General features: G+C 37.8%; 2 protein-coding genes and 1 long non-coding RNA gene across 4 annotated transcripts; 2 read left to right on the forward strand and 1 right to left on the reverse strand.

Moving 5' to 3' along the window:
- Window positions 1-1,685: 1,685 nt before the first annotated feature.
- LOC114260373 (uncharacterized) lies at window positions 1,686-2,211 on the forward strand. Its single transcript, XR_003628610.2, has 3 exons — window positions 1,686-1,746; window positions 1,904-1,966; window positions 2,092-2,211. It is a non-coding gene; the product is annotated as an uncharacterized LOC114260373 (long non-coding RNA).
- Window positions 2,212-4,663: 2,452 nt separating this feature from the next.
- LOC114260374 (uncharacterized) lies at window positions 4,664-9,282 on the forward strand. Of its 2 annotated transcripts, XM_082879055.1 has the most exons (6): window positions 4,664-4,770; window positions 5,583-5,666; window positions 6,109-6,212; window positions 6,290-6,365; window positions 6,847-6,930; window positions 8,816-9,282. In XM_082879055.1, the coding sequence occupies exons 2-6, from the start codon at window positions 5,589-5,591 to the stop codon at window positions 8,972-8,974; spliced, it is 501 nt and encodes a 166-aa protein (XP_082735181.1). In that variant the 5' UTR covers window positions 4,664-4,770; window positions 5,583-5,588; the 3' UTR covers window positions 8,975-9,282. The 2 variants fall into 2 exon arrangements, with proteins under 2 accessions (XP_082735181.1, XP_082735180.1); XM_082879054.1 differs by lacking the exon at window positions 4,664-4,770 and having other exon boundaries at window positions 4,945-5,666.
- Window positions 9,283-40,427: 31,145 nt separating this feature from the next.
- LOC114311067 (delta-1-pyrroline-5-carboxylate synthase) lies at window positions 40,428-42,692 on the reverse strand (the record flags this gene model as incomplete). Its single annotated transcript, XM_082880994.1, has 4 exons — window positions 40,428-40,786; window positions 41,854-41,956; window positions 42,318-42,421; window positions 42,618-42,692. Coding segments are annotated over 4 exons (285 nt in total), but the record flags the coding sequence as incomplete, so codon positions are not given.
- Window positions 42,693-72,089: the final 29,397 nt, after the last annotated feature.

Consider the following 72,089-nt stretch of genomic DNA (forward strand, 5'->3'; position numbering starts at 1 on the left):
AATTGGGTGAAAAAATAAAAAAAATACTTATTATTTTTGTATAATTTTATCTTTTAGGTCATAAGTAATTTTTAAAATTTTATAAATATATTTTTGATTTGTATTACTCTCAAATTAATTTTTATTTTTTTTAAAAAAATAAATCTAAAAATTGTTTTGGATTTTTTTTTTTTTTTTTTTTGAGGGGAGGGGTGATCTGCCTCTGGTGAGTCGGTGGCAATTTTCCTCTCAAAATTCCCACTGTTGAAACCTTTCAACATTTATGGCTACCAAATTTCTTAGTTGCCTTGAAATTATTTGTCAAAACTACGCCGTTTTGAATGTTGTATGTGCCCTAATTTTTATTTTTTGCTCAGAATGTTGTATGTTGAACACTTGAAACTCCATTCTCATTCCCTCACTCTCGTGGCCTCGAACGGCACAGGTATGTCCTCTTCTCTTTTCTTCTTCTTCTTCTTCTTCTTCTCTCTTTCTCCCTCTCGCTCTCACTCTCTCGCAGCGCCGACTGCACTAGCATTGGCGCTGCTCCTTTGTCTTCCTCTCCTCTGTTCTTCTGCTCTTCTCTTCGTTTCTCTCCCTCCATCTCGCTCTCCCTCTCTCACAGCGCCAACTGCACTGGCAGTGGCGCTGCCCTTTTTTTTTTTTTTTTCCTTTCCTTTCCCTCTTCTGTTTTTCTCCTCTTCTCTAGCTAGGTCGCTGCCCTCTCATTCTCCTCTGTTTTTTCCCTTTTTTTATTTAGCTGCTGTATGTTATGGGTTTAGTGTGATTTTGCTTAACTTTTTTTAGGTTGCTGTGGCACAATCAGGTGGATTGGCCCCTCTTCTATCACAGGTAAGCGATTCACATCTTAGGGTTTTTCATCCCCAAACCTAATTTTCCAACCACATGATTTGCTTGCACTTGCAAGATTTGGTTGTTTTTATTCTCTTTTCTTGTTTTTGATGGGTTTGGAGGTGGCCTATATAATAGAGCTTCCTATCGCAATAGACTACTGGAAATGCTTAAGGAGATCATAATTGAAGAAAAATGACACTTTAAGATTTGTAGAAGAAGAAATACGATAAACTAAAAAATGAGATTTCATCAATTTGAATTTTCTAGGTTTTAAATTTCAAAAATATTAATATTGGTTGAGTTCTACTTTCTGCAATCTGCATAATAATGATAAATTAGTAGCATACAAAACGTGGCATAGAACTACTAAATGTTGTGATTATGAGACAATATATTGCTTCATAATATTAAGTATTATTATAAAGTTCACTAGGTGCCGTTGTGACATTGAAAAGATCTAATGGCACCTTCTGCAAAATTGTTTGTCTTATGTTGTTCTAGTCTGCAGTGGATGCAATCCTCTTTTGAATTAAAACTAACAGCTATTCATCATTGAAAAAGAATGGCACAAGAGTGGGTAAAGTGTAATATTATTCGTCCAATTTGCAGGCAACGAAAAACTATGAAAAAGCTGTCCAACTCAATTGGAACAGTCCCCAGGCAAGTATTTTTAGAACTGTGAAATTAAATATTTTTATTCCATTTAAAATTGGATCCCTAAAATCTTACTCATCACAGTTTCGTCCTTTTCTTCTATTCCAGTGTTATCTTCTACTGCCATTTTTCTATCCTTAACTCTTGGATGATTTGCTTGAGAATTTGTGAATATGTTTATGTTTAAAATATTGGTGGCAACTTCATGATAAATAATTTTTTTTCCAGGCACTCAACAACTGGGGACTGGCTCTGCAGGTACTTTTAATTAAACAAAGTTGCCTGGAATCAACTTTGTTTTTCATTCAAGTAGTATTCTCTATTTTGAGAGCAGTTACACAAAGGTTTTGTTTTGCAATTTATGTGGTTATGCTGGAGCTTTATTTAGTTTCATGTTATAAATGGGCATTTTCAGGAACTCAGTGCAATTGTTCCTGTACGAGAAAAGCAAGCAATTGTGAAAACCGCAATCAATAAGGTACGATAGCTATTTAGCAACATCAGGTTTGCGCCGATAGATGTACATAAAGAAGTTATAATTTTTTTGTCTCATCCATTCTACAAACAAATTGAATGATCTATGCTATTGTCCTATATTTGCAGTATGGATTAGCAGAAGGCACGTCAAGAACTGGGGGATCAGTCAATGTAAAAGAAGTTTCATCTAATGAATTATTCAGCCAATCTGCAATTTACATTGCCGCTGCTCATGCATTGAAACCGACTTACTCTGTAAGTGCCTCGTGTTGTTTCAAACAGTTCCTTATAGAACTTCTAATGGACCTAGATTGAATTTTTGGTTTAGATCACAAGCATCTCTTTGGTGCTAGATTAAGAACATTTGATTTGTCCGTGCAAGTTGGTGGTAAATTAGCTTGCTTGGTAAATGCCTCACATTGTTTCAATTAAGTCCTCATAGAACTTTGGTAGTATTTTACCTTACTTGGTAAGTGCCTCGCATTGTTTTAATCAATTCCTCATAAAACTTTTTAAGTTGATTTTTTTTTTTTTTTGCAAGCTCGAGGTATTATATAATTTGTCCTCATCTGGATATACCTAGTTGAGTCCAGCCATAGTATTTGTTACCCCTTTTAACTCCTTTTGCACTTCAAAGCAGATGATTATATATATATATATATTTAATTTATGTTGAGCTAAAAGCTTTCTCTTGTGATGTTTGTTTTATGCAGGTTTATGCTAGTGCCTTGAAGCTTGGTGCTCCATGGTTAGTATTATTGAGCTCAACACCTTTTTATTAATATTTTTTAAAGACCATTCATATACTACCTACCAGAATTATGGTTCAAGGGTACAGGGTTTGGGCTTATTTGCTGGAATTTTTTTTTCTTATCGGAAAAAGAAATAAGAAAGTGTCATTGCTGCAATCCTTACCCCACAATAGTTCTTAATGTAATTATTGCTTCCCCAGATGCGTACCTCATGGGAGAGGGATTTTTGTTTCCCCAAATGGCCCACCATAAGGTATGATTTATTGTTTATCTTTTAGTTCTCTGCGTAAATCATTTCAAATACATATATATTGTTAGCACATAAACATATAATGTTATTTTCAAATATATAATTTTATTTTTTTTACGAATCAAACATTTTTTTTTTGGTAATTGGTTTATTTGGTAGCAGCACTAGTGATGCTAACTCTAGAGACTTGGATGGTGTTTGAGATCGATTTTTTAAGTAATTTTTTGATTTGGTGTGCCTTGCATATTTTCACAATATAAATTTACATTGTATTCGTTTTATTATTGGATTCCAAGTTATTTTACTCTGCTAATCTGGTGTATCTGCTGTTCTACTCTGCTAATCTGGCGTATCTGTAATTATCTACTGTATATGCTGTTTTGTTCTGGTGTATCTGCTGTATATGTTGTTCTGCACTACAATAGTGATTGCGTTGTTGCTTAGATGTTCTTCATCTTTGAGGATCTTATCCAAAGTCATGAGAGGTTCTCTAGATCCATTGTTTCTGTAAAGACTATCCTTTTTTTAAGATTGCATATTGAATCAGATCATATGCTTTGTTCTTCTATTGTAAATATGTATATGTTGCTGTAAATGGGGTTTCTTTTGGTAATCTGAAAAGTTTTGTGCTGTGGATGAACAAGAATTAAAGGCTAATGTTGAATTCTTCTAGAATGTAGTTATCCACTTTGACATGCCATCTCTTTGGTATTTCTTTATTTTGTAACCATATTCATTCATTCTTATCAAAATTGAATTAATTTGCTTTCCTTCTTTGAAATTGAAGAGAGCCATTAAGTTTCAATGTTGTTTTGTGAAGTATTTTTGAGGAAAAAAAATATTGATTTGCTAGTTGTTGATAGGAGCAAAAGGAAAATTGAAAATGTATGATCTATGATTTACTTGGCATATATAGAACCTATGAAGTATATACACGGGTACAAGATATGAGATACGGATAGGGTGATACAACAAAATTTAAAACAACAGGATACGTGTACGACTATGATAGGTCGAAAAATAATCTATAATTTTTAGTATTATATATTATACACGACCTCAAAGAATAGTGAAATACCATTCTTTAGTATTCTATATTTTTTTAGTGAAATACCATTTCCTTGTAATTCCCAAAAGTTCCCAAATTGTTATCATTTCGAAGATGAGCAAAAGAACTCACCAAAGTAGAATTTTAATCCTTGGTATTTAGCCAATTGGTGATCTTCTTATTTCGATTTGAATTTCAAAATAAAAGGTCAACTAATGCAACTAAAGAGAAATTCTATCACCCACTTGAACAAGCTAAATTCACAATTATGACTCTTTAAGAATGCTCATAACCAGTGTGTAAAAATTTGACCACCATTGGTTTTGCCTATTCCCGATACTGCTATCTGCTTCTTTTTAGCAGGGAGAAGTAAATTTACAATGTGATGGGCCGTTACGGTGTCACTTTAGACAACAAATTGTTTTAAAAGATTTATTTATTTATCAGCTGTTTGTCCCTTCCAATCTTTTTTGTTTCTCAGAAAACCGAGTGTATGCGTCTGAAAAACTCTTACATCTGCAAGATTTAGCCTTCAAATCTGTAACTTTGGTCTCTTGATCTTCAACCCAAAGTTGCCAAGCAAGGTAAGATTAAAAAAGAAAAAATCATTATTTTTTCAGCTGAATGTAGGTAGATTTTTTTAATGTTGAACTTATATCTACTCTGTTTTAGGTTAGATTTGTTCAACAAAGATTGGATTTTACTCTCATCTATTCATTTTAGGCCCTAATTCTTGAAATCAAGCGATTATTAAGGTAAATGTTTTTCTTTTATTTCATTAGCATAAGAAATATGAACGAAATGATGGAATTCAGAATGTTTGAATTGATTAGTATATTTAAGTCATTTACAGATTATAATTTTATAATTTTTATATTTTATAGTTTTTATTTTATTTTTTATTTGTATCTCATAATGCATGCATGCTATCAACTTATTATGATGTATAACTTTTCGAGGGCCTGCTCATATAACACCTAGCTTATTGATGAATTCAACCTTATATGTTACTTCTGTTAGATCGCTATTAATCCCAAAAGGTCAAGTTGTGTGGAAAGAGGCCCAACAATGCATATTGAGCTCTCCGACACCCTCGTCATGTGCAATCCCGTCTTGCATGTGGAGATGAAAACATCCTAACATGTGGAGAAACAAAATGCAAACAAGGAAACAAATGCATATAGAGAACTTGAACCTAAGACCTTTATTAACCTGTGGTTTGACACCTTATTAGACGATCACCAGCAGTCCCGAAAATTTTAGACCTTAGGAAAGGGGCCCAACAATCATTACTTTGCTCTCCAATACTATCACTTGGATTTATCTTTGAAAATGAATTTTCAATTAGCCTTGATGCATCACTGCAGTATGTACTAAGCATTGTAGTCTAACATGGTTACTTGCACTTTTTTACCCCTTCATGTCATTTTCAAGTATGGTTAGTCAGAGTGTTAATGTAAATCATGTATGATGTATCCACTTCCTACCGTGTCATTTACATGTAAGTTTGTGCACTTTTGTGTTATTTCTTCCCTGAGAAGAACCTAATTGGGTCTGTGATGTGCAGGTCCCCATGGATCATACCAATTCAAAGATCGGAATAGATGCACCACCAAGCGGTACTCCAAACTGGACAATTAACGTTTCAGATGTGAGGAAAATATTTACTAAAAGTGCACACTAGTCGGTGCTTATAAGTTCTTTTTATTCATAAACTGGACATCAGTGTGAATGGCTAAACCACTAGTTGGTGCTTATAAGAACTGTTTTTTATGAATTGGGTATCAGTGTGAATGACTACACTTTTGTCTTCAAATTCCTATATTCGGATGTGTGTCCCCCTTATGTCACCAAGATGATGAGCACAGAATTTTGGACTTTGTTGAAGTGACTGAGATTCTGTCTTGCGTGAATCTATTATCTGCTAGTTTAACCAGTTTTGATTTCTATAAATTTTGTTTTGCAAGGGGCAAGAACCATGCCGCATTCAAAATTCAGTTAATGCAATTTGAATATTTCTTTTTCGTAGTCACTTTTATTAGTGATTACATGTACTTAGCTATTCTTTTACTTTTTTTATTTTTTTTTTATAGGTAAGACCCGTTAAAGTCAGTAATATCTCACTAGCTACCTCTGAGAAGGATATTAAGGAATTCTTCTCTTTTTCTGGTGATATACAGTATGTTGAAATGCAAAGGTCAGCTCTCTTGACTTACCCAGTGTTAAATTTCTTGCATAATCAATGCTCAATAGAGTTTGTGGCACGTTCTGCAGGGAAACTGAAACATCTCAGCTTGCATACGTTACCTTCAAGGAATCACAGGGAGCAGATACAGCTATGCTTTTGACAGTATGTCAATTGATTTTCTATATCAGTCTTGATCTCAATTTTTTCATTATTAATTTTTAAAATAAAAAGATTTTGACTGAACGATGCAGTTCTGTACAATGTTGTAGAAATCAAACGTATCCAGAAGGCATGAAACCCTAATGTATGAAACACGTGCCTTATATTTTGTAAAATTAGGAAATTTCTAAAATATTCAGTTTAATAAAGATGTACGTAGAAAAATACAGAAAGAAAAGAAGATAACAAAACTTTACTTGCATAGAAAAAATTCTCAGTTAGAAGCTCACTCCTTGGAAATTTTTTGTCATGTGAACCGCAAGGTCGCACCTGAACAGTTTTTTAAGCCTCCTGATGGGAAGCTTGGATGTGTAAGCTTCCCAATCTTTAGAAATATTTTTTATGCAAATGGGTGCCATTTCAAAATTTCTATTAACCCTTAGATTTATTTTATATTTTTATATTTTTGGCCTTTTTGATTCAGGGATCCACAATTGCTGATCTTTCAGTCTCTATTACACGGGTTGAGAATTACCAGCTGCCTCCTGATGCTCCTCCCCTAACCCCTGTAAGTACCATGGCTGTTAAAAATAATACTTTGGTATCTGTTTTTATAATGTTGTTCTATCTATTCATTCTGAAAATTTATAGATAATGCGAATGTAAAAAAGTTGGATGGGCTAATGACAGGTAAATTGGTCATGGACCTACTCACCTGATCCTGAGGCCCACATTGTAGTTTTTTGGAAACCTTAGTCGCTTTACACCTAGAAGGATATAAAACCAAAGAAAATTATCAGTGAAGAAGAAAAAATAATAATGATGGTGATAATAACAATAAAATAAATAACTCTAAAAGAGAGAAATGAATGACATAGGAAAACTTCTTGATGATCAAGGTGTGATATGGTGGTAATTGTTTAAGACTGAAAACTCCCCTCCTTAGGCTATGTTTGCTTGAAGGATTTGTAGAGAGAAAGGAAGGCAAAATAAATAAAATAGAAATTGTATTTTTGTCACATTTCCCTTATTTTTCCTTTTCCACCACTAATCCCCACTCAAATCCTAGTCCCAAACAAAATCTTGATGTCACAGGTTTGCTAGTTATTATTCATGTCTTGATGGTCAAAACCTGCTGATTGCAGTAGCAAGCAGAAACAGGTCAAACCCTCTGATGTTTTAATCAGTGAAGAAAACAAACTAGAAAACTTTGAAAGTGATTATATATTTGAAACTAGGTGAACTTATAAGGGGGACACACATGTCCATTACTTGGAAAGACATGAAACACATTATAATTTTGAACAAAATAGCTTGGAGGATATATTAATAAAAGAAAAAACAATATAGATTATACTATTAATGTGTTATATTGTATTTTTTGTACCAACCTTAGTTTGTAGGTTTTGGTTTTAGTGACAGCCTAGCAACTTCATATATTTGGTATAATTTAAGTCTGTAGGTTTTGGTTTTAGTGACAGCCTAGCAACTTCATATATTTGGTATAATTTAAGTCTGTAAGTTTTCAACTTTTTGCTGCTAAGGCAACGGAGATTATCTAATATATATATATATATATGTGGAAGAGTAACTGTGACAGTGGTCAATATGAAAAGGATAGGGAAGAAAATAAAAACTCTGTTAGTATTGGAATACAAATATATATCTAGCTTACTCTTAATGGTATTGGGGAAGAGCGAGTCGCTAAGTGGTGGTCCTGGGTGGAATAGATAGGAGCTAAAAGGGCGAGGTTTGAACATCCAAACTAAAATAAGAGTGTTGGGGTAAATACCATTGAGCTAAAAAGCCCTTGGCTAGGAGTAAACAATTGAGTAGTGAGGTAGAAATTAACTTATATTCTCATAGAAAACTGCAAAGAAAACTCTGCAACTTATATTCTCATAGGCATTTTCATTTCAATAGAAATTAACTTCAAATTCTTGATGCTTGCACTTCCAATAGTCTACATGGAAATTCAGTGTTAACTCCTTCAGTGTTAAAATGAAAATCCTTATTAAAGTTATTAAGAAGTCTTGACTGATAATGCTCTTGAGATTTCATGTACACATAAGCTAGAATGTTCTATCCATTAAAGCTTTATTTCAATTTATTTGGAAGTTGCAATATGAATCTGTTACCTATTGATCTTATTAATGTTATTTAAGTTATGAGAGGCATCATATGTTTCTGTACCTTGCATATTACATAAATTAAAAAATAGATAGGGTCTGTGGGTGTGGGAAACCAAAGGTTTTTATTTTATTTTGTTTTTTATCAGATGATGGTAAAAGCTTTATGTTTTAGCCAGAACTTGCGTTTGCATATCTATTAACTCTCTCTCTCTCTCTCTCTCTCTCTCTCTCACACACACACACACACACACACACAGACCGCTACCAGGTCAATAAAAAAACTAATGGACTTTGTTTTAAATTTGTCATTGATCAATACAGACTGCTACCAGATCCTCTTTTTTGCTGGTGGCTGATGGTTGTTGCTTGTTGGTCTGCTGCAGCTGCTGGTTTGCTGCTGCTGCGACCCTCGTGGCTGGGTTGCTGCTGCTGCAATGTTGCTATGAGGCGGCTGCTACTAGATGTTGGTCTGCTGGATAAGTTTGTGGGTGATTTTCATGTCGTTTTGCCTGTCTTTGTTAGTTTCATGTTTTCATTTTGTTATCTGTTGTTTCTAATGTGGGTTTACAATTTGGATGTATTTGGGTATTTTAGTGACTTTATCCTTTTAGGTTTTATACATTGCTTCTAAAAGCAGTATTAGTAGTGTTTTTTTTTTTGCTTGCACATCAACTTTAGGTGATTTCATATCAATGTTATTAGTTTGTAATAGTGATGCCTGAGGGATGCCTCTTGTAAATTTGTAAATCTTATAAAAATATATAAATTATTTTCAATTATTTTTGTTAGTAAATGTGTCGTCGAAAGTTTATTTTTGCCCACTCATATTGTGTTGCTAGAAGTGTATTATTTGCCAATACCAATTTGTCGTTGCCAAAAGTAAACCTTTATCGACAAACAAATTGTCGGCAAATGGCAATATTTACCGACGTAAATGTGTTGCCAAAAGTTTACTATTGCCCACTTATATTGTGTTGCTAAAAGTGTATTTTTTGCTAATGCTAATTCGTCATTGCCAAAAGTGAAGTTTTATCGACAAACAAATAGTAGGCAAATGACAACATTTACCGACGTAAATGTGTCGCCAAAAGTTTACTTTTACCCACGCATATTTTGTTGCTAAAAGTACATTTTTTGCCCATGCAAATTTGTGTCGCGAAAAGTGCCAAACAATCATCATATTTGAATGACTTTTACCGACGCAAGGTAAATTGCCGACGATGGATAAAGGCTTTTATCGACGACTATGTTCGTTGCTAAAGGCATTACTTTTACCAATGCAATGATAATTTCGTCGACAAAAACTTTTGTCGACTCACTTTTGCCTACGGGTTGCCAACGTAGCTTTGTGTGTTGGCAAAACTCTTTGCCGACGAATTTTTCCTTTTAGCAACATATTTTGTTGCGTTGCGAAAAATGCAATTTCTTGTACTGCTTGCTGGTATTGCAGTGCTTCAAAGGGTAATCCCTTTTCTCCCCTTTTAAGCTTTGTCTTGATAACTCTCTTAGCCATACTTGCATGCTTATTTGAGTTTTGTTTTCAACTAAAAAAGGCTTCATTTTTTAGCACTTAACATGTTTGTTTAAGGCCTCTTGGGTGCTGAGGGTCTCCTACCCTCTTGCATGCCTTGTTTGGCCTTGTTTTGTGCCATGCCTTAGGCCCTTTGAGCTAATCCTTTCTTGGCCTTTTAGCCACTGAAATCCAGTAGATTTTCAGTGGTTGGCATGTGGTCTTGAGGTCCTAAATCAGAGAGGGGTGACCCTCTCTCTTTTTGTCTTGTTTACTTGCATTTTGGCCTATCAAAGGAGCATACATTTTCATACTTTCAAGGCTTGGTTCAGGCACTTTTTGGTGACTTTTAGGGCCTGCCTAGACTCTGTCCACAGTTGGTTTGGTCATCCTTGACATGCTTCTCATATGTGTACTGTATTTCCATTTATGGCTCATCAAGGTAGCATGTCAATCTAGCATATTTTAGCTCCATTTCAATGTTTTTTTGGTCATCATTCGACATGTCATGGCTCTATTTTTGGTTGGTTTGGTAACCTCTCACATGCTCCATTTGTAGTGTAAATCTTGTTTACTAGCTTGGTTCGCATGATGTTTTGGCTCTTTATTCTAGCACATTTTGGCTTTGCTCCAACATGGTTTTGTTCATATTTTGGGCTGTATTAGCTCTGTTTTGAGGCCTCTTGGTCGAATGATGCTTGCCATGCATGCTTGTTGTGTAATAGCCTTGACTAGCTTTGAGTTTTGAGGTCTCTTGCATGCTTAACTCGAGATATTTGCATGTTTTGGCATCATTGGGAATGTTATTTCAGAACATGTAGGGCTGCCATACTTCCATATTTTTCCGCTCTTTAAGTGCTCTTTAGAGCTATGCTTTTATGCCCTATTTGTGAGCCATTGCATGAGCCCCATTTTTGTGCCTTTCAAAGCCATCATCCAAACTCATTTTGCCACTGTTTTGGCCTGCATAGGGTCTGTTTGGGGTTGGTTTGGTCATTTGAGCATCGCCTTGCATGTCTCTAGTGTAATATGCTTCACTAGCTTTCGATACTTGGGCCTTTCAACATGCATTGCGTGAGTTGTTTGCATGATTCGAAGTCATTTCGTATGCCATTTCAGTGCTGGTACACATGCCATTGTGCTCCATGTTTCATCTTTTCAATGCTCTTGGAGAGTTGTATTTTGTGCGTTAGACTTGGGCCATTACATTATGCATGTTTGTGTGTGTTTTGGTGCCTTGAGTTCATTGTGCATTGAGTATGCCATGTAGTCCATAGCATTGAGTATGCCATGTGGTTGCATGATTAGACATTGCATTTGTGCATGCCATATTCATTGCATTGTGTTTGTTAGTTGCCACGTGCATTGTGTATGCTAGTGTCATGAGCATTGTGTATGCCATGGAATTCATAGCATTGTGTATGCTAGTTGCATGTTCACATGTTTACCCCTTTGCACGTTTGCATGTCTAAGTTGTATTGCATTAAGTTGCATGATTGAGTCGCATTGTGCATACCATGTTTGTTCCATTGTGTTTGGAATAGGCGTTAGTCCAAACATGGGAAACAAGGCACGTTTCATACTCGAAATGATGAAACGTACCTCGATTCCCGGTCGCCGACACTCTTGACTATACATGACGGAGTTCTAGGCTTTAGGTGTTTGTATGTGCATTGTGATTGGTGGCCCGAGGGTCGAGACCTACACTCCTTTTGAGCTTATGTAATGATAGGGAGGGTGGTCGCGCATACATGTGTTGCAAATACTTTGCCATGCCCCTCTCTTGCCCTCTGTTGCAGAAAACCAGAAACTAGCAGCAAAAACTGGTCGGCCAACCAGATAAAGTGGCTGGCCGACCACTTTCTCTGGTTTTCACCACAAAAAGTGGTCGGCAGGTGGTCTCCAAGGCCAATATCTGGTCGGCAGCATCCCTATAGATTCCCAAGGTGGAGTTTCATCTCTCTGGAGCTTGGTGCAAGTTTCTGAGATCAATTGCAAACAGAGGCAAATCGGGGCGTTGCGAGGGATTCCCGAACAAGGCAACTCGAGCATGCATGTATCCTTTGTCATCCAAAACAGAGCTGAGGCAGCCTACATCATATAGTTTATATGCTTATTGCTAACTTAGTTAATTTGTTAATTAGTTGGAGTTGTGTAATAATTAGTTGTAGCTTGTTTTTCATTCTGTTGTGTAATAACTAGTTTAATTAGATTAGCTTAGATTAACTAGTTGGTTCTGTATTATTCATTCGGACCCTCCGTCGAGAGGGCACAACTATTGTAAATAAGTGGGCGTGTGTGTGATGCATGTCTTCCAACCCCCATTTCTTTCTCCCTTTTATTTACCAGCTTACGATGGTTAGTTTTAGGGCATGTTTCAATTAGCATCCTTATGCTCGCATGTTTGCATCCATTCATTTATCTTGCATGTACCGGGCTCGGTGCATCATCATGTCGTCCATGTACACCTCAACCTCTTTGTGGATCATGTCGTGCAATATCGTGGTCGCAGCCCATTGATATGTAGCTCCAGCATTCTTTAACCCAAATGGCATCACCTTGTAATAATATGTCCCCCACGGGGTGGTGAAAGCAGTCTTCTCCCGGTCTTCGCGTGCCATCAATATCTGATTGTAGCCAGAAAAGCCATCCACGAATGAGAGCAGCGCATGCCCTGCAGTGAAGTCCACTATTTCATCGATATGCGGCAGAGGAAAGTCGTCCTTCGGACTGGCTTTGTTTAAATCCCTGAAATCCACACATACCCGAATCCTGTCATCCTTCTTCGGCACCGGGACTATGTTGGCCAGCCAAGTTGGGTACTCAGATACCAGCAGGAACCCTGCGTCAATTTGCTTGGTGACCTCTTCTTTAATCTTGAGAGCCCAGTCCGGGTGGATCCTTCTAAGTTTCTGTTTAACTGGTCGGGCCTCTGGGTCAAGAGGGATCCGGTACTGTACAATCTCAAGATCGATTCCAAGCATGTCTTCGTAGGAGCACGCGAAAACATCTTTGAAATCTTTTAATAAAGTGACTAAGTGCTCGCGCTCCTCCGAAGACAACGTGGACCCGATCTGGACCAGCTGCGGGTCCTTCTCATTACCAATATTAACTGTAGTGATTTCATCAACCAAGGTTTTAACAAATCTCTCCTGCTCTTGATCAATTAATCGTTGTAAAACCGGAGGAATTTCTTCCTCGTCGTTTTTATCAAAATTTTGAAAGTCCTGATTAATACAATAAATCAAAGGCACAGAAAAGTTCTCAAAAGCCACAGCCATTCCATTCTCATTAATCACTTCCAAATCGTCCGATTCCTCTGTTACAACAGACTCAAAAGAGAAAGAAAAAGACGACCTAAATAGGACTGTGGCATCCGGGTTGTCACCCCCAAGAATATCGGACTCAGACTCAAACGAGCTGGAACCTAATTCCGACTCCACCGACTCGGTGGAATCAAATTCCGGCTTACTACCTGACCCGATGCTAATTAATAAAAATCCCTCCTCATACTGCCAGATGAGGGAGGGTGCGATGGATGCATCCAAAATGTTTGAAGGTGGGCTCGCAGCCATTTCATTCCCGATCATGGACACCGAGAAGTTATCCCCCAAGCACTTCTGTACGATCGGAGGATCTGAAAGTAGACAAGCCAGTGCTACCCCCATTTCAATCTCCGTGTTCTCAGAATCCACTTTCCCACACTGCCTAACTTCAGCTGGGGGGTCTGTTTGCTCCTCAGCAACATCATCCCCGGATAACTGCAGGTCAAAGAAGATCTCAAACCCTGACAAGCGACGCTTCTCTGCATTCAACCATGGCTCTGGGAAGCCACAGAATGGAAAATCCTCCTCCTTCCAGACAAAGCATCCGTTTAGGGTACCCCGGATGGGTCGGTGCATTAACTCATAAGGTTTTCCCACCTACTTTGCTCTGGCTCTCCTAGCCATCTCCTTGCCTTTCCTCACCCAGTTCTCTTTGGTGGACAGATAACCCAAACCAAAGGTATGTGGGTTGTGCGGTACTTCGGCTGATATTGCAATGCCCTTCTGGCCACTTCTTCCTAGTCCCATCCCAGGGATGTGCTGGAGTTTATTCATGAGGTATACTGACTGAGTGCTAACATACAACCCTTTATCAACAGCTAAGATGTTCTGTATGACCCGAGCCTCGGCTAGGGTAAAACCCGATAGGAACACATCCTCCGTGCCATGCTCGATTTCCAAAACCGGTGTAGACACTTCTGGCGGCAGATGGATTGACGAATTTCCAAAAACTATAGCCACCCCCTTCCCGTGAGGGTATTTCAATATCTGATGCAGGGTGGAAGAGACTGCCTTCACTTGGTGCAGCCATGGCCGCCCCAGGAGTAGATTGAAGGTTGCGAAAATGTCCAAGACATGGAAGTCAATCTTGTGTTGTCCTGGACTAACCTGAGTCTGAATTTTCATAGTCCCCATCACCTCTCTGCTTGTGTTATCATACGCCCTTATCACCTGGGCTGTTGGCACAAAGTCTGCGGGCTTCAACCTGATTGCATATGCCGTCCTTGACGGGCACACGTTAATAGCGGATCCCCTGTCGACAAGAACCACCGGTACCCACTTGTTTCTACACTCCACAAAGATGTAGAGAGGTTTGTTATGATTCACGCCCTCATGTGGCAGTTCCTTGTCGGAAAAGGTCAACATCGGGGAAGCCGCTCCTGGAAAAACCAATCCCACCAGTTGTTCAGGCATGGTGTCTATTGAGAGTTTGGCCTTGTCCATTGCTGATAGGACAACTTGTCTATGAACACGTGAAGCCATAAGCAGTCCCCAGATGGAGATGTCTGCTTGTATCTTTTTCAACTGCTTCAGCACGGCCTCTTCTTCAAGCAGCTTCTCTTTCTGCTTCTCCGACTCCTTGTCCTTCCCGGACGCCTCTGGTTGATCTAGGTGCGGGGGCTTGAAATACCGCCCACTCCTAGTCATATGGTTAACTTCACCAATATACCAGGTATCATCCGGTTGATTGCTCCCCCAGTCCTCATCGGTGTGGGCGAGACATAGGTCATCGTCTTCCCACCACATTCCATCGGCAGCCAACATACACCTGTCTGGCTCCGTTACAACTGTCCTCGTACCCACAGCATCTTCCATCCATGTGCTCGCAGCACCCTCTGTTCTTGTGCACACAGCACGTTCAGTCCCCATAGGGGCTTTGGCTTTTCTGGCTCTCTCAAAATCTTCGATCCCTTCCCGTTCAAACTGCTTCAGTACAGCCTGCTGCTCAGCATCCTCTGTACTCAAAATGTTCAGATCCTGAGCAAAATTCTTAACACCGGTGCTCCGGTGGTGCATTCTGATTCCCGACCCTTCCGGCCACAACTGATGTCCTTGTCCTTGACGGGCCTTGTTCTGACTGAGATTCTTCAACAACATCTTGTTGGTCATCAAGCCACCCTGTAGCCTCTGCCGACCCATAAAAATCAAACCAGTTGACTGTCATGTCTCCTGGATCTTGTTCGTTGAAAAACTGAAGGTTAGCAATGTCCTCTTCCAGATCTGCTAAGTCATCTAGCCTCTTATCAAGTCCATCCTCCCGTACTACACAAATCTCTGCCCCCACTGGCAATTCCATATTCGGCCTAACCCGGCCCGCTGACGTAATGTTGCCACTCGGATTGTATGCCTCCTCAGCAAAGCTCCCAAATTCCTCAGACCCTGAATCCACAGTCCCACTTTTCTCTGAAATCATCCCTGTCCTGCCTTCGATAATCACCACCATTGGTTCAGGTTGGGTTCGGGAGATGTCCAATATGCACAAGTCAGTGCTGTCAGGAATGAACACCTCCGGCTTGGGTAGGTGAGAAAGGGTGATATATATGCTAGGGTCGTATGACACAACCCCAATTTGGATTAAGTTGATGCGTTTGGGAGGTGGAGCTTGGTTATGTGGTGGGAGAGGGTTGGTTGTGACATTGGGTTTCTCCGGAGGCATAATCACCCTGTTATCAACGAGATCTTGAATCTCATGACGCAATCTAAAGCAATGGTCGGTGTCGTGACCATGCTGTTGGTGAAAGGCGCAGTATTTAGCTGGGTTATGGGAGGGGGGAAGGGTTTCTGGCAATGACCACGGCTCTAGGGGCTTCAAGTGCCCTTTCTTGATCAAAACCCCTAGAGCTTTGGACAGGGGCATGTATAGTGGAGTGAAAGTTCTTTGGCCTCGAGGTAGGTACATGGTTGTTTGTGAGTTGCTTCCGGACGCACCGGTGAATGGTGTAGCTGTAAGGGTTCTTGGGGGTGGCGGTGGTGACCATGCTTACTTCTCAAAGGGTGTATTTTGTGCGTTAGACTTGGGCCATTGCATTATGCATGTTTGTGTGTGTTTTGGTTCCTTGAGTTCATTGTGCATTGAGTATGCCATGTAGTCCATAGCATTGAGTATGCCATGTGGTTGCATGATTAGACATTGCATTTGTGCATGCCATATTCATTACATTGTGTTTGTTAGTTGCCACGTGCATTGTGTATGCTAGTGTCATGAGCATTGTGTATGCCATGGAATTCATAGCATTGTGTATGCTAGTTGCATGTTCACATGTTTACCCCTTTGCACGTTTGCATGTCTAAGTTGTATTGCATTAAGTTGCATGATTGAGTCGCATTGTGCATACCATGTTTGTTCCATTGTGTTTGGAATAGGCATTAGTCCAAACACGGGAAACAAGGCATGTTTCATACTCGAAGTGATGAAACGTACCTCGATTCCCGGTCGCCAACACTCTTGACTATACATGACGGAGTTCTAGGCTTTAGGTGTTTGTATGTGCATTGTGATTGGTGGCCCGAGGGTCGAGACCTACACTCCTTTTGAGCTTATGTAATGATAGGGAGGGTGGTCGCGCATACATGTGTTGCAAATACTTTGCCATGCCCCTCTCTTGCCCTCTGTTGCAAAAAACCAGAAACCAGCAGCAAAAACTGGTCGGCCGACCAAATAAAGTGGCTGGCCGACCACTTTCTCTGGTTTTCACCACAAAAAGTGGTCGGCAGGTGGTCTCCAAGGCCAATATCTGGTTGGCAGCATCCCTACAGATTCCCAAGGTGGAGTTTTATCTCTCTAGAGCTTGGTGCAAGTTTCTGAGATCAATTGCAAACACAGGCAAATCGGGGCATCACGAGGGATTCCCGAACAAGGCAACTCGAGCATGCATGCATCCTTTGTCATCCAAAGCAGAGCTGAGGCAGCCTACATCATATAGTTTATATGCTTATTGCTAACTTAGTTAATTTGTTAATTAGTTGGAGTTGTGTAATAATTAGTTGTAGCTTGTTATTCATTCTGTTGTGTAATAACTAGTTTAATTAGATTAGCTTAGAATAGCTAGTTGGTTCTGTTTTATTCATTCGGACCCTCCGTCGAGAGGGCACAACTGTTGTAAATAAGTGTGTGTGTGTGTGATGCATGTCTTCCAACCCCCATTTCTTTCTCCATTTTATTTACCAGCTTACGATGGTTAGTTTTAGGGCATGTTTCAATTAGCATCCTTATGCTCGCATGTTTGCATCCATTCATTTATCTTGCATGCACCGGGCTTGGCGCATCATACTAACTTCATTGTATTTCAATTCCTGTTTGAATACATGTATCAAATTGCATTTCACATGACATTTTAGAATAGCCGAGCCTATCTTAGTTGCATTTTGTATGTGTTGCATTAGGCATTCTTGACATAGCTATGATCATGCATTGATTTCTAACATAGCTTTTGTTTTGGCACGGAGTACTTGGTAAGTGTTTATGCTTTAGCATCCTTGCATGTGTGTGAGTGACTGCCATGATAGCATGCTTGCCATGAGGCTAACTACTTATGTGATATAACTGCCTGAATGCTTGTGGGTGAAGGTTGGATTACTTGAATTAGAACAATTCATTGATTGCGAGTTTTAGCCCACTTGAGAGTGGCAAAATCATGTTTTCCTAAGCCCACTTGAGGGTGGCAAAAATCCGCATTTTAGCCTACTTACGAGTAGCAAACCGCTTTCAAAAACAAACATGAGATGTTTTGTTCCAACTTAGGCGATCCAGTCTATACTTGTTTGCTGTGCGCATCACATAGTAATTCTAGGTTAATAACTGGAATAAGAGCACATGTGTTTTCAAAAACAAGATATCATATTAGTAAAGACCGATCTTTGATCGGGCGAGCAGGGGTGCTCATTGCATGACCTTCCCCTCTCGTACCCAAGTTCCCGAGCCGAGGCAACTTTGGTGATAACGGACACGTGGCCTTAGGCACGAGTCAAGGTTTCCTAAATTTCTCAAAAATAAAACATTTAGGTGGTGACTCTGTATCTGGCAAAGCAGTCCATGTTTGGCACTTCTTTACAAAAATCAGTTTTCAAAAACGATTTGCCAGATTTGGACTCTTTGGTGATATCAATCTCGCATTGCACTTTGCGAGATCAGATTAAGAACCGTGACATTGAATCCGAACTGTAGTGAGCCCAATGAACAAAACAAGATTTTCTCGGGACGTTCGGGCGTGTCTACACTTGTCTAAGACCCCTCTGTGGACAAAACTCATTAGTAGGAGAACCATTGACAAGGAAAGAAACACGAGCTGTGGTAACACACTCCATAATCCATTCTGACCATCTGAAACCGAACCCAAAATTCAAAAGCATTGAGTGCAGAAATCCCTAATTTACTGAGTCATAAGCCTTCTCAAAGTCAAGTTTAATTATCACACCCTTTTTCTTAGACTTCTTCCACCCATCCACCACTTCATTTGCAATAAGTACACCATCAAGGATATTTCTCCCCCCGAGAAAAGCTAATTGGGTTTCACTGATAACACTAGGAAGCACTACTTTCAGCCTTATTAACAATACTTTGGCTAAAATTTTATACATTGAACCAACCAGGCTAATAGGCCTATAATCAGATAATCCCACAGGATTCTCTTTTTTAGGAACCAGAGTGATAAAAGAGTTATTTAATCCCTTCACCAATCTACCATTTCTATGGAAATCCTTCATAAAATTAATCACATCCCCTTTCATCACCTTCCAGAATTTTTGAAAACATAGCATATTGAGCCCATCAGGCCTAGGAGCCTTATTACTATCACAATTTTTCATAGCTGCCTTAATCTCTTCCTCTGAAAACTCAGCTTCAAGCATTTCAACCTGAGGACTGCTATGGACTGATTTGAACATGCCACCTAACTTAGGCCTAACCACCCACCCCCCTGTATAATGTTTCCTAAAATGCTCAAATACTTCCCTCCTCACAATATAAGGTTCCTCTACCACTGAATCCCCTACTATAATGGATTCTAACTCATTTCTGCTTTGTCTGCTCTTGGCCATCACATGGAAGAACCTGGTATTCCTATCCCCCTTCAATGTCCAACTCAATCTTGAGTTTTGTAACCACATCCATTCAACCGTCCTATTCAACCTCCATACCTCCTCTCTAACTACCCTTCTTCTAACTATCTCAAATTGATTAAAGTCTCTGGTTTCAGCCTCAAGTTCAAGATTATGCGCCTCATCCTCTGCAGCTTTCAACTTAAGAGACACATTACCATACACCTCCTTATTCCATATTCTGAGTATCTGCTTCAAGGCTTTCAATTTTTTGAGTAATACATAGCCAGCCCAACCATGGACCACAGTCTCCTTCCAAGATTTATCCACAAGAGGAGCACAAGAAGGGTGCAAACACCATGCATTTACAAACCTAAATGGCTTAGGCCCCCAATCCGTTTCATCCTCCATCACTAACATAGGACAATGATCAGAAATGAGCCTAGGCAAGTCTCACAATTTAAGCTTAAACACCTCCAACCATTGTGGATTCACCAAAACCCTGTCAATTCTACTCCATCTCTCCCCATCTGCTGAGTTTCACCAAGTGAAATTTTTACCCAATAATGGTAAATCCGTTGCTTCACACTTTTCAATGAACTCATTCAAATCTGCCATACCCCTATCCCTTCTATAACAGCCTTTTCTTTCACTCATAAATCTGGTCTGATTGAAATCCCCACATAACCACCATGGTTTAGGAAATTCATTATTTAGTTTAGACAGACCCTCCCAAAATTTCCTTCTATCTTCCACTTCATTAGGTGCATACAAATTCATAATCACACATTCAAAAGAATTAAACAACAAACTAGAAAGCAGAATAAATCATCTACTGCTACAGCAGTCTACTAAATGGAAAACCTGAGGATCCCAAATACGGAGAAGCCCACTAGCAGATCCTTTTGAGCCCACTGCCATATATTCCATTGGATCCCTTCCCCAAATTGCTCTGACTTCTTGATCTGTGATATCTACCTTCTTAGTTTCTTGAAACAAAGTAATATCTACACTCCTCTCCTTAAGCAACTTCCTGGTCTTTCCTTTCTTCACACTCCTACCAACACCTCTAATATTCCATACTAATAACTTCATCAAGAAACAATCAACACACCTTATAACCCCTTCATTGTTGCATTCAATGCCTCTGGCCCATTCACTCCTCCAATTCTTGCCTTATCTTTTCTCTCAAGCTCTGCAATTTTGTTAATAACTTTAGCTTCTTTCCCATTATACTACAGACCCAACAATGCTCCAATCTGTACTGTTGCTTAAGCCTCACTAAGGATCCTTCTACCCGCAGCATTCTCACTGTCAATGGAGGTTGATATTGAAGCTTCCGCAACTGAGCCCCTTAATACTGGCTGCTTCGATACTTGTTTACTGGATGAGGCTCCTTTAGAGCCATACCTACTCAGAAGATCAAGAAAACCTTTTTTTCTGAGATTGAATCTTACCTTTCCCTTTTCGGTTCCAATTGTTATTGCCTTTTTTCCTCAAGTTTCTTGTCCTGTTCAGACCCTTATTCAACAGGGCTGTTGAGCCCCTTATCTGGCTAAAACCTGGCCCATTTGCCTGAGCCCACACATCTGTTCGAAGTACCTGATCAGTAGGCCCAATCGTTAAGGGTGGCAGCCCCCCCAACCCATTAGACATCATATTACAACCCAAAGCCACTTCCAGATTCAGCCTAGGCTTAAGCAGGCTAGACTCACTTAAGCTCCTCATATACCCAGGCGTATAAACCTGATCATAACACTGTTGACATTTGTCCACAAAGTTGGATTTTGAAGTTCCCACCTTTTTCCTTTCTTGGCATGCTTCTATCTCGAGCTCCTTCACCAATACACCAACCGACTCTACTACTATCGTCCCACTTATCACACCCACTTCTTTGTCTACCTCCATACTGTTCATCCAGCCAGATGTCAGAGCCTCTCTAGCCACCACCTCACAATGTTCCAGCACATTAGCTAACTCATCAACCATGTAATCATCTTTCTTCTCTTCTCTGACTCTCTCCTACATGGCCTGATTGGACTGATCATTTGTACTGAAGTCCTCTTCCAACTGCATTTGTTTCTTGCATACAGCTGGTTCTGAGCTTGTTTGAACCGCTATACTCTATTCTTCACAAATTCTCACAGGGTACAATCTCCCATTCCATTCCAAATTTATCACTTTATTAATGGGTTCCATGCATTTTGTGACAACCTTAACCTTTCCACATGAGAACGAGGTTGTTTGATCCAAATCACCATCAACACAAATAATTCGCCCCATAAGCTCCCAATCCTACTCAGGTTGATTCTATTCCTCAGATTCAAAGGTATACCATAGCAACTTATCCACACACATCTATCTTGTTCCAACCCCAGCCCTTGTTCCCAAATAACTATATCTTCACACTAATCCCCAACCACTTCCTTGACATTCTGCACCTTAGAGATCATCTCCTCATTTGACTTAAAAGACAGTATCATCTGACGACCACCACCCTTTCTGACCACTATTTCTTTCATTCCTTTATGCTCAAGCTCCATCTTCAAATCAGCATGCTGAATCACTATGGTTTAATTTGATTAACTAAGGGCTTATTGAATCATTTTAACATAGAAATATTTGATTTGATCATTATGTAACCTTGATTTGAGACCAATTAGACTCGTGGCAGGATTTGATTTACCAATAATTGTGTCATATTTTGTAGGCCTTTCTAGTACGTGACAATTTGTAATTGAATGATATTTTTGCATGCTTTCAAATGCCCCTTCGAGACTTGCTTGCATACACATTCCAAAAGTATGAAAAGTGAGCGGGTCTCGAAACTTGATTTCGTGGGATTTGTTAGACGATTTAGCAGCAACTTCTTAGGCTTGATTTGAGATTACCACTTCAGAACCTTACCATATGTGAATTTTATTTTATTTGGTTGACTGAACTTAGAATATGAGTCCAAGTTGCCTACATACCCTAATAGGATCAAGCCAAACGTAGTTCAATTGTGCGTCATTCACAGTTTCAGCTCATGTGGACAAGGAGTAACATGCAGTTTAGGCTTGTTCGCTAAGCAACGTTTGTGGAAGCTTCAATTTTTGGAGATGATAGAAAGTTTAGGTATCTAGGACCTCTTATGAATTTGATGACCTTTGAAGATCAACTTGTTGGTTTGGTGAACTTATGAAGCCTAAAGGAGTAAAGCTCATCATAGTTATATATGATGTTGCTTCAGCTTCAACATTATCTTGTGATTTTTCAACTGGGATTTCTTTTTCTCCATAAACTGAGATGTTAAGATCCATATCGTTAGCTCACGTGGCCAACTTTTCGAGCGTCTTTGGTTTCATACTTTGTAAGATGTAGAGAAGGCTCTAATTCATTCCTTGGATACACATCTCAATAGCAAAAGTTTCAGATAAATGATCCTTGGAGTTGAGGCTAACGCTTCTACATCTATTAGTGTAGTCGATGACTGATTCTTCTTTTTGCTGGCGAATATTATTGAGCTTGATCATACTGACAATACATCGAGTGCTGTAAAAACCACTAAGAAACTCCGTCTCCAATTGCTCACAGTTGTCTATGGTATTTAGCTTAAGCTTTGTGTACCAATTGAAAGTATAGCCATTCAAGGAATGCATGAACTGCTTTACCAAATCTTCTTCAGTTCCAGCATTGCTACAAGTCTCCACAAAGTGTGCAACATGTTGTTTTGGATCGCCTTTATCGTCAAATTATTGAAACTTTGGAGGTTGATAGTTTTCTGGCATCTTCAGTAGTTCTGTGCTTTGTATATGTGGCTTTATGTAGGATCGAAAGACATTATAGTGATTCTGGCTTAGACCCACTCATTTGATGTTTTGGATCTAGGTTTCATTGTCCTATATAGTTATTCATGTCTTGTTTTCCCTTATCTCTCTTTGAGTTTGGCTTTTGGGATGTGTTGGTTGCGTTTGGGATAAGTTGGTAGCTTATTTTTCAAGCTGTTGTTGCCCAGAATTTTATTCCTTTGCTTGAGTGACACTTCTTGTGCTCGAACAGTCTTTGTGAACATCCAGTACTTTTGCAAGTCTACAAAAATACTAGAAGTTAATATTCTTCGCGCAAGAAAAACTTCTTACGCTCAAGCGAATCTGACTCAAAAGGCCATCCTTGAGCTCGAGTGTAGGTCTTCTGTTTGTAAAACTTCTGGGAGTTTGCATTCTTCACTTGAGATGTACAACTTATTGTGTCTGGTCACTTGAGCAACACTTCCTATGCTCGAGCAATCAATGCGTATATCAATTCGTAAACAGCCACTTTTGAATCACTTTTTCAGATCTCTTTCTCTCTAAACTTTCTAAAAACCCTAGATCTACACCCTCTCTCCCTAAAACTCTACTTTTCTCTACAAGTACACTTAGATCCATCGAGTTCTTCACCTGCGTCCTTTTGTTAAAAAGGTGGAGCTTGGTGAGCGCATCGTTCTAATCTGAGCAAAGTTAAATTTTGGCGTCTTTGAGTTTCCGTCACTCCTCCAATCACCTTCTAAGCTTGAGGTAGGGATTCTTTGCACCTTCTATGAGTTTTAACTTAGTTATTTGCTATTTCTAAACAATATAGTGATTTTTGGGAATTATTGGAACAAACCTAGGGTTTTAGGTGAAAATCAAAAGAGGTGTTTTCAAATGGATTTGTGGAAATGGTTGTTGGAGTTGTAAATGAGGATGAGTAGTGATGAAGTAGTGTGTTTTTATCCTTGGGATTGATTTATAAAGAAAAATGGGTTTTACCCTAAATGTTTCAAATATTAATTTTGTATAAATTATGGAATTGGTGTTGAAAATTTGAAATTGGGTTGACATTGATGAGGATGGTGGAGTTAAATATGTATTATCACTCACATCTTGAAAATTTAGAAAGTTTATCTTTATTGAGAATTGTGTATCTATTTAGAAATATCTGTTTTGGGCTATCGGTGGAGAATAGTTATGATTGTTGTAGAAATTGCATGTGAATTAGGAAAATTGAAACTATTTTCTCATTCATTTGTATTGAGCATTATCTCATACTTATAAATTGGAAATGTTTATTATTTTGAGAAAAATGGGTGAATTTGGGAAACATGTATTGTGTCGTTGAAATAAGTTGGCCTGAGTGTCCACGGTGAAAGTCCTAAAAACCATGCGTATATATGGGTACCGATCCCACGGATGAAATATCTGTAAATTGGCAATAGTAGTGCTTGTATAGCCTACGTTTACATGGGTGACGGACTCACGGTTTCCCACGGATGAAATTTCCGTGAAAGGTTGTTTTGGGTTTGAGATTCCTATAGTGTGATTCAATACCCCATTTTCTATTGTGAAGGAAATGATTTATGAACTATGATACTAATTTGGCATTGTACGGTTTTGGAGAAAAATGTAAAATATTTTGCACGAGCATTGCATATGCATTCACCTTATATCTTTGTTAAGATTCATATATTCTGTTGGATTATTTCTACCGGGCTTTGGCTCACTCTATGTGGGAAAAGTATTTTAGGTACTGATGATAGGCCTCTGCCAAGGCAATATCTTGGGAGGACTTGAAGCAACAACTTCATTTTGTTGATTTTGTATATGTTTACAGGCCAAGGGCCTTTAACTATATTGGACTTCAAATCCACTTTTGTTTGAAACTAAGTATTGTCTTGGAAAATTGTAAGCCTTTAGGGTATTTATTATCCTTTTTACTTTCATATCTTATCTCTTGTTGTAACATATGCTATAGATTCAGAGTTAAACTTGTGAATGTATATCGTCATATGTCACTCTTTTGTAAAGCTTAATTGGAAATCAATGAAAGATAATTACTTTATCGTTGTTGTCACTTGTTGATGCTGTGCAGAGGTTATAGTAATTAATTCAGGGCATTATAACTTGGTATCAGAGCGTACCGAATTTGAATACTCTGGGTATGTGGAAAGTGGTTCTTACCATAATTGGTTTTTCTCGTTAGATAAAGATGTTTGTATATATGGTATACTTATGTACTAACATGCTTATATGATTCTATGGGTATGGGATTTAATTTATAAGATATTGATTGGGTCTATAAGTTTCTAGAGGTCCTGTTAGAAAAGTACTTGATCACTGCTATTTCTAATTGGAATTCTGGCAACATCGCGGGATGATCATTATCTAGAAAGGAAATTCGTATGTGTTTATGTGATTATGTGCTTATATGAAGTGAATTACCATTGTCCATCGCATTAGGACGTGAGTGAGTTAGTTTCAGCACATTTGTAAATGTGCTAATCTCATTTGTTACCTTTATTAGGATGTCAGGACGTGGACATGGTAGTGGTACGCGTGGTAGGCCTAGACGGCATGAAGTGCTATTACTGAATGAAATTTTAGCGCAGGAAAAGGGTGTTGGTCAAGCTAATTTGGCCGAACCAGTTGGTCAATAGGCTATGGGCGCTTTGGCCCATGAAGTGGCTGGAGCTTTATGGGAATTCAAGGACATTCTCAGGGTTGAGAATCAAGTCCAGGCCCAAGTTGTTGAAGCAGGGATGTCTTTTTTAAAGAGGGAGTTCTTCCGGTCTAATCAGGATGAGTTTTTAGGCGATTCTAAAGAGCCTTTGAAAGTGAATGAATGGCTCGAGCAAATGATAAAGACATTTGAGATGATTGGGTTGAGGGTGACCTTGGCTTCCTTCCAGCTGAAGAGAGATGTGGGTCAATGCTGGAAGTATGCATGTGGGTGCATAGGAGTGGCTTAGAAGGCCTTTGTCAACATCTTCCAGTACAAGTTCTTGCCTTCCACCACTAGGGAGAAGTTGAGGCACCAATTCTTGAAGCTCAAGCAGTTTAGTTTGCCAGTAGCCGAGTTTGAGGCAGCTTTCACAAGCCTTTCTAGATTTGTACCGAAACTCGTGGCGACAGAAGAATGTTGTTCTATTGAGTTCGAGAAGAGATTGAGGACTGGGCTCCTTTTCAAGGTAGTTGGGTCAATGATTAAGGACTACGAACTCCTTGTATAGGCGGCGGCTCATCTAGAGACCGTGGTTCAGGCGGAGATTGTTACCGTTAAAGGGTTACTGTATGTACCTTAAGTGGTGATTGTTTTTGTTTCATAAGGAACAGAGTCGATAGAGCTTCATTGTAATATGTGATCTGTGAGGTCGGAGAAAGCTTAGTTGTCTTCTTGCAACCTTCTTGGGTAGTGAGTGTGATAAAATCTGAGTTGATTTGCCAAGGGTAGTTTGTGAACTCCCAGATGTTTTTTCCTGAGGATCTCACTAGTTTACTGCCTCACCGTGAGATTGAGTTTTCTATTAATTTAGTGTCTGGCCATCGATTTCTATGGCACCGTATAGATTTGCACCTGCGGAGTTAAGTGAATCGAAGATACAACTCTAAAAATTGTTAGATAAGGGCTTTATCCACCCTAGTACATTGCCTTGGGGAGCACCAACTCTCTTTTCCAAGAAAAAGGATTGCACATTGCGACTTTGTATTGATTACAGGAAGCTGAACCGAGTAACTGTTAAGAACAAATACCCAATGCCTCGCATAGATGATTTATTTGATCAGTTGAAAGGGTCTTGTTGTTTTTCTAAGATAGACCTGAGATCGGGTTATCATCAATTGAGAGTGAAGGAGGAGGATATCCAAACGATGGCAATCCATACGCAGTATGGCCATTATGAGTTCCTAGTGATGCCTTTTGGGTTAACCAACGCACCGGCCATGATTAAGGATTTGATAAATTGAATCTTCTATGAGTTCTTAAACCGCTTTGTAATTGTTTTTGTTGATGAAATCTTGATTTACTCACCCTCTGAGGAGGAGCATGAGGAACACTTGTGAGTTGTGCTTGAGTTGCGCAAAACCCACAAGTTGTATGCTAAGTTTGAGAAGTATGAATTCTGGTTGAAAGAAGTGAAATTCTTAGGCCATATGGTATCTAGAGAAGGGGTGACTGTAGATTCCTCTAAAATAGAAGTAGTACAAAATTGGGAACAACCTAAGAACACCTTTGAGATTCGTAGTTTCTTAGGGTTGGTCGGGTTTTGCCATCGGTTTATGAAGGATTTCTCTAGATTAGCCTTACCATTGACTAGGCTTACGAGGAAAGGAATAAAATTTATGTAGAGTGAGACTTGTGAGAAGTCATTTCAAGAGCTTAAGGTTAAACTTACCACTGCTCCAGTGTTAATTATTCCGGAGAGGGGTTTAGGCTATTCAGTGTATTGTGATGCTTCATGGAAAGGTTTGGGTTGTGTTTTGATGCAAGAGGGGAATGTAGTAGTTTATGGCTCATGTCAGTTGAAAACACATGAGAGGAATTATCCTATCCATGACTTAGAACTAGTAGCTGTGATGTTTGCTTTGAAAATTTGGAGGCATTACCTTTATGGTGAGAAGTTTGAGGTGTTTTCTGATCATAAGAGTTTGAAATATCTGTTCTCACAGAAATATCTGAATTTGAGGCAAATGAGGTAGATCGAGTTTATGGAAAACTATATCTGGGGAAGGCTAATGTAGTGGCCGATGATTTGAGTAGGAAATCCTTTAGCAGCGTTGCTAATATTGCCATCTGGAAATGGGAGACGTTGGGTGTTATTGGCAAGTCTAACTTGCATCTTGGCGAGTGTGTTGAGTCAGCAGCTTTGTTTTCAGTAGTTGCACAACCTACACTTGTGAGCCGAGTTATAGAGGCACAGAGTGGTAACCTTGAGATAGAAACCCTCCAGGAGAAGATATCCAGTGGGAAGGTAGAGAAGGGCTTGAACGTGTATTCTTACTTGAGTGTTAGATGTCTTGACTATCTTTTCATGCCAGAGTCTTGTTGAGAGGAGGTACTCCATGAGTTTCACTATTTACGGCTTGCGGTGCATCCGAGAGGCACAAAGATGTATCATGACCTTAGTCGCCAGTTTTGGTAGAAGGGGATGAAGAAGGATGTAACCATGTTTCATGTTTGTGTTGAGGTGCCTTACTTGTCAACAAGTGAAGGTCAAGCATCAGAAGCCAACAGGTTTGTTGCAATCCTTGCCTATAGCCGAGTGAAAGTAGGAGCATGTCACGATGGACTTTGTTGTGGATCTTCTAGTGACTTAACAGGGTAATGATGCCATTTGGGTGGTGGTTGGCCAACTGACCAAGTCAGCACACTTTGTACTTATGCGCACGAGTGACTCGGTAGATTATCTAGCCGACCTTTGCATTAGAGACATAGTTCAACTTCATAGGGTCCCTGTGACTATTGTTTCGAATAGAGATCCGCGTTTTACGGCTCGATTGTGGCAGACCTTGCAAAATGCCTTAGGCACTAGGTTGACTTTAGTATCACCTATTATCCTCAAACTGACGGACAGTCAGAGCATACTATTCAGATCCTTGAAGATATGCTTCGAGGTTGTGTCCTTGACTTTAAGGCGTCGTGGGAGAGGCACTTGCCTTTAGCGGAGTTTGCCTATAACAATAGCTTTTAGTCGACTATCGGTATGGCACCATTTCAAGCCTTGTATGGCCAACCGTGTAGATCTCTTGTGTGTTGGGCCGAGGTGAGCGATGCACCTATGTTGGGTCCAGAGTTGGCCTGGGAAACAACGGAGAAAGTTACACTTATTTATAAGAGGTTGGTCACGGCTCAAAGTCGTCAAAAGAGGTATGTCGATCGTAGGAGGAGACTGTTATCCTTTGAGGTGGGAGATCATGTTTTTTTGAAGATATCACCTAAATGGGGTTTGGTGAGGTTTGGAAAGAGTGGGAAGTTGTCTCCTAGGTTTATTGGACCTTTTAAGATCCTAGAGTGGATTAGGGAGGTAGCTTATCGTTTGGCTTTGCTACCACAGCTTTCTGGGGTTCATGACGTGTTTCATATCAGTATGCTTCAGAAGTATGAGCCGGACTCATCACATGTGTTAGATTGGACTGAGTTAGTGGTAGACGAGGATGCCTTGTATGATGAAATACCAGTTAGAGTTTTAGATACTCGAGACCAAGTCTTGCGAGGCAAGATAATTTCTTTGGTAAAAGTATTGTGGTGACACCATGAGGTTGAGGAAGCCACTTGGGAGCATGAGACAGAAGTTCGTGAGAAGTATCCGGACCTATTTGTTGATGTTTGAACATATATTGAAAAATTTATTGTGTTAATGTAATATAATCATTGTATATGTTTTGAGAATATGAATTTTGTATTTAGTATTGAAAACTCGATTATCATGTTGATGAGAATGGATGATCGGTGGGTGAGTCATGGTAATGGAATTGAATCACTCTAATTGTTTTAATTGGTTTAAACATGGTTTTAGTGTTTGATTTAAAATTTCGGGGATGAAATTCCTTAAGGGGGGAAATTATAGCAATTTTGGTTTAGACCCAACCCATTTGCTATTTTGGATCTAGGTTTCATTGTATTATATAGTTATTCATGTCTTGTTTCGCCTTATCTCTCTTTGAGTTTGGCTTTTGTGATGTGCTGGTTGCGTTTAGGACAGGTTGGTAGCTTGTTTTTGAAACTATTGTTACCCAGAATTTTATTCCTTCGCTTGACCGACACTTTTTGCACTCGAGCGGTCTTTGTGAACATCCAATACTTTTGCAGGTCTGCAAAAATACTAGAAGTTGGTATTCTTCGCTTGAGCGAAACTTCTTGCGCTCGAGCGATGTTGGCTCGAGTGGCCTTCCTTGAGCTCCAGCATAGGTCTTCTGTCTGTAAAATTTCTGGGATTTTGCATTATTCTCTCGAGCGAAGCTTCTTGCGCTTGAGCGATGCAACTTATTGTGTCTGGTTGCTCGAGCTACACGTCGTGCGCTCGAGTGATCTGTACTTATATCAGTTCGTAAACAGCCACTTTTGAATCACTTTTTCAGAACTCTCTCTCTCTCTCTCTAAACTTTCTAAAAACCCTAGATCTACACCCTCTCTCTCTAAAACTCTACTTCTCTCTATAAATATACCTAGATCAATCGAGTTTGTCACCTGTGTCCCTTTGTTAAAAAGGTAGAGCTTGACAAGGGTTCCTAATCAAAGCAAAGTTAATTTTTGGCGTCTTTAAGTTTCCATCACTCCTCCAATCACCTTCTAAGCTTGAGGTAGGGATTTTTCGCACCTTCTATGAGTTTTAACTTAGTTATTTGTTATTTCTAAACAATATAGTGATTTTTGGGATTATTGGAAGGTTTTGGGAGAAAATCAAAATAGGGGTTTTCACATGGATTTGTGGAAATGGTTGTTGGAATTGTAAATGAGGATGAGTAGTGATGAAGTAGTGTTTTTGTCCTTAGGATTAATTGATAAAGAAAATGGGGTTTTGCCCTAAATGTCTCAAATATTGACTTTGCATAAATTATGGAATTGGCATTGAAAATGTGAAATTGGGTTGATACTGATGAAGATGGTGGAGTTGGATATGTATTATTACTCACATCTTGAAAATTTGGAAATTTATCTTTATTGGGAATTGTATATTTATTTAGAAATATCTGTTTTGAGCTATCAGTGAAGGATAGTTATGATTGTTATAGAAATTGCATGTGAATTAGGAAAATTAAAACTATTTTTTCATTTATTTGCATTGGGCATTATCTCATACTTATACATTAGAAATGTTTATTGTTTTGAGATAAATGAGTGAATCTGGGAAACATATATTGTCTCATTGAAATAAGTTGGCCTGTGTGTCTATGGTAAAAGCCCTAAAACCACGCGTATACATGAGTGTTGATCCTGCAAATGAAATATCTATAAAATGGCAATAGTAGTGCTTGTATAGCCTACGTTTACATGGGTGTTGGCTTACGGTTTCCCTCTGATGAAATTTTCATGAAAGGTTGTTTTGGTTTTGAGATTCTCAGAGTGTGATTCACTGCCTCATTTTCTGTTGTGAAAGAAATGATTTATGAACTATGATACTAATTTGGCATTGCATGCTTTTAGAAAGAGATGTAAAATATTTTACCATAAGCATTGCGTATGCATTCACCTTATATCTTTGTTAAGATTCATATATTGTGTTGGATTAATTTCTACTGGGTTTGGCCCACCCTATGTGGGAAAAATATTTTAGGTGCTGATGATATGCCTCTACCAAGGCAATAGCTTTGGGAGGACTTGGAGCAAGGGCTTCATTTTGTTGATTTTGTATGTGTTTTGTACAAGCCAAGGGCCTTTAACTGTATTGGACTTCAAATCTACTTTTGTTTGAAACCAAGCATCGTCTTGGAAAGTTGTAAGCCTTTAGGGCATTTATTATCCGTTTTACTTTTGTTTCTTCTCTCTTGTTGTAACATATGCTATAGATTCAGGGTTAAGCTTGTGAATCTATATCAGCACATGTCACTCTTTTGTAAAGCTTAATTGGAAATCAATGAAAGATAATTACTTTATCGTTGCTATCACTTATTGATATTGTGCATAGATTATAGTAATTATTTCGGGGCATTACAGACTTGATATCTGCTCATGTCTTTTTCGGCAATTGCCCCCATGATGAGATCCTTCAACTGCTTGGTATGAATTAATCCATCAACAGAGACTTAAATATTTTCACTTGTAACCTTTGATTTTGATGAGGTTTCTTGTCACGGCCTCAAATTTAATTACTCAAATACATTACCAAAAATCCTTATTTAGTCCAATTACGTAATATAAATGTGGAAATAAGAGTACAACTGAATTGTAGAGACCCCATTTTCATAATGACCTTTGAATCCCTAATGTTAGAAGTTATTTCAATAAAAACCCTGAATTTATCGTTTTCTCGCAAATTTCACCCTAGAACTCCAACACATCATGGGCGTATTCGAGTAACCCAAATCACTCCCGACAACTTAGAAATCATTTTTTTTTTCAAATTTCTATATTAATTTTTAGGTCTCCCTAATTATAGATTAATCGCTTAAAAATCTTAATTCCCGGTAATGCCGTTTTCACTCGGTTTCCCGCCTTTCTTGGTAATTTAATTTGACAGGACCTGAATTAAACATTTTATTTATTTTCTAATAATTATATATTAATAATAATTTTCTTTTCATAATTTTAGATTTGGTCCCTATCTTTTTGTATTATTGCATTTTCAATATTTTATTGTATTTTTTAATATCTATTATGCTAAATACCTATTATCATACTATTTTTATACAAAATATCTTCTATAAATAATAATAAAAAATAATTGTTGTACCAAAGGAATAGGGTGGCCGGCCATAGCTTTGATGGAGCAAATGTCATTTTTCAAAGAAAAGAAAGAGAAGAATAAAACAATGGGTAAAGCCTCAAATCTAGGGATGTTGTTTTTCTTAGTCTCCAAGTAGAAGGATTAAGCCAACTAGATCTTTAATTAATTGAGTTTAAGCCCTTAATCCACTCCCATTCCATTTCATTCCAACCAAATTGTCAAAAATTTAATTCAAACCCAATTAAGGACTTTTGGTCTTTTCAACCACAAATCCTCTATGAATTGGCCATACACTCTGTCTCATATGCACACATTTCAGCCTGCTATCGTAGGCAAGAGAGAAGAGGGAAAGACTTAGTGAAAAAAAAAATAGAGAGAAAGAAGAAGAAAGTAAAAAAAAAGAAAGGTTTTGCAATTCAAGTAAGACACACACCCCTCTTCTGTTCTCTTCTTCAATATGTTTACTTTTTCTTACTCTACCTCCTAGTGTATTTCTTGTGTGTATGTAATGTTGGTATGCATGGCCATAGGGTGTATGTTCAAGTGTTAGCATGAAAAAATAATTCTATCTAGCACTTTCTTTTCAATTCATGCACTTCTGTAACTTTTTCATTTTTTTTAAAAAAAAAATATCCAACTTACTTATTTTCCAAATCTGATTATATGGGATGATATTTGAGGTGTGTAGAACATGTCAAGATTTTGGTAGCTCTGAATTATGTGTTTTTATAGCCCAAACAAAATTTTGTAAAAATCTAGTTCAAAATTTATAATTTTAAGTCTTCTTTCTAACAAAATTTATTTCAGAAAATCTTATTGGGTAGGTTGAGAGAAAATCAAGTTTTCCAAAAATGTGTCAAATCTAGACCGAACTTGGTAAATGACTTGTAGATTAATTTATGGATATGTTATGCAAATTTTACCAATTGGAAATGAAAGTATCTTTTTATTCTATACTTCGGTTCGATTTCAGCTCTTCATTTGACCTATAACTATGTTTGCCATATTTTTCTTTCCATACCAACTATTCTAAAAATTTCTGGAAAAATAAAAGTTTAAATGCTTGTTCCCCTCAAATGTTTATTTAGCATGCTTATTGTTAATTCCTTGCTTTGTGTAGCTTTGAGTTATCATGCTCCTTTCAGAGACGACTAGCCCTAGAGTTCGGACTCTCGTGATTCTGAATCTGATTTCACAAGTGCAATGTGAAATAGATAAACACTAATGAGTCCAAATTCGGCAAATCTTTTGGAAAATCGATTTTAAATCAAAATGCCAAAAAAGGGTTGTACTACCAGATTTCAGAGTCGCAACCTAAATATTTTTGGTAAATTTAGGAAACCGGTGACTCATGCCAAAGACCACGTGTCCGTCATCACCAAAGTGTCTCGGCTCGAGAACTTAGGTGCGAGAGGGGAAGGTCATGGATTGAGCACCCCACTCACCCGATCAAAGATCGGTCTCTACTAATCATAATGTGATTCTTATTTACATTATATGCTCTTGTTCCGGTTATTAAGCTAGCTTTACTATGTGATACACATACAAGTATAGACTAATTTGCAAAAATTGGAACGTTTTGATTTCATGTTTGTTTGAAAATGAGTTTGTGAGTGCACCACTTGAAAAAGTGGGCTCATGTGTGCATTAATCAAATCATTCCAAGTTAAGCAGCTAGCTTTCATTCACTGGCATTCAAACAAGGTATATCACTTAAGTACTTGGCCTCAAGGAATCATGCTTGACATGGCAACGATCACACGCTAGCGATATGCTAAAGCAATAAAAGCTCACCTAGTACTCCAAGGCAAGCCAAAAAGATGAAAGAGTTAAAAAAATGCATGATTCTAACTAATGCAACATGACTAATGAAACACATACAATTATGCAATTAATAGGCTTGGCTACTAACATGGAATGTGAATCAATTTGACAACATGCGGTTTACGTACGTATTCAAAAAAGTATTAACCAACAATGTGAGTTAGTGTGATGAGCCGAACCTTATGCATGCAAGACACATGAATGCAAATCATGAAAAATGCTAAAAGAAACATGATGCTCTAAGATGCCACCATAAGTGGAGAAATAAAAGGAAAAAAGAACGGGGTTTGGAAGACATATACATTATTACAATTTTGTCTTCATGCAAGAGGGTCCGAATAAATGCCCTAGCTAGTTACTACAAATTAACTAACTATTACAAACCAAATGAAATAAATTAGCTAAACTAGGTAATTATTACAAATTTAACTAGTTAATTACAACACAAAATTAACTAACTATTATAACTAATTAATATATTAAAAACTAACTAATTAGTTACAATACAATATAGAAGAAATGAGTTAAGTAATTAATTATTACAAGCTCCAAGAAACGAGGGATGACTCATGCATGCACGTGGATTTCCGCTCGAGAATGCCCTATGTTTGGCTGCTGAAATTTTTTTGTTTTGCAGTCTGAAAAACTCACTATTTTGCCTTAGCCCCTGCTCTGTTTTGCAGGAAAAATGACACTGCCTGGCTGAAAAAAGTGGTCGGCCGGCTAGAAGAGGTGGACGGCCGGCCACTAATGTTTGGTACTACCTTGCTGCAACAGACACAAAATAGAGCACAAACAGGATATTCTCAAGGGATGTTTGTCCACCTTGCCACTCGTTATCATTAGACAGATCAAAGGAGATATAGGCTTGATTCGCAAGTCATCAATCGACACAAATTCATTGTGTAATGACTTATGCATCAAGGGATACAATTTCAGTAAATGGCAATGAAAGACTCGCAAAACCTCCTCCCTATCATGGATTTGATCAAGGGAAGTGGTTGAATTTGAATCTTGAACCACTTTTATCACTAGTGAGTATGAAATGCTTCAAGACTCAAAGGGTTCAATTAATATCCAATTGAACCCAAACCATTTTCTTATCTTGCACCTCTTTGAGTCCAATTTTTTTTTACCTCTTTTAATTACCTTTCCATTCGTTAGTCCATTTTGTCCAAAATGAAGATAAAGTCCACTAATAGAGAGAAGTGTCAAACAAAGGGTTGTTTTGGGCATGAGAGAGATGTCATTCCATTGGTAATGAACCTCCGAAGACATTAAACCATTAAGCACAATGATCTTTATCTCAAGCTTAAACAACCAATCGGTTGAAACGACTCTCAAAACATATAAAAAGCCAAGAAATGAGGGAGGTTGCAGGGGTGATTATGCAAGAAATAAATGCTATCAACTCAAATAGGTTGGTGGTAAAAAACTCAAAAAAAATTGATGAAGATATGGGAAACACAACGGCAAAAGCTTGGAAAACAAGGTTTAAAGAAGGCGGTTAACCCCTCCACCTTAGATAGCACTAAGTCACAAGTTTTGGCCCATAAAAATAGTATAAAAAAAATACAAAAATAGAAAGAAAAGATGGATGAGAAGTTGTGTAAAGAAGGTAGAAGTCATACCTCTTGAAGAGAGATAACTCTTTGTTTCACAAATCACAAGGCTTTCACTCTCAAAGGCTAAAATTTGGATTCAGTAATCTCAGCAAGAAGAGTTCAAATATTGGTTTAGGAAATGCTTTGGTAAGGTGTGTGTGTGTTGAAAGATAGAGAGAGAGAGAGAGAGAGAGAGAGAACGAATTTCAAGTTTTGGGGCTTTTGGAAATTTTTGTAACCTCAAACCAAGAGGAAAGGTCCCCTATATATAGAAACATATGTGACTAGGTCGGAAATATCCAGATAGAGATAGCCGGTGCATTGCATGCACTTGTGGAAACAGCTGGCACAGCTAGCAGAAAATACCTGATTTTTGACACAAGTGGCCGGCCGGCCACTAATAGTGTACGGCCGTCCACCATTTGTGGCCGGCAGGCTACTAGTGGGTCCAATCCACTCAAAATGGCTAAAATTTCCAACTGGCCAGCCGTACACTTTATTGTATAGCCGTCCACAAAAAGTGGCCGGCCGGCCACGAAAATCTACTCTCAAGTCCAAATTCAAATGGGCATATCTCCCTCATTTGGACTCCGTTCTAGGTCGTTCTTGAGTATAAATTGAAACCCCGGGAGTATAATTTCAAATGGTGATGGACTCACATCTAAATTTTATGTTTACAAAGAGATATGCCTAATTTAGTGATGGCTACTCATTTCTCTCTTAATGGCTTAATGCTCAACCTTTCTCCCAACTAGTTTTCTTCTATCCCCTCCTATTTCCTTCAACTTCAAACTTATAAATAAGATTCTTCTAAAAAAATTTCAAAGAGTTCACCTCCCTTCCATTCATTTCTACTTTGTCTTTACTCGATTTACCAAAAAGTGCAATATTTTGAACGAAATGGGAGCCTCAAAACTCCGTAGAAACATTTGGAAAAATATTTTGGAAAATAAAGTTTTGAGTTCTAAAATAGTTTTGGTCTAAAATAGTTTTGTTCAAAAATGGGGTGTATGGTTTTGGATTAGAAGCTCTTCTTGCTGAAGAAATTGAATGTTTGTACAACGTATATTTTCATCATCGAGTGATCAACCTGAGGTACCTAAGTCTTAGGGGCGGTCAAAATGGAGTGTCTACAGTTGCCCCTCTTTGACAGAGCTCGAAGTCATGAAATGATGTGAGTAAATGTCAAAACTCAAACACGACCCATTTTGACGAGGCCGTAAGACTTGGGCAAACAAACAAAATGCAGATATAATTAGTTGAACCCGAGGGTTGCCTACGTATCCCTTTGCAAGGAATCAAACCAGTGTAGTTCAGGGGCAAAATGCAAAATGGTACACAATGTAACGAAATAATCAAACCACAAACAGTGCCTATCACACAAACATCATAAAGGAATGGAGATACAAATCAAACTACGTTTTATATAGAAAAGAAGTGGGCATAGCCAAACGACGCCTAACACAAGCTAAGTGCCTACATTCTCAATACTGGCCTTAGTGCAGCACGGATGCTTACACATAACAGAACCATGTTTCAACGTGAAAGGGGTGTGGGCACATGTAGAACTATGTTTTTCGTAGAAAGAGTACAAGTAATTAGGTGGTATGATATAAGTGAGGAATGATCTGCTAGGGAAATATGAACTGGAAATAACAATGCAATGGGATAATAATGATCCTAAACGTGTTTACACGAAAAAGATGGATGCAACAAGATAAAGTATGATGCAATGGATGCAATGAACAAGGGGCGCAAGTCGAACTACGTCTTACCTAGAAAAGGTATAGGCACAAAACAGACCACATCCAACACAGAAAATGTGCTGACACCCCTAATACTGGCCTCAGTGCAGCATGGGTACTTACACATGACAGAACCATGTTTCAACAAGGGAAAGGCATGAGCACATGCCAAACTAAGCTTAACATGGAAAGGATGCAGGCAATAAAATGGTATGATGTAATCGATGTAATGGATAATGCAGTAGATACAGGAAATAAATTCTATATGCAATGTGATAGAGGTAATAGATAATAAAATGTGATATAGCAGTTATGAAGTAGTGCTTTAGAAAGTATCTGGCAGGGGGCAATTGGTAATGACTCACCTTTTGCTACTGGGGATCTTCATCTTCTTCTTTCTTCATCTTGCGCTTCCAAACCATAGGTACTACTTTTCTCCCTAGCTATGTTTGTAACTTTCCCTATTCTCCAACAGGGTGACAAACTAGGTTGGTTCAGTATCCAGAATTGAAGTGCATACAAGCTACCTCAACCTATGGGGCTGCTATACAGATTTCAAATCGAGGATACACCCCAGGGTATTCAAACCAGAATTTAGTCTCAAAAATTCCAAACTTTTGCATTCTAGGCCTCGACTGTTTGAACTCTAGTTCCTACCATCTCAGTTGGTCTCCTAAGAACTCACTACAAACACAATCAGGTGGCTATACCAGACCGTCTGAAGCCGTTTGGTCACGATAAACACCAAAGGAATTGCACCTTTAGAGGATTTAAGGTCTCCTAGACCCTGTGAGTGCACAAGACAGTGCGGGTGAGGTATACAACATAGTGTGGGGTGAATGAATGCACAAAATAGTGCTATGCAAGTTTAATGCACAAAACAGTGCTATGCAAGGTTAATGCACAAAACAATGCGATATAGGTGTACAAAACAGTGCGAGGCAGGCGAATGCACAAAACAGTGCGATGCAGGTGCACAAAACAGTGCGATTCAGGCAGTGGCAGAGCCAAGAAAATAAATCAGAGGGGGCACTTCTTAATTACAACATTACAAATATTTACAAAAATATTTTATATAAATTTTTACGATTGACTTTAAGAAATATAAACCAAAAAAAAAAAAAATCAATGTGTTTGATTTGAGTTTTTTGAATTAAATTTTTTGAAAAATAAGTTTTTTTTTTTTTAGTGAATATTTTTAAAATTTTAAGCATTTTTTTTTTACTTTTTTAGATACATGATGTATCTAAAAAAAATAAAATATTTGTGAAAAAAATATTTTAAAAAATTAATAAATACTTAAAAGTACGAAAAATGTATTGATTTTTTGTATTTTTTTATATTTTTGGTATTTAGTGAATTTTTTAAAGATTTTTTCAAAAATTATACTTTTTAAGTATACTTATGTTAGGTGTGTCTAAAAATTAAAAAAAAATCTTAAAATATTAAAAAAATTCAATAAAAATTAAAAAAAAATACGAAAAACAAAAACGTAGAATTTTTTGAAAAGTATTTTCAGAAAACTCAAACCAATGAAAACTCAAACCAAACAAAGTGAATATGTTATTTGTAATTAGTGTATCATGGACAACATTAAAAAAAGTCATGGATATAAAGTTTTAAAATAAATTATATAATGATAAAGTAATTTTTTTATACAAAATATGCGTAAAAATTCAATATAATAGTTATACCACGCAATCATTGACATGTGATATTACCAATCAATAATAAAGAAACACATAAAAAGTGAACCCTGCATATTAAATGTAACTAACAATTCAATAAATTCTATGTTTTCATTGAAATTAATTATATTTGCATATCAATAATGATAGAGATCACCATTATATTGAAATTCTCATAGATAATAATATCAGTCTCTTTATTTTCAATCAAAACAATCATTATTGTTCTTATAATTTTAAAAATGTCATTAACATTTCACTTTAAATAATATTTTTATAATTTTTTTTATATAAAATCTTTATGCTTGTAAAAAAAAAAAAAAAACACTCCAAAACTTAGGGGGGGCACGTGACCCCCTGAGCCCTCCTTCCCTCCGCCCCTGGATTCAGGGTACACAAAACAGTGCGATACAGGCACAGGCACTACAAGAAATAACACTTTTAGCGACCAACTTTTTGGTCGCAGAAAGTTCATATCTGGTCGCTAATAGTTTTTAGCAACCAAAAAAAATTAGTCTTAATTTAGTCGCCAAAAGCTCATCAAAAAAAGTTTTTGGCGACCAGAAGTTAAGTTGGTCACGGAAAGTTCTAATCTGCGACGACATATTTTGGTCGCAAAAAGGATTTTAATTTGTCAAAAGTTGATAATTTTGCAACCAAAAAATTTGATCGCCAAAAATTAACATTTGTGACCACCTATTTTGGTCACTGAAAATTGTCATTTGCAACGACCTATTTTGGTCGCCGAAAGTTAACATTTACGACCACCTATTTTGGTTACTGAAAGGGTTTAAATTTGTTGAAAGTCCAAATTCGTTACTATTTATTTAGTCACTGAAAGTCTATGCTTGGTCACCAATAGTTACTCTTGGAACCTTCTCAAACACCTATTGTGACTAAAATTTTATTGGTCGCAAAAGAGCTTTCAATTTAAAAATTTTAATTTTTTAAATCTAATGCTATTTTTTTTTAATACCTATAATACATTTGCAATTAACGCATAATTCATTTCCATCAAATCAATTTCAACATACCAATCCATCAAGAATATAGAGGATACTTTAGCTATAGTTAGTTAAATCAGCCTACAAAATAGGGCAGGACAAAAGTGGGTTGCCTTCAATCACACAAAAACATTTACAAATATCGCACCAACACAAAAACTACCAACAACATACAGATTTCCAAAAAAGGTTGTATTGTATGTAAGCCATTGCACATTTAACAGACAACAAATCCTCAAAAACAAAACAATAGTTGAAGTCTCCCTTTGATGATGGTACAAAATTCTTGGTCAGCCTTACATGCACTGGAATAAAAAATAGCTACCGGATCTTTTGAAGCATTTCCAGTGTCTTGACATTTTGTCATGGCTGTTTTGTTCTGGCAATATATGTTCACTAACAAGAGAAATAATAGAAGTTACTAGGTAAACTTGGAAATTGTCACATAAAATTACTATCATCAACAAGGTCTCGAATATGAGATGCCCAATGGACTAGAAACTAAAACAACCATTATGAACAATAAAATAGCGTCAACATCACTTCAGCATTATCATTCGAGTAGCAATCTGAAAGAATATGGTTATAACCACAAAAGTAGAATTTATGTGATTTGGTAAGCAAAAAGTAGAATTTTAAGTGATATGGTTACAACCAAAAAGTAAAATTTTCCCAATGTCAATTCTAATGGGAGTTCTTACACTTAGGATTGGATTCTTATAGTTATTTCCTAGTAAAATTAGGATTTCCCTACCATTATAAATTTAGTTATGATCCTCTTGACTAAGTAGAAATTAACTCAACCTACCAATTACATTCCCACTAAAATTAATCAACATTTGAAAAATATAGAACAAGTTAAGCTTGCAAAAATGCATTAAGTGTGGGTATATATATGTATGTATTCAGATCTTTATTAGTCTTATGATAATTGGATTAAACTATCACGGAGCAATGGTATGAAAAGGATAGAACGAGTTAAGCTTGCAAAAACGCATTCAAACCATGCACTAGCAAGTGTGGGTACCATCTCCATATGAATTTAGCAATGTATCAAGGTTGTGGAAAGAAATAATCCTACTTGCCTCATCTAGTCTTGCTTTGGTTAACTTCTATCTGACCAATTTTAGGATTAAAGTTGGGGATGGCAGGAGGATTCAAATGAAAAAGAGGACTCAAGTTGTTTGGCCTATCAAATGAAAAAGAGGACTCACAGAAAAATACCAAGAAAAACAATGTGTGGTCCAGATTTATTCTAAGTGTAGATCCCACCATATAAGAGTTGAATCTGGACCACAAATTTTTTCTTGGTATTTTTCTACGTCTACGTTCTTGAACCCTACCTTTAAGTAGTTATAGTTTCAGAAAAAGAAAAACCCAAAAAAATAAATAAAATAAATAATAAATAAATAAAATTTCCTAGTTCTATTTAAAAATGGATAATGAGTAGATTATATTTACACCTGGCTGAACAACGTGCTGTAAAGTGCCATGAGACTATTATGTCCAACAGCTGCACAAGCCTTTCCAGCAAGTTCAACTTGTGGTTTTTGGAGATCAGCAAAACTGAAAGGAAATATGGATTTAAATTCATATTTAAATAATAAATCTTAAAAAATGCCAAAATGAATGCAACACCAATACCCATCTCTGCAAACATTTCAAGGATTTAAAACTTTGATGATTTCACAAACTACTATGATCATTATAAGCATGCCAGAGAAGAAAGTAGAGGAACATATCTATGCAGCGCCATTTTATTAAATAATTTCAGATGAAAAAGCATTTAAGAATAACTCCTATTCGCCAAAGAATTATAATGATTAGAAATATATAGTTATTGATTCATCATATAAAATTGAATTGAGATACTACTATACAAAAAGGTATAATATGAAGGCACATCACAAAACAAAACTATGTGAACCTGCTGTTGATTAATCTCCTGTATTTAAGCCTTTGGCGGCCAGCTCCAATAGCACCTGAACTCGCTAAAATTATATCAAAGCCTTGTGAATTTAGTTCTTCAAGCTATAGGCATAAAATTTAGAACATATTAATTAGCACCATTGACATAATAGGCATAGAATCAAATCAAAACTATTGTTTCGAATTAGAATTTGAAAAGGAAAAGTTGCTGTTTCGGACATGGTAATGCAACAACATTAGAAAAGAAATGATCATATGATTATAGACAAATTTCATAACAAGCTCAACATATCTATACCTGCTCAAGAATACCAACTCTGCCACCTCCCAATCTTTCATCGTCCCTCGTAACGACAGCTGTCCCTACCTGAAGTAATTATAAAATTTGAAAACTGTTCACATTGATCATAACAAGAATTCCAAAAACACAAGTGTTTCCTTAATAGGAAAAGTATATATTTCAAAAATAGTAAAACTAATCACATTCATTCGTATTACTCGGACAAAGATTCTGCCATGCAATCACTAGCAGAATACACTATCAAACTAATTCTTAAATTTTAACATAGAATACCTAAGAGTACAAATCGAGACTACTCAATAAATTAAAATGAAAATTTGTCTGAGGTGCCAAGAAAAAGGGCCATAACTCCTTCTAGAGGCTAAAAAATACAAATTAAACAAAAAATAAAAACTCAAATTATATTCTAAACTTCAGTTACCTTGCTCAAAAATATAATTAGCCGTTCAAACTTCAGGTAAATAGTTGAATTTAGGCCATAAGGAAGTGCTAGTTGCAATTCTAAAATCTAAAAATGAGATTAAAAAAATGAGATTAAGCTCTGGCAATAAAAAAAAATACCCACTTGCTTGTTAAAAACATATAAAAATAAAAAAAATTCTAGCAACCTGTAAAATTATTTCCACAAATTTGAGTGGCACAAAAACAAAATACTGCTCTGCAGCCCCAAAAACATAAATCATTTTTCATAGAATAAAACATAAATCAAGCACAAGAACATATGATTCAACTATCATAAACATGTTCTGTTAGCTTGAAATTTCCATAATCAACACAAAATATAAGATTAAACTATTTGATTCAAAACCCTAATTCTCATCTAAATGTATTTCAAAAATCACTTGCAAACTCATTTTTTTTAATTATTTTTTCTTATGAAATAGAAAGTACCACATATCTATCTATAGTGATATATTGAAAAGAATCAAAGAAATTCTTACCTCAAACTATGAAGAACAAATCTGAAAATGCAAAGCTTGCCGGATCAAGAACCCGAGACTACCATTGCGAAGAGTGCAACGAGCTCTCCAACTTTTCTTTACAAAAATTGTGCAAAATCTCAAAACTCCCACTCTAAGCTTGAGCAACAATAGTAAAACTTTAAGAGAGTGAAAGAAAGAGCCGAGAGAGAGAGAGAGAGAGTTGGCTCAAAAGAAGAAATGAAAGACAAAATAAAGAGAAGGGAAATTTGAGAGAGAGAGGGGGGGGGGGGCCACATGGCTTGCTCCTCTCCATATATATATATATGTATAGATATGTATTCATCTATATATACATTAATTAAAATTATTTTAATAATACTTTAATATTTTATAATATAATTAACAAAATGATGTAATATTTTTAACCATAAAATATATATTTTGTTAGATGGTACATACCATAAATATTCATAACTCTCTTATCATAATAATAATAAACAATTATATATGAGATGTAATTTAATCAATTGGGTCCAAAATGAATAAAATTTAATAATCTAAAATAAATCTCTAATTGAGACTATAGTACAAAATACTTTAAATAAACTCAAGATGGTCCCCATTGCTCACAATTAAACATGACCACTAGGTTCTGGAAATGTTCAAAACGATGTAGTCTTGTTAAAATATAACTATTTTTTTTTTTAATTTTCTGTGACCACAATTTACTTGGTCACCAAAAGTTTAGAAATGCGCCAAATTTTTTCGCTCTCTCGCCACTACCTTCAACAACCGCATTTTACATTTGCTCACAAAAGGTTCTGTATTGGCTACCAAAAGAGCTGCTAGTCGCTAAAACTTTGATCATTCACGACTAAAATTTATTTTGGTCGCAGAAAGTAAGCTATTTGTGACCAATTCTGGGTGTAGTTGCGAAATGTAGTTGCCAAAAGGTTTTAAGATCCTTTTTTTTTTTCTTCCCCTCTCCTACCGTTACTTTCCGTGACCATATATATTTTTTTTTGGTCGCAAAAAATTACCTATTAGCTACCAAAATGTCATTGGTCGCAAAAACACATCTCATCAGCGACCAAAAAAATTTTAGTCGTAGAATGTCAACTATCTACAACCAACTCAAAAAAGGTGGTCGCCAAAAGTGTTTTTTTCTTGTAGTGAGGGTGCACAAAACAGTGCGATACAAGGTGAATGCACAAAACTGTGCGATCCAAGGTGCACAAAATAGTGCGATGCATGGTGCACAAAACAGTGCGATACAAGGTGAATGCATAAAATAGTGCGATGCAGAATACACAAATTAGTGCGATACAAGGTGAATGCACAAAATAGTGCGATGTAAGGTGCACAAAACAGTACGATGCAAGGTGCACAAAAGAGTATGATGTAGGGTAAATGCACAAAACAATGCGATGCAGGGTGCACAAAACAGTGCGATACAAGGTAAATGCACAAAATAATGCGATGCAAGGTACACAAAACAGTGCGATTTAGGGTGCACAAAACAGTGTGATTCCAAGGTGCACAAAACCATGCGATGCAGGGTGCACAAAATAATGTGATCTAGGGTGAATACAAATGCAGTTGATAGTGCTATGCGAAATATGAATGCACAAAACAGTGCTATGAAAGATGAATGCACAAAACAGTACTATGCGAAATGCACAAAACAGTGCGATGCAAGTGCACAAGACAGTGCATCATGTACATTATGAAATGAGCGTGGGGCAACTTGCCACAATTCATTAAAATGTAACTGAAAAAAACTACGAAAGGTAACTCAATGAAACTCTATTTTTTACAGCACAAAATCAAGAGTAAGACCAGCCAATCGCACAGTTCAAACAGGGTGTATGAGCATGCATGCACAATCCAAAGCACATGTATTAATCAAAGGAAAGATGGCGATCCCAATAGAGTCTGGAAATGGTCGGAGACAACTTTCGAAAGCTGAATCGTATCAGAATCATCATGGAGGTGAGCTACCCTTATCCAAGGGAAAGTGCTCGACAAATGGCTTTGAGTGGACCGAGAGACATGTTGTGTAGGTTAGGTTCATGCCCCTTGTTCAATTGATGACCCGATCAGATGTATTGAAAATTGCCCCTAGTGTCCAGTCATTGGCCACCGGTTGGATTCATGCCCCTTGTTCGATTGATGACCTGATCAGATGCATTGAAGAAAATTGCCCATTGTTCGATGGATGGCTCGATCAGATGTACTGAAAATTGCCTCTAGTGTCTAGTCACTGGCCACCTTTTTCAACATATGCAAGCACGTATGATAGGGATCATCAGATATTGGAACGGCTACCAATCAATCAAACTCATGCTTCTCTTCTGTCCCAGCGTGTTGAGAACTTACTTCATTCCCCTCCAAAGCAGTGACAGATTCCTTATATATACTTTGCAATAATCATGAACGCATGCTCTTTGTATGGGAACTCTCAGTATGTTTATGAATTCCACACATGGACTTGTTTTTGAGTTTGGAGCGAACATTCGTGTATGGAATTTTGGCAATGCCACTCTATTGAACTTTGAGTGACAGACACGCTATGGTGACTCGATGAAGAGTGCTTTTGAGCGACAGACACACTATAGTGACTCGATAAAGAGTGCAGACTGAGACAAACACCAGGCATGACACAACAGAACTCACAACAGACCCAAAAGCAGAAAAAGACTCAAGGTAATTGATCATTCATAATGCCCCTAGTATTACTTATGTTCTCAATTTCGATTCCCCTTTTTTGCTCAAGTTAGAGATTCTACTATTAAGTTCAAGTATTGAAAATTGCCCCACTTATTGATTCAAGCTAGTTATTTCTTACCCAACGCAAGTATATGATATGCCCAGCAGTCGGTGTAACTTATGGATTGATGTAAAGCTGATGACGTGAATTAGGCAAGGTGATTGAGTCGAGATCAATAAGATGGATATGGTTGAGATCGAACTTCAAGATGAAGTTGCCTACGTATCCCAAGAATGGAAATCAGGTCAACGTAGCTCATGGCTGAGGTTCACTTGGGTATTAACTCTCTCCTTTGGCCCTCTAACTTTTTCCAAAGTCACCCATTCGGGTTTTCAACCTTGCGAGCTCTATTTATTTGATTTCTCATTTTCCATGCTCTAATTTTTGCCTAGGTCGCCCTTTTGGGTTTTCGGCCTAGCAAGCCTCTCAAGGATAGCATCACAACATTTGCAGTGAATTTGATCAATAGTCATCCTTGCCCTAATACTAGAACTGGCTTCATCTTGATTTGAGCTTGATTCTCCATTCTCTTATGCATGTCTTTGTCCCTTCTTTTGCTCCATTCGCAAAGTTGATGTGATACTTTCTCATATTGGCTTTTCCGTATTCAGACAAAAGTTTCCTTCCTCATGGTTAATTGGATTTTATTCCAATGAATACCCCTGGCTTGATGGTTGACTTCTTTTCCTTTTCCTTTTTCTTCTCTTTATTTACTTTTATTTTTTTTGGAGTAATGAAAACATTAGAGGGAGAAATTCTATGTTCGTGAGGTCTGAAAGCCGCCTTGTACTTGTAGGTCTGAAAGCCGCCTTGTGTTTGCCAAAATGATCGCCTAACAGTGAAGAGAATCCCCAGGACAATGTAGAATACCATGCACCATTCTAAACCTATCTTCGCAAGTTTTGCAAAAGAAACAAGTTTAAACTTTGAAATTATGAAGGACTCTGCGATGATAATCCAAAATTCATTCTAACCATTTAGGGGATCCTTCTCAACACTCGTGCTTATTGACGGTATCTCATTCAAAAAACAAATTCAAAGCTCTTTCTATTTTTTAAAAGGTCACACATGCATTACTGTAGGCACAACAAAATGATCAAAAAACTTGACTCCCGCTTTCTTATTATTAAAACAACAAAGACTCAAGGGTACAAGAGAGCGACTCAAGGGGAAAGGACTCAACTAACGCAACAACGCAAGAAAAGGCAAAGAAAATAAAACTCACAATAACTATTTACAAGACACAACCCAAAACAAAATCAGCACCCTAGAGACAAAAAGGGTTTTTACTCCCCAAATCCATCTGCAGATTTCAAAAACAACTTCAAGTAGCCCACGAGAGGGCTCAAACCAGTCTTCACTTCAGCAATACTAACATTCACACGCAGTGAGACTATTTTAGACTTTCAAACTGACTCTCACAGATTGAGCCTTACAATTATGTTGTCCCTACACATCTTCTAGACCGAAACAATTATTTTTTCACGCCATGCCCCTAGTTTAGAGGGTCATTTCCAAGTGCTTTCGATAATTCCCCTAGCTGAGACTGAGGTTCATCATTCCAACCATCAGTGCTGGTATCTGTAGAGAGCCCACTGCTTTATCAAGCTTGAACTCACCAAGATCGAGTAAACTTTTCATCTCTTCAAGGATTTTGTTCCTTGTGATTATATTGGAATTAGAAGATTCAAGAATGAACACAATGGATTGGGGCTCATTAGTGGGCAAGTCGCGGATGGGTTTTCTATTATGAAGTAGCAATCTATTGCAGTCAGAGAGAGGGTTATTGATAGCTTTGGGATTTTCATGTGGAGTGATGACCTTATTGTCAATTAGGTCTTGAATTTCATGGCAAAGGCGAAAACAACGATCAATATGATGACTATACTGCTGATGAAATGTGCAATATTAGGTGAGGTCATGTTTAGGTGGGAGAGGATTATGGAGAGGTCGAGGATTGAGCAGTTTGAGATACCATTTCTCCATCGCTTGCCACTGCTCTAGTGTTGAGATACCATTTCTGTGTACTGTAACGCATCACGGGAAGGTAGTAACTTATGGCTCACGTTAGTTGAAAATGCACGAAAGAAACTATCCAACTCATGACCTAGAGCTAGTGGTAGTGATCTTTACCTTGAAGATTTGGAGACATTACTTGTATGATGAGAAATTTGAAGTGTTTTTTTATCACAAGAGTTTGAAGTATCTATTTTAACAAAGGCATCTGAATTTAAGGCAAAAGAGGTGGATGGAGCTTATGGAGGACTATGATTTTGAATTACACTATCAACTGGAAAAGGCCAACGTAGTGGCCGATGCCTTGAGTAGGAAATCCGTTAGCAGTGTAGCGAGTATTGCCATCTAGGAATGGCAGATGTTGGGTGTTATTGGTGAGTTTGACTTCCATCTTGGCAAGTTCGTTGATTTGACAGCTTTGTTTACTATAGTTGCACAACCTACACTTGTGAATCGGGTTATAGAAGCACAAAGGGGTGTGACCTCGAGGTAGAAACCATCCGGGAGAAGATCCTAGTGGAAAGGTAGAGAAGGGCTTGAACGTGTATTCTAACTCGAGTGTTAGATACCTTGACCGTCTTTTCGTACCGGAGTCTTGTCGAGAGGAGGTACTCCAAGAGTTTCATCATTCACACCTTGCGGTACATCCAAGAGGCATAAAGATGTATCACGAGCTTAGTCGCCAGTTTTGGTGGAAGGAGATGAAGAAGGATGTAACCGTGTTTGTATCGAAGTGCCTTACTTGTCAGGAAGTGAAGGCCGAGCATCAGAGGCCCACGAGTTTGTTTCAACCCTTGCCTATGGCCGAATGGAAGTGGGAGCATATCACGATGGACTTTGTTATGGGTCTTCCGAGGACTTAATGGGGTAATGACGCCATTTGGGCGATAGTTGACCGATTGACCAAGTCGGCGCACTTTGTACCCATGCGCATGAGTGACTTGGTAGATTATCTAGCCGACCTCTACATTAAGGACATTTTTCGATTGCACGGGGTCCCTGTGACTATTATTTCGAATAGAGATCCATGTTTTACGGCTTGGTTATGGTAGAGTTGGCAGAATGGGGGCACTAGGTTGACCTTTAATACAGCCTATTATCCTCAGACTGACAGGCAGTCAAAGCGTATTATTCAAATCCTAAAGAATATGCTTTAGGGTTGTGTTGTTGACTTTAAGTGGTCGTGAGAGAGACACTTTCCTTTAGTGGAGTTTGCCTATAACAACAATTTCTACTCGAGTATTGGTATGGCACCATTTGAAGCCTTGTATAACCGACCATGTAGATCTCCCGTATGTTGGGCCGAGGTGAGTGATGCACTAATGATAGGTCTAGAGTTAGTCCAGGAAATGACGGAGAAAGTTACACTTATTCGTAAGAGGTTGGTTACTGCTCAAAGTTGTCAAAAGAGCTATGCCGACTGTAGGAAGAGGCCATTATTCTTTGAGATGGGAGATCACGTCTTCTTGAAGATATCGCCTAGACGGGGTTTGATGAGATTTAGGAAGAGTGGAAAGTTGTCACCTAGATTTATTGGGCATTTTGAGATCCTAGAACTGATTGGGGAGGTAGCTTACCGTTTGGCCTTGCCACCACAGCTTTCAGGGGGTTCATGACGTGTTCCATATCTATATGCTTCAGAAGTATGAGGCGGATCCTTCACACGTATTAGATTGGACTGAGTTAGAGGTTAACGAGGATGCCTCGTACGAGGAGAGATCGATTAGAGTTTTAGATACTTGAGACCAAGTCTTGCGAGGCAAAACAATTCCTTTAGTAAAAATGCTATGGTGACACCACAGGATTGAGGAGGCCACTTGGGAGATTGAGTTGGAAGTCTGTAAAAAGTATCCTGACCTATTTGTTGATGTTTGAACATGTATTGAAAATCTTGTTATGTTAATTTGATATAAACATTGTATATGTATTGGAAATGTAAATTGTATATTCAATATTGGAAGGTTGTTTCTTATTATAATGAGGATGAATGACTAGTGGATGGGTCATGGTGCTGGGTTGACTTGTTATCATTGTAGTATTTGGTTTAAACTTGATTTTGTTGTTGATTTAAAATTTTGGGGACGAAATTCTTTAAGGGCGAGGTTATAGCGATTCTGGTTTAGACCTGACCCATTTGATGTTTTGGATCTGAGTTTTATTATTGTATATGGTTGTTCATGTCCTATTTCATCTTATACTTCACTGAGTTTGGTTTTCATTGTGTTTTGGTTGCGTTTAGAATAGGTCGAGAGTTAGTTTTTCAAAATGGTTGTTGCCCAGGTTTTGGCTTCTTCACTCGAGTGACACTTCTTGCCCTCGAACGGCCTTTGTGAACTTCTAGTACTTTTGCAGGTCTGTAAAGATACTGGAAGTTGGTATTCTTTGCTCGAGCAATCCATCTTGAGCTCGAGCGATGCTCACTCGAGCAGTGTTTCTTGTGCTCAAGCGTGGATCTTTTGTCTGGAAAACTTCTAGGAGTTTGTATTCTTCACTCGAGTGACAAACTTCTTCGCTTGAGCAGTCACATCTTTTGTGTCTGGACGCTTGAACGACACATCTTGCGCACGAGCGACCTGCGCGTATATTAGTTCGTAAAGTCACTTTTCTGAGTAACTTTTTCACACCTCTCTCTCTCTCTCTAAACATTCCAAAACCCTATTTTCTCTCACTCTCTCTTTAAAACTCATTGATTTTACTCAAATACACCTAGATCTGTAAACCTTTTCACCTGTGTCCCTTGGTTAAAAAGGTATGGCTCGACAAGGGCTAGCAAAATTGATTTTTGGCATCTTTGAGTTTCCTTCACTCTCTCTCTTGTCTTCTAAGCTTGAGGTAGGAATTCTTTGCACTTGCTATGAGTTTTAACTTAGTTATATGCTATTTCTAAACAATATTGTGATTTTGGGAAATTTTGAAACAAATCTAAGGTTTGGGTAAAAATCAAAAGAGGGATTTTCAAATGGATTCTTCAAAATGGTTTTGGAATTGTAAATGAGGATGAGTGGTGATAAAATAGTGTGTTTTTATTATTGGGATTGATTCATAAAAGAAAAGGGGTTTTGCCCTAAATATTTCAAATGTTGATTTTGTATAAATAACGGAATTGATATTGAAATTGGATTGATATTAATGAAGATGGTAGAGTTTGATATGTATTATCACTCACATCTTGAAATTTAGAAATTTTATCTTTATTAATAATTGTTTATCTGTTTAGAAATATCTGTTTTGGGCTATCGGTGGAGAATAGCTATGATTGTCGTAGAAATTGTATGAGAATTAGGAGAATTGAAACTATTTTTCTCATTCATTTTTATTGAGCATTATCTCATATTTATACATTGGAAATGTTTACCATTTTGAGAACAAGGGATGAATCTGGGAAGTAACTGGTGTCTTGTTGAAATAAGTTGGCCTGAGTGTCCATGGTGAAAGTCCTAAAAACCGTGCATATACATGGGTGCCGATCCCGTGGACGAAATTTCCATGAACTGGAAAAAGTAGTGCTTGTATAGCCTACGTTTTCATGAGTGCCGGCTTACGGTTTCTTGCGGACGAAATTTCCGTGAAAGATTGTATTTGTCTTGAGATTCCAAAATGTGATTCACTGCCCTGTTTTCTATTGTAAAGGAAATGATTTATGAGTTGTGATATTAACCTGGCATTACATGGTTTTAGAAAGTGATATAAAATGTTTTAGCATGAGTATTGCATATGCATTCACCTTATATCTTGTTAAGATTCATATATTGTGTTGAATTATTTCTATTAGGCTTTGGCTCACCCTATGTAAGAAAACATTTTTAGATGCTGATGATATGCCTCCGCCAAGGCAATAGCTTGGGAGGACTTGTAGTAAGAGTTTTATTTTGTGTATTTATTGTATTTATTTTTGTACAAGCCAAGGGCCTTAACTGTATTGGGTTTTAAATCCATTTTTTTGTAACCAAGTGTTGACTTGGAAAGCTGTAAGCCCTTAGGGCATTCGTATTTGTTTAACTTTCATCCTATTTCGCTATTATGTAACATATACTATAGATTCAAGGTTAAACTTGTGAATGTATACCTGCATATGTGACTTTTTTGTAAAAGTAATTGGAACTAATGGAAGATAATTACCTTATCATGTGTTGTTATGTAATCAATATTGTGGATGATTTATACTAATTATTTCGGACGTTTCAGCACCCTACTCACCTGATCAAAGATCGACCTCTACTAAACCCTGATATGAGTTTTATTTACTTTATATGTCCATGCTCCAGTAATTTAATAAACCCTAGAAGTTACTATGTGAAACATATACGTATAGACTATGTAATTCATTTTGGAATACTATGATTTTATATGTTTTGAAAGAATTTCGAAGATGTACAACTCGAAAAAATTGAATTTATAAAAATGAAAAATCAACATCATTCTAAGTTAAGCGACACAACCTCCATCCACTAGGCATTCATGCAGCTATATCAAGTAAGCACATAACCTCATGGTTGAATGCTAAACGTAGTAAGAAAAACACACATAAGCGGGATACTAAAGTATAAAAACTTACATGTTTACCGGCGTGCCATGAACAGCTACAAAACAAAGTTAGCGACATATGCATGATCCTATGTACAAAATCCTAATGCAATACATACACAAAATGCGACTAGAGATTCGGCTACTAAAACATGACATGTGAATCATCTCAAAAGCATGAGGTAGCACACATAATCACACAATAATTGATTAAACCCATAGATGCAAATGAGCCAAATCTAAATGCATGAAATATGGTGTTGACCGCCCGGAACTCTCTCTGCGGGCCGCCCCTTTTGGAGAGGGCGCGAATTGGGTTCTAGCTACTACAGTTCGGACTTCTGTCACGGTTCTGAATCTAATCTCACAAAGTGCAATATAAGACTGATAAATCACCAAAGAGCCCAAATCTGGCAAATCGTTTTGGAAAATCGATTTTAATCAAAAATCGCCAAACATAGACTGCTTTGCCAGATTTTAGAGTCGCCACCTAAATATTTTGTTTTGGAAAATTTAGGAAACCCTGACTCGTGCCTAAGGCCACGTATCCGTCATCACCAAAGTTGCCTCGGCTCGAGAACTTGGGTACGAGAGGGGAAGGTCCTAAAATGAGCACCCCTGCTGGCCCGATCAAAGATCGGCCTCTACTAAGCATGATATGTTGTTTTGAAAACATAGGTGTTCTTATTCCGGTTTATTAATCTAAAATTACTACGTGATGCGCGCAACATACAAGTATGGACTAAATCGCTCGATTTGGAACAAAACATCTCATGTTTGTTTTTCGAAAATGGTTTGAAGATGCTACTCGCAAGTAGGCTAAAATGCGGATTTGCCACCAAACAAGGTGGGCTTAAAACATAATGTTTTACCACTTCAAGTGGGCTTAAAACTCACATTTTGATGAATTGTTCCAATTCAAGTAATGAAGCCTTCATCCACAGGCATTCATGCAGTTTAGCATTTAAGCAAATAGTCTCGTGGCAAGCATGCTGACATGGCAACACTCACACTCATGCAAGGATGCTAAAACGTAAACACTTACAGTGTACTCCGAGCCAAAACAGAAGCTAGTTAGAAATCATGCATGATCCTAGCTATGTTAAGATGCCTAATGCAACACATGCAAGAATGCAACTAAAATAGGCTCGGCTATCTAGAATGGCATATGAATGCAACACTTGATAACATGCTTTGAAACACGTATTCAAGAAAGTGTATTGAAATACAATGCAGTTTGAATGATGCGCCGAGCCCGGTGCATGCAAGACAAATGAATGATGCACGCATGCAAGCATAAGGTATGCTAATCGAAATATGCCCTAGTCTAACCACTGAAAGCGGGTAAATAAAAGGGAGAAAGACATGGGGTTGGAAGACATTCACACACGCATGCACACTTATTACAACATTTTCCCTCTCGACGGAGGGTCTGAATAAATAGGCTAAGCTACACTAAGCTAAGCTACTTATTACAAAACAAAACTAATTAACTAATTATTACAACACAAACCGATTAGCTAAGCACATTAACTAATTAATTACAGAACCAATGAATTAACCATCTAAGAAAAATAGTTAAAAGGCCTCGAGGGTGAAGGATGCGTGCATGCTCGTTCGGCTTCCTCCCGAAAATCCGTCGCTTTGCCACCGGTTGCCTCTGTTTGCATTCACCTTGATTTCCGAACACTGAACCAATTTCCAGGCTGCTTCTACTCCAGAACCAGAACAACTTTGGACCACCTCTGAGCCTGAGGATTGTCGGCCACTTGAGGAAGCTGTCGGCCACTTAAAGAGGCTGTAGGCCACTTGCTTCTGCACACTCCAATTTTGCTACAAACAGAGTACAAAAGGGGCAAGGCAAGGCATTTGCAGGGTATGTGTGTACAACCACCCTCCGTATCATTTCTCAAGCTCAAAGCAACACATATGCAAACAACATGCTCATCTATCAATGCTAGAGAGGTATGCACAAGGCTCTATCATGTAAGCAATGCATGCAAGACAATGTTAAGAGACCAAGGGCACTAAATCAAGTGAAGAACATTACACATGAGGCATGCACTATCAATCTCAAATGGTCAAACCTCATATGGACAGACCTAAGATACTCCAAAACAGTGGCCAAAACTCACTAAAACCTAGGCACGAAAAGGGAAGGAATGCATGCTCATTCATTTGCTCGAAGCAAGGCATAAAGGCACAACTCTTGGACACAATGAAAGAGTGATAAACATGAGAGTATGATAGAAGTTTATGCTCTGAATTTACATGCCAAATGATGTTATATCACACAAATGTCACAAATAAGGCATGCTAGGGGTCTCAAAACACAAGACTAGCAAAGCCAATTAAACTATAGCCCTACAAGGCAAGCCATACATGACCAAGACCACTTGGAATAGAGTTTAAGCATGCTAAATCAAGGCAAAAAGCATGCTGAAACAGAGCTAAAACAAGCTAGAATTAGAGGCATAAAGCATGATGCATGTTAAGCCTACAAGGAGGATTGCACTACAAGTACAAAAACCAAGCAAGAGGTGACCCCACCAACTAAAATCAGAGTTAAATCATGTAAAAATAACACCAAAAACATGCTGGAGTGAAGCCAATACATGCTAGAATAACAAGCTAACTCATGAAGCATGTTGGGTTAGTGAACAAGTTTACACTACAAGTGCAAAAAGCAAACAACAAGAGGCCAAACCAACCCAAAATAGAGTTATATCATGTTAAAATAAGGCCTAAAACATGCTAAGATAGTGCCCCAAGAAGGTAGAAAAACATGCCAAAAAGTGAGGCCATCAACGCATGCAAACAAAGCACAAAAAGGGGGACCACCCCCATCCATTTTGGGTCTCAAAACCCACTTTCCACCACTGAAATTCCTCTGGAATTCAGTGGTGAAAAGGCCAAGAAAAGGGGATCTCAAAGGGTTTAAAAGATAGCTCAAAGCAAAGAAAAACAAGCCACAAAGGGGGTAGACCACCCCTAACTCAAACAAAGCCTCAAACAACCATTTTAAATACTTAAAAACAAAGGTTTTTGTTGTTAAAAGGTAGGCCTAAAACATCATGCAAAGAGGGCCAAACTAATGTACAAAAATAAGCTTAAAAGAGGAAATTACTCACCCTTGAAGCACAACTTCAAAAACAGCAACTTCTGAGGCAAAACCAAGTCGAAACCACACAAATGAAGCTCCAAAGGACCTCAAACTCCAAGTGAAGGTGTTTGACTAGGTGTTTGTGTGCAAAAGTATGAAAAAACAACACTTTTAAGCACAATAGCACACTATAGAGAGAGAGAGAGTGTGTGAGAATTCTAGAGAGAGAGGGAGATTTTTTGCTTCTGAAAAATTTGAACCCCTTGAAAGAGGGAGGAAGCTCCCCTTATATAGAGCAATGCAAGCACAAGCTTGCTTGACAAGCTTAGAGCTTGTTTGAATCCCTCCACGTGCATGAAGGATGCATTATGTGCCTAACAGCTGGCACAGTTGGCACCAAAAATATCTGCAAAAATAGAAAAATGGCCGTAGGCCACTTCAACTAGCCTATCAGCCACTTAAAGTGGCCTACAAGAGGGAAAAGTGGCCTAAAACTTCCAAAGTGGCCGACAGGCCCTCCCCTCCCTCTAGGCAAGGGGGAACAAGGCATGGTCCAAAAACAAACCAAAAAGAAGAGAGCTAAGAGGCCCCAAAACAAGGCACTCAGCCGAAAGCTCCTGAAATTAGCCTACCGGCCACTGCAAGTGGCCTATAAGAGGGAAAAGTAGCCTACAGCTACAAAAAGTGGCCTACAGGCCTCTCTCTCCCTCCAGGCAAAGGCACCAAGGCATGGTCCAAAAAAAAACCAAGAAGAAAAGAGTTAAGAGGTTCTGAGACGAGACGCTCAGTCGAAAGCTCCGAAAACTCATAACGAGCACAAACATGCGCAATCACCGAATGCACAAACAATGACATAAAAGTCTTGAGGTCGGTCAAAAATGGGGTGTCTACATATGGATGTGGAGCATGGATATGATAAAAAAAAATATGATGATATTTACAAAATATGGAAAGCGAGTAAATAAAAGGGATAGAAAGAAATGGGGTTAGAAGACATACATAGAAAGGGGTAGAAAGAATCGGGGTTGGGAATTATTATAACATCGAATAATTACACAATCGAATAAAAGAAAATAAAAGACGTGGAATTGAAAATTAAGAATATACAGAAGAGATTTAACTAAAAACTACAATCATCCGCCGAAAATCGCCTTGTTTATTGCTTGGGAAATACTCTATTTTACTTATTTGGGAATTCCAGTTTTTCATGCAACCAAACCAAGACAAAACAAACAAAATCTTTCCAAGAGATGCATATGTACATAAAGCTATCAAATGGAAAAATCTAACAAGTATGAGAATTGAAGTTAGGAAACACCAAACCAAAGAAATAGATAGAAATCTATATTCATCTCTTTGTGAATAAGAGTAAATTAATACTCAAATCCATGCTATTAATTAGATAGAGTAGATTGCCATCATTTCAAAGGGGAAGTCTTACAAAGCTTGTGAAAGCTCTATTGGACTTCTAACAAAATAGAAAAGAAAAGGGGAAAAATACATATAACTCATCAAAAGTAGTTTAAAAAACTCATCTTCTTACTCATGAAATATGTATGTAAAATCCATTTCCATGTTCAAAATTAGCCGAGAAGAGAGCTTTTAACACTTTTAATGAGGAAGTCTTTATAATTTCAATTACATATTTATATCACATATTCTAAATATCACATATTTAATAAAGAAATTGCAAGAAAATAAATGAGAAGAAATCTAAGGAACTACTTCCACAACCTAAATATCACATATTTAATAAAGAAAATATAAGAAAATAAATAAGAAGAAATCTAAGAAACAGAGGCACAGCCTTCCACTTCCACAACCTAAATATCACATATTTAAAACAATAAAGAAAATAAAAGAAAATAAATTAGAAGATTGCAAAAATTCACCTTTGGAGGAAATTGTGAATTTTCTGATTAACAAACTTTCTTCTTTACACCCTCACGGTTATGGTGTATGCTTTGAAATTTCAACAAAATGTTTCAAGTTCTAGCTTTAATGGAATTTTGTATGGTTAAAAAGGCTCTCTTGCTCTCGAAATACTTAAAGTTTTTCAAAATCAATTTCTCTCCCTTAAGATTTTTTAAACAAAATCCTCTTTAGCCAAAATTTTCTCCCTCTTTTTGAAACAAAATTTTCTTTCTCAAAATTTTTTCTTCTTCTTTTCTTTTTTTTAACAACAAAATGAGGTTGTATTTATAGACTTCTAAAACATCCAAAACACATGGCTTGCTATGTGATATCTCCAAAAACACACAACTTGCCATGTGGTATGAGAGTCGATTTTTCAAAACTGCTAATTTTTTGGAAAATAAAAAATTCAGAAAAATATTTTTGAATGTGTCTAAAATAATTTGGCCAAAACGGGTGTAAGGTTGGAATTAAAGCTTAAACCTGACTTTTCTGTTGAAAAAATCGTAAAATAGCACATTTCAATTTTCATCATCGGGTGTTTGGAAAAAAAGCACCCAAGTCTTAGGATCGGTCAAAATGGGGTGTTTACAGTTGCCCCTCTTTGACAGAACTCAAAGTCATTTCATGACATAAGTGAATGTCAAAGCCTGAAGACAACCATTTTAACAAGGTCGTAAGACTTGGGCAAACAAACCAGATGCAGAGGCAGTTGGTTGAACCCGAGGGTTGTTTACGTATTCCTTTGCAAGGAATCAAACTAACGTAGTTCAGGGACAGAATGTAAATGACATGCTCAAAATGCAATTTGAAAGTTGGACTTATATGCTTCGCGCAACCTGTTGTTTTGAAATTTCATGATTATGCAATGCAATGTAATGGAATGATGATAAAGATATGAAGATGGCAACATAAGAGGCAAACCTCGTGCAAATTATATGAAGCACAACAAGGGGTATATCGCATATAAATGTGCCACAACACAAATAATAGAGAGTGCATCGCATACAAATGTGCCACAACATCACATACAAATGTGCCACAACATAAATGATAGAGGAAAAGGTGAACTCGAAAGAGGAATAGTGAATTTGAGATCCAAATATGTCTCACATGAGAGGAGAAATAATGAACTCGAAACCCAAATGCATCGCACGCGAGAGGAAAAATAGTGAACAAATCCAAACACGTCTTATGCTAGAGGAGACATAGTGAACTCGAAATCAAAATCCAAACACGTTTCACGCGAGATGAGAAATAGTGAACTCAAAATCCAAACGCGTTTCACGCAAGAGAAAGAAAGGTGGTATAAACAACAGGCATACCTAATCGTATTTCATACAGCGATGGAAAAGGTTTTAACCAAATAAATTTCCTAACACGTTTCATGCGAAATAAGAAAAATGTGATATAACCAACAGATGTACCTAACCATATCTCATACGGAGATAGGGAAGGTTTTAACTACCTAAACTTCAAATCCTAACACGTTTCACGTGAAAGGAGAAAATGTGCTATAACTAACAAACGTAGCTAACCGTATCTCATACGGAGAAGTGGAAGGTTTTAACTGAGTAAACTTGAAATCTTTACACGTTTCAGGCGAAAGGGGGAATGATGGTGTAACCAACAAGCGTACCTAATTGTAGAGACCGTAACTGCGGTCCCTAATTTGCCCTGTTAGCTACATAGTAGGACAAATGAGGTGCAATGATTGAAAGCACAACTTTCTCTTTTCCACAAGATGTTTCAAGATGCCCGAAAGGAGATTAACCAGCTGAAAAAATGAAATACATAGCTGAAATGCTAGGCAACCGCTGCAGCCTGATTCGGAGCTCCTTGGTGCTCCTCATTTGATAGACGGTAGGGAGTAATATCTTTTGGAAGCTCTACAAATGCTGAAGCAAACTCTTCAAGAGCTTCCAAAGACTGAAGATATGGTGAGGCAACTGATGGAGAGTCGAACAATGAAACCATCTACAAATGACGTCGGTTTGCAATCGTCGGGCTATCACCAATGATCCAAGAACATTCCTACATCTTTCTTTTTGTTTTCTCTCCTTTTTTTTCTGTGTATTTTTGCTTGGGAGTTGGCACTTATAGCTTCATCTCTCTTCTGTACCACTTTGATCGGGGTTTGATCCCTGACATTAAATAAAAAGAGTTTTGTTTTGCAAATCCGAATGGCATGAATGGCACTTGAGCATGAAAACCATTTTGTTTTGAATTTTGAATTTCGAATTTTGAAAATGGTTGCATTTCAATGAGTTTTGAACTGAATATTGAGCCTATCACTAACCAAAAAGAAAAACAAACAACTCAATGAAAAAAAAACCAAGCAAAAATAACTTATTAAACAGACCGATTGACACTTGTCGGAATACAAAGGACACAAAACTTCATCGCTGGCGCAATGACAAACGCCGCGGGCGCGACAATTGTAGGCGTGGTTATAGACATCACAAGTGCGACACTCACGGGCATGGTGTAGACCATTGCAGGCACGATGCCCGCGACGCGGCGTGAGAATATCACAAACGCAATGGAACAAGATTCAAAACCAAAAAAACACCGCCGGTCAACCGCCTCGACAACCGACCAATTGAAAAGGTTCTGTACAACGATTACGCACTTTCTAGCGAATAATTGACAATGCAAATGGAGACTGTCAAGAATACAGGGGGAAGACAGAAAGCTTGACTTGACTATGCCCATTACTTTGACTATTTTTGTGTTTTCTGCTAAAACAACTTTGATCAACATGAGAGTTAAATTAGCATACTTGTTCCACTTTCTGTCTTGAAATCATGTAAGCCAAGATATGAGCATTGAAAATTTTTCTTTTTTGTTTCAAAAAATGGTCCAGATTTTACAAAACATGAAATAATTTTCATGAGAATCAATCAACTTCATTAAAATTCCTCAAAATCTATTTTTGCACATAGGCACTACTTGATCAATGTGAAATCAACCCTTGAGATGCACAACTGAATTTGCCTTGCAACTGAACCCATCATGAAAGAGATATAGGACAACTGAATCAAATGGGACGAGCCAATCAAACATGGATAGGACAGCTGAGTTAAATAAAGATACACCAATCAAACATGGACAGGATGAGTGAATTGATAAATGATTAAAGCCGAACTTCAAAATGAAGCTGCCTACGTATCCCAAAGATAAGAATCAGGCCATACGTAGTCCTGGGTAAGGTTCACTCAGGTGTTAACACTCTCCTTTTGTGCTCTAATTTTTGCCAAAATCTTCCTTTTGGATTTTCGACCTTGCTAGTTTTTTTTTTTTTTTTTCCATTTTTATGCTCCAACTTTTTGCCTGGGCCACCCTTTCAGGTTTTCGACCCGACGAGTCTCTCAGGGATAACACTTCTTCAACTTGCCCATGTGGATTAGTTGTGAGAACGCCAAACCATCCAAATCCATGAGAATGATTGCTCCCCCTGACCATATTGACTTGATGATGTAGGGACCCGTCCAATTGGACCTGAACTTGCCCCTATGGTCGTGGATAGGAGCTCGATTATCCTTCAACACTAAGTCCCCTTCCCTTAAATTCGTGGATCTAACCTTTTTGTTAAATGCTTTGGCAATCTTGTGTTGATACCCCTGAATGTGGTATAACGCCTTCAATCTTCACTTATCAAACAACATTACTCCTCAAATTGGTTCCGTTGCCAATCAGCTTATGCTATCTGACATTCAACCATAATCCTCAATGAAGGTACTTCTAATTCAATCAGCAAAACAGCCTTTATTCCATATACCAAAGAGTAAGGGATTGCCCCTATAGACATTCAGATTAATGTCTTGTATCCCCAAATCACAAAAGGCAATTTATCTAGCCAATCTCTATAGGTTTCCACTGTCTTACGCAGAATGGTTTTGATGTTCACGGCTCCATTGGTTTGTGACCTGTATGTTGATGACTTGTGAAAAACCAGATTATATTTCTCAAGTAGAACTACCACTTCTCCTCTGAAATGTGAACCATTATCTGAAATTACTTCGTTTAGCACTCCATATCTACAGATGATGTTATTCTTGATGGATTTGGCCACATATGATGCTTTTAACACTGAAAATGACTATGCTTCAATCCACTTGGTAAAATAGTCAATGGCAACCGAGATGAATTGATACCCATTTGAACCCTTCGATGTGACTGCCCTGATGACATCTATGCCCCAGACTGAGAAAGGCCAATGCAAAGTCATGTTGTAGAGTTTTGATGGCGGGATATTCATGCCATTGGCGTGGATCTAACACTTGTGGCATCTCCTAATCGATACAATCACTCTCCATGGTTAACCCATAGTATCCCTGTTTAAGGATCTTTCTGGCCAACATTATAGCATTCATATGAGCTTTACACTCTCCTCCATGAATGACTTTCATGATACGCTTTGCCTCTTCTTCCTCTACACATAGCTTGTGCTTTCCCAGATGCCCCTTTCTATATAGCTTATCATCGCATATGATGAACTAAGCAGCCAGATGTCGTATCCCCCTTTTATCCTTGGCATTTGCCCCTTGTGAGTATGCACTGCTTTCCAAAAAGTTTCAAATATCAAAGTACTAGGGGTTTTCATCTTGGACCACTTCTGTTGCAGCTACCATTTCATATGCAGGCATATATCATTGTTCTATCAAGATTGGGCACATCTTAACCCTATCTGGTATATCTATCATAGAGGCCAGGGTTGACAACGCATCAGCAAATCAGTTGTTCTCTCTCACCAAGTGTGTAAATGTCAGTCTTTTGAACCTCAGGATCAACATGTCCAAGGTCTGATGATAGACTTTCATTTTCTCCAATTTAACCTTTTAGTCTCCAATGGCTTGAGAGACGACCAAGTTTGAATCCCCGATCACACCAAACCTTATTGCCCCTAGTTTTAAGGCTATTTCCAGTCCGATAATGCACGCCTCATACTTTGCTTGGTTGTTGGATACCCTGAATTAGAGTTTGAAAGCTAAAGGGATATAAGAATCATCTAGCATTATAAGTAACACACCTATCTTGTAGCCAAATTGATTGGACGCGCCATCAAAATACAACTTCCAAGTGTCTTCTTCTATCTACATGACTTCTTCATCCAAGAATGAATACTCCATATCTTCCTCTCTTGCAATCAGTGATCAGCCAAAAATTTTGCCACGGCCCTTCCTTTCACAGATTTGCGAGCAACATACATGAGATCGAATTCAGAAGCAAAAGCAACCAACAAGCTAGCCCACTAGCAAGCGATGGTTTCTCAAAGTGATATGTGATAGGGTCTAATCTTGAAACCAGAATTACCGAGTGAGCTAACAGGTAGTGTCTTAACTTTATGGTGGCCTAAACCAAAGCTAAGCAAGCCTTTTCCAAAGGAGTATAACGGGTCTCATAGTCAAGCATCTTCTTGCTCAAGTAGTAGATGACCTTCTCCGGTTTCTCATCTGACTCTTGCGCAAGCATACATCCCATGATTGATTCAATCACTGATAAATCCAAAATCAACGATTTTCCTGGCTCAAGTGGTGATAACACAGGCGGATTCTGCAAATATTGTTTCACTTGCTCGAAGGCGGACTAACACCAATTATCCCATTGGAACTTCTTTCCTTTCTTTAACAAACCAAAAACTGGTTCACGGGTCAAGATTAATTTAGAAATAAACCTCCTTATGAATTACACTTTGCTCAGAAAGTCTCGCACCTCCTTTTCAGTCATTAGTGGTGGCATTTGTAAGATGGCCTTAATTTGGATAGATCAACTTCAATTCCGCACTGTGTGATTAGAAATCCCAGCATCTTACCCGCAGTTACCCCAAAGGTGCATTTCTGTGGATTCAGCCTTAACTTGTATTCCCTGATTCTCTCAAAGAATTTCTTCAATGCTGTATAATGGCCTTCCTAGTCTTTGGACTTGACAATCATGTCATCCACATACACCTTAACTTGCTTGTGGATCATACTATGCAACAGTGTGGTAGTTGCTCTCTAATAAGTGGCCCCGACATTTTTCAAACTAAATGGCATGACCCTGTAACAATAAGTCCCCCATGGTGTAGTAAATGTAGTCTTTGTTCTATCCTCTAGAGCCATAAGAATCTAGTTATACCCCGAAAAAACCATCAATGAATGACAGCAAGGCATGCCCTGTAGTGAAGTCTACTAATTCATCAATATGTGGCAATGGAAAGTCTTCTTTCGGACTAGCTTTGTTCAATTTCAGGAAGTCAACGCAAACCTTGATTCTACCGTTTTCTTCGGGATTGACACAATGTTGGCTAACCAAGTTGGATATTCTGATATGAGCAAGAACCGGGCATTGATTTGTGTAGTGACCTCTCCTTTGATTTTCAATGCCCAATCCGAATGAATTCTGCAAAGCTTTTGTTTGATAGGTCGGGCCTCAAGATTAAGAGATATCCTATGTTGTACAATCTCTGGATCAATTCCAAGCATATCTTCGTAAGACCACGCAAAAACATCTTTGAATTCTTTTAATAAAGCAACTAATTACTCGCATTCCTCTGAAGATAAAGTGGAACCAATCTGGACCAAGCAAGGACCTGACTCGGTACCCACATTTATAAAAATAATTTTGTCGATTAATGGCTTAGCACGCCTTTCTTCCTCCCATTTGATTAAATTTTTCAAAACCCAAGGAATTTCTTCCTCTTCATTTTCATCAAAATTCTGAGAATTATGATCAATACTATGAACTATAAGCACAGAGAAGTAAGCAGAAACCACAACATCTTCATTCAGAATCTTAGGATCAACAGTTGCAACAGACTCAAAAGAAAAAAGAAAAAGCAAAAGAAGATTCTGATATCTCAAACAAACTCAAATTTGACTCCAAACCCACAAGCCCAACAGACTCAGACTCAATAACAAATTCAGAATTCTCAATAAAATGTTTTTTAACATGCCAATTTGTTTGTGTGCCATTCACTGCAACCAAGAGAAAGCTTGAACAATCAACAGGTGGTCCTTCCCTAATCACAGAAATAGTCATATCCCCCAAGTTCATTGGTTCAACACTAATATCAGACTCTTTCAGCAAATCAACCAGTGTTAGACCCAAGATGTCCTTTGTACCGCTTTCATAATTGACATCACTATCTTGACCAATGTTGATGCTTGGATTTGCCTGCTCCTTGTCGCTATCAGAAAGACGATGATCGTAGAAGATTTCAAACCAGGGATATCTCCTCTTTTCCTTTTGGTCAATCCATGGCCCCAAAAACCCACATAAAAGGAAATCGTCTCATTTTTCGGACGAAATGCCCGTTCAAGGTTCCACAAATTGGCTTATAAACTAACTCAAACTGTCATCCAGTTCTCTTTGCCTTGATCCTCTCCTTGATCTCTTCACCTTTCATTTTCTAGTCATCTGCTGTAGGTGCATACCCTAGTCCGAATGCATGCGGGTTATGAGGTACTTCACTGACTATAGCAATACCTTTCCTGCCACTTTGTCCTAACCCCACCCCAGGAATATGACCCAGTGTACTCATGAAGTAGATTGATTGGGAACTAACGTATACACCTTCGCCTTCTGCCATGAGTGTTTAAACTGGCTGGGCCTCTGCCAATGTAAAGCCTGAGAGGAACACATCCTCCTCCCCGTGTTGTATTTCTAGCAGTGGCATTGTGACTTCTAAGGAAGGATGAATGGATGAATTTCCAAAGACAATGGCAATTCCTCCGTCATATGGGTATTTTACCAATTGATGCATTGTAGCTAATATTTGATAGAGCCAAGGCCTTTCTAATAGCAAGTTGAATGTTGCGGGGACATCCATTACATGAAATTCAACTTCGTGCTCAGATGGACCCATTGTTATTTGCACTTTGACTATCCCCATAACTTCCCGACTAGTATTATCATAAGCCCGGATCAACTGAGTAGTAGGTGTGAAATTTGCCTGCTTTAGCCCTATCGTGTAAGTAGTGCGCGAAGGGCAGACATTGATAGCCGATCCAGTATCAATCAAAACAACTTGGATTCATTTTTTTCTACACTCCAGTGACACATATAGAGGCTTGTTGTGTTCTGATCCCTTTGGTTGTAATTCTTTGTCGGAAAAGGTTATTATAGGGACTGTTTCTCTTGGGGCGACTAGCGACACCAGTTGTTCCGGAGTTGTGTCAATTGACAGCTTAGCCTTGCTTAAGGCTGACAACATTGCTTGTCGGTGCTCTCGGGAGACCATGAGAAGCCCCCAGATGGAGATGTTTGCCTAGATCTTTTTTAACTATTTTAGAACCAGATCTTCTTCCACTTATTTCTCTTTCTCTTTCTCTTTCTCAACTTCTTTGTCTTTGCCCGAGGAATCTTCTTGGCCTAGGTGTGGAGGCTTGAAGTAGTGCCCACTCCTAGTCAAATGATTAATTTCTTCTGAGTACCAAGTCTCGTCAGGCACGTTCTTTATCCATTCATCGTCAATATGGGCAAGCTGTAGGTCATTATCATCTCATCATTCACCTTCGTTGACTAAGAGGCAATTATCAGGCTCTGCTTGAATCATCCCCATGGTATACTCTGGTTGGCTTTTTGGTTATTCTTCTTTCTCTCCGGAGTCCTTTCCTTTACTACAGTCTTCAGATTTTCTGGTGTGGGTTTTCAATTCATCCACTTTTCTTTCTATTAACTCATCAGAAACTTCATCATTACTTCATCAACCATGACTGGCATTGTGATTTCTTGGATCCCACCATCTTATTTTCACATTCCCAAGGTCTAATTCTTCAAAGAACTGGAAATTAGCCAAGTCCTAGTCTAGGTCGGCTAAGTCATCCAACCTCTGTTCAGGTACATCCAACCTTTGATTTATGTCGGGTTGTTTCTAACTCCCGGATCGTTACTTCAATCTGAGTGTTGTAAGCATATTGGGTGATAAAAGCCTTAGCCAATTCTTTGCAACTTTGTTTCACCAAATCTTCTAATTTAGCATACCCGATGGCAGCTACACCAGACAAAGTTCTCCCAAACAAGGAAAGCTTTTGAGGTTGAGTTAGGCTCATGGGTTTTAGGACACCCGAGAAGAGGTGAATGTGGACCATAGGGTCACCAGCTCTATCAAACCTTTCAATGTGTGGCATTTTAAACTGTTCTGGCAATTTGACAAATGTTTCTATATACTCATCTTCAATGTCTAGGATAGAGTTGATTCCCTACGACCTTTTAAATATTTTCTCTAACTTGGCTAATTTCAACATAGTCGGATCAAACTCATTTGTTTCCAGGGAAAAGAGCCCTCTCGTTGGTTGTGGAAGCGAAAAAGGTCCTCCCGATGAATTCGCAAGAACCCTCAAGTCTTCTGGTAAGTTAGGTTCAAGGAATTCCTCAGTTGGAGGAGGTGGGATTGGATGAGTCATTGGAACTGGTTGAGTAACGGATGCCCCAGAAGGGCGTCGCAATTCAGCAAGAGCATCCCCATAGATGGCAACTGTATTAGCAATAGCATCCATGCTGCGTTGAAGGGCTAACAACATGTCCACTATATTTTTTGGAACATGAGCCATCCATGATACCAATGAGCTGAGTGGAGATGATCTAGCTGGTGAAGAAGGGGCACTCTAAACAATTGATGAGGCTTTTGCTTTTTTTCTTCGTGTAACCGGTGGCAAAGAAACTGACACTGGCCATCCTTGAATCAAATATGTAATCTTATAGAGTCTACGAGCACGAGTCCATAGAACTTGAGGGATATTTGACTGTTCTGAAGCTATGGTGCCCAACTACCTTACAAAAATAAAACGAAACCCTCAATCAAATTTCAGCAATATGTCAACACAACTAATTACTACTAAATCATGCCGAAAAACTGAACTCAACCCCCTAAACTGAAATGCCTGAACCACTCATCTAAATCTAAGAATCCCCATACATTGAACATAACACATAGCAGGAAAGAGAATAAACAACCCTATGGGGGCCAGGGTTACCCTGTCTTAGCTTTGAAATGATCTAGAGCTTCACAATTCAAACAAGTAGCATCATACATCCTAGAAATGAGAGCGCATCTTGTCCTAATTTTGGAAGGTACTATAGCTCATTATATGTACAAGGTTGGCTCTGCTTTAGGGGTTAAAGTCAAACTGATGTTACCAAAGAGTCATTTGGGTAATAACTAATGAACATCCCAGGAAGTCAGAAGAATCAATATAGTTTCTCTTCAAAGTCTGAGAACCTTAGATAGCAGAGCTACCTTTTTGACATATCTCAAAAGGTTATAACACAAGGCCTCAAAAGTAATGTAGAGATAGGTGTAGTGTCACAATAAGCTTGCATGTGCTCCCACCGGTATTTGGGCAACACAGGGACTTTAAATACACTAATGCATGCAATGCAGCGAACATATAATTGAAAATAAAGTTATATCATGGAGTTCGAGTCAAGGTTTCATAAAATCCCCAACTAAATCGCCAAAAACTGTAACATGTCCGGGGGGTACCTGTGCACATTAAACAATTCAGATCCTCAATTACGTTGATCTACTCTCACGAGTGTAATGTGAAACACAGATGAAAGTCCAGATTTGGAAATTTTTATAGAAAATCTATTTTTTTGCAAAACCTTTGCCAGAAATGGACTATATCACTAAATCTTAGATTCACTACCTAATAATTTTAGAAAAATTAGGAAACCCAAGACTCGTGCTAGAGCCATTGTTTGTCATAAAAAAATTCTTGCCTCGGAACCTTAGGTATGAGAGGAGAAGGTCATTAATTGAGCACCCCCACTCACCCGATCAAAGATCGACCTCTACTAAACCATTATATGAGTTTTATTTACTTTATATGTTCATGCTCTGGTTATTTAATAAATCCTAAAAGTTACTATGTGAAGCATACAAGTATAGACTATGTCATTCATTTTTGAACAATTTGATTTCATATGTTTTGAAAGAGTTTTGAAAATGTACAACCCAAAGAAATTAAGTTTACAAACATGAAAAATCAACATTATTCCAAGTTAAGCGACACAACCTCCATCCATCAATATTCATGCAATTATATCAAGTAAGCACATAGCCTCATGGTAGAATGCTAAATGTAGTAAGAAAAATACACACAAACGGGATGCTAAAGCATAAAAACTTATATGTTTAACAACATCCCGTGAATAGCTACAAAACAAAGTTAGCGAAATATGCATGATCTTATATACAAAATTCTAATGCAATACATACACAAAATGCGACTAGAGATTCGGCTATTAAAACATGACATGTGAATCATCTCAAAAGCATGAGCTAGCATACATAATCACACAATAATTGATTAAACCCGTAGATGCAAATTAGCCGAATCTAAATGCATTAAATATGGATATAGAGCATGGATATGATAAAAAATAAAATATGATGATATTTACAGAATATGAAAAGTGAGTAAATAAAAGGCATAAAAAGAAATAGGGTTGGAAGACATACATAGGAAGGGGTAGAAATAAGCAAGGGTTAGGAATTATTACAACATTCAATAATTACAAAACCGAATAAAAGAAAATAAAAGATGTGGGATCGTAAATTATTACAGCAAAATCATAAGAATATACATAAGAGATTTAACTAAAAACTACAATCATCCGTCGGAAATCGCCTTGTTTATTGCCTGGGAAATACTCTATTTTACTTATTTGAGAATTCCTATTTTTCATGCAACCAAACCAAGACAAAAACAAACAAAACCTTTCCAAGAGATGCATATGTATAAAAAGCTATCAAATGAAAAATATAACAAGTATGAGAATTGAAGCTAGGAAACACCGAACCAAACAAATAGATAGAAATCTACATTCATCTCTTTGTAAATAAAAGTAAATTAATACTCAAATATATGCTATTAATTAGAGAGAGTAGATTGCCATCATTTCAAAAGGAAAGTCTTACCAAGCTTGTGAAAGCTCTATAGTGTAGCTGGTTTTTCGCGCTCCTTGAAGGGGTTTAGTCTCCTCGGATGCGATTCCCTACAGTTCGAACTCCCATGATTCTAAATCTGGCTTCGCAAGTGCAATGTAAAACAGAAAAACGAATAAGAGTCTAAATTCGACAAATCTTAGAAAAATCCATTAATCAGCAGAGATGGCAAAAATGGACTGCTTTGCTAGATTTCAGAGTCGCCACCTAATATTTTTGGGAGAATTAGGAAACTCGTGACTCGTGCCAAAGGTCGCTTGTCCGTCATAGCCAAAGTTGTCTCGGTTCTAGAACATAGGTATAAGAGGGGAAGGTCATGAATTGAGTACCCCACTCACCCGATCAAAGATCGCCTCTGCTAAATCATGATGTGAATCTTATAGACATTATATGTTCATATTCTAATTATTAATATGCTAACATTACTATGTGAGACAAACGAGTATAGACTGCATCATTTACTTTGAAATGCTTTGATTTCATTCTTTCTTGAAAGAGTTTTGAATATGTACTAACTCAAAGGAAAAATGAGCTCATATATACGACAACCAAAGTCATTCCAATTTAAGCAAAATAGTCTCCATCCACAGGCATTCATAAAATTATTTCAAGTAAACAAGTAGCCTTATGGTAGTATTCTCAACGTAGTAACACAAACACACATATGATATGCTAAAGCAAAAATGCTCACCTAGTACTTAATTGTGGCAAGCCAAAAAAAAAGAAGATAGTTAGAAAAAATGCATGATCCTAATATGCAAAATGGCTAATACAACACATAAAAAAATGCAACTAGTAGATTCGGCTACTAACATGACATCTGAATCAACTCAAAGCACAAGGTAGCGCACATGATCAAGTAGGAAATGATAACGACATCAAGTATGATGAGCTGAACTTTAATGCATGCAAAAATGAATACGAAGCATGGGAATGATAAAGGAAAACATGATGCTGTATACAACCATGGTAAGCATGTAAATAAAAGGGAGAAAGAAATGGGAGTTGGAAGACAATCATCAAATATTACAAATTTTCCGTCTTTACAAGAGGGTCCGAATGTTCTAATTAATTAATTATTACAAACACAAATGAATGAATTAATTATTACAAATACAAATTTCCGAGCGGTGAATCTAAAGGAGTTGAATGAAAGGCGGGAAGCCGCGTGCGTGCAAGCAAAAACATCCTCCAGAAACCTCTTTGTCTGCCGCCAGAAATTGCCCTGTTCATAGCCAGAAACAATTCTATTTTGACCTCAAGATCTACTCTGCTTAGTTGAATAACCACACTTACCATACAAAAGATTTGGTCGGTCGGCGTGATGAATTGGTTGACCGTACACTTGACTGGCTGGCCAGCCACTGATTCTAGAAAACCTGCTGCAACAGAACTAGAACAAAGCAAATAGAGGATTTCCAAAGGATGTTCATCCTTCCTATTCCCTCCTATCATGAAGATATTCAAGAAGGAAATAGGTTTGCTTCACAAATCATCAAACATCCCAAGGGTGTTACATGATGATTAATGAAGCAATGGGACGGAAAATTTAATGAGTACGAAACAAAAACTAAAAAAGAAAAGAAAAGAAAAGAAAATCATTCAAATAATGGTTGGAACATACTACATCTCATAGTGAATAAGAGTAAATGAGTATTCAAATTAGGAGAGAATAGGTTAGAGAAAACCATCTTTGAAAGTGAAGCTTGTAAACAAGAGGTTAAATCATTGAAGAAAGAACTTAGAAACTCTTCTTCCTACTCATGGAACATGGATTGATATCCATTTCCATGCTTCAAAATGGAACTAGAAGAGAATTGCTAGTTCTTCCGATGAAAAAGCTCTCATTTGGCTTCAAAGTAAAACAAAAGCAAGACTAAGTAAATGAATGAAAGCTATAAAAAGTTGTTGCATGCTCATCTTCCTACTGATGGAATAAGGATGAGACATTCATTTCCATGCTTCAAAAATAGAACTAGAAGAGAGCTTACAACACTTTAAAGAAGAAAAGAGAGAAAATCAAAAAATCAAGCTAACTATTTAAAGCTTTAAACACACAGCTCATCAAAAATTGTTGATAACTCCTCTTTTATTCATGGAACAAGGATGAGACATTCATTTCCATGTTTTGAAGATGATCGAGAAAAGAGTTTCTCAACACTTTTGACACGGAAGCTACTACCTAGTTTCAAGGTGAACGACAATAGTATGAAAGTAAGAAATTTACAGCTAGTTAATCAAACTTATGGCGGGGTAGCTAAGCTCTAAACCTCCCATGACCACA

Source organism: Camellia sinensis, chromosome 7, assembly GCF_055761805.1.
Source record: "Camellia sinensis isolate YWXY chromosome 7, ASM5576180v1, whole genome shotgun sequence".
NCBI classification, from domain to species: Eukaryota; Viridiplantae; Streptophyta; class Magnoliopsida; order Ericales; family Theaceae; genus Camellia; species Camellia sinensis.

Coding starts and splice junctions, on each gene's coding strand:
- LOC114260374 (XM_082879055.1), top strand. CDS start 5,589: ATGGATCATACCAATTCAAAGATCGGAATAGATGCACCACCAAGCGGT. Junction 6,213..6,289: donor CAGTATGTTGAAATGCAAAG/GTCAGCTCTCTT, acceptor CACGTTCTGCAG/GGAAACTGAAACATCTCAGC. Junction 6,931..8,815: donor ATGCTCCTCCCCTAACCCCT/GTAAGTACCATG, acceptor TGATCAATACAG/ACTGCTACCAGATCCTCTTT.